This window comes from Euleptes europaea, chromosome 6 (assembly GCF_029931775.1).
Source record: "Euleptes europaea isolate rEulEur1 chromosome 6, rEulEur1.hap1, whole genome shotgun sequence".
NCBI lineage: Eukaryota > Metazoa > Chordata > Lepidosauria > Squamata > Sphaerodactylidae > Euleptes > Euleptes europaea.
The window spans coordinates 87,115,319-87,187,407 of NC_079317.1; positions in this window are offsets into that span (position 1 = coordinate 87,115,319).

A 72,089-nucleotide genomic window follows, 5' to 3' on the forward strand; every position below is an offset into this window, starting at 1 on the left:
CCCCAGTGGAGGCCCAAAGTGATCTACATTGTTCTGCTCTCCTAGATTTTATCCTCACAACCACCATTTGAGGTAGGCTATGCTGAGCATGTGTGACTGTCCCAAGATTGAGTTCCCATGGCCTTGTGGTAATTCAGACCTGGGCCTTCCAGATCCTAGTCTAACCACTAACACTACACTGGTGTTGGCCACCATGGGAACCAGCTTCAGGCCTGAAGGGCAAGATGCAACTGCATAAATAGGATAAATATTGGTGAGAATGAACTGTTGGCAGCATTTGTGATGGTAGAACTGCATTCATCTGCAGTTTATTCTCTAAGCACCACTCATACACCTGTTTTTAATCTTAAAAGTTCAAAACAGCCTAGGTCAAATATAGCTCCAGGAAAGCCTTTGTCCATGTGAGATTCTCCAAGTCACCAGGAAAAGCTGTTATCTGAATTTTCCCTTTATGTGAAAATAGGTTTGGTTAGAAAGAGGAGTAGGGCCTTCTCAGTGATAATGTTTTGGTCTCTATTCAGAGGCCTTAATCAGGCCAGCTCTATGGTCTTTTTAAGAGAAGGGTTTTTAAAAAAAAAAACTTCAGAAAGTATTTGGCCTCATTATTAATGTGAATGGCCTGGCCAGAAGCTGAAAATTAAAATTATTTTATTGTGGTTTTTAAGATGAATAAGATAAGACAGCCTAAGAACCACAGTAAAATAATTTTTGGTTTGATTGTTATTTCACTTTTCTGTCTTGAGGGCTCTGAGGAGCTTTTCAATGGAATTAAAAATGCAAAACCATTATGTAATATACCTGAGTGTGTAGAGCGCCATCAAGTCGCAACCGACTTATGGCGACCCCTTTTGGGTTTTTCATGGCAAGAGTCTAACAGAGGTGGTTTGCCAGTGCCTTCCTCTGCACAGCAACCCTCGTATTCCTTGGTGGTCTCCCATCCAAATATTAACCAGGGCTGACCCTGCTTAGCTTCTGAGATCTGACGAGATCAGGCTAGCCTGGGCCATCCAGGTCAGGGCATGTAATGTACCTACTTGGTTATAAATACATAGTAAAACAATGACAGTAAAATAGCCTTGTTTTCTGCTCTGTTTCTTAGTGGGATGAAAGTGGGTAAAGTTCTGAAGGGATCAAAGAGCTTTTTCCCCATGTACAGATGATGAAAATGTCATGATGGAATCAAATATGTGAGATTTACCAAATGACACCTTAGACGTTTTTTATTACACAAACCATTGTAGCTTGTCTGCAGCAAACCAATCCCACTATGAGCTCTGGTTGCAATTGAGTTTGTCATCCAAATACAGGCTAAGCATTCATAAGCCCAGCCATGATCTCGCCATATGGCAAATTCATCATATGTCTGTTTTACCACAAAAAGAGTACAATCTGGGACAAAATATACATCAGCCAGCCACACATATAGTGGCTGAATTACTGAATTACTCTCAGCCTCATACATAAGTAGGATTGCTGGGTCCCTCTTTGCCACTGGCAGGAGGTTTTTGGGGAGGAGCCTGAAGAGGGAAGGGTTTGGGGAGGGAAGCGACTTCAATGACATACAGTCCAATTGCCAAAGTGGCCATTTTCTCCAGGTGAACTGATCTCTATCGGCTGGAGATCAGTTGTAATAGCAAGAGATCTCCAGCTAGTACCTGGAGGGTGGCAACCCCATAAATAAGGTGGAGACAAGGAAAGCCCACTGGGGAAGTTTGTCGCATTATAGATACTTACCAGTGACTGTCTTTGTTTTTAATGGTTATTACTTTCTAAAATACTCGTTTTTCAACCAGACTAGATTCCATCTTGCATTTAATTCACATAATTCCTTAAATCTTTAAAGATCATATTAAATTCATCTAAGGTTAAAAAAATAGAACTTGAAATGAAAAGTGTTTGTTTTATCTACTGATTGTGGGTTGAGGCTCCTAGGCTACGGTTGTGGCATCGTTGGGTCTCATGGAGTTTGATTTCTCAGCCCCTTGACTTTAGTACTATTCCTAATGTAGGATATTGCATTAATTACAGTACTAATAGGGCTTAATTGTATAGTTATTATTCCATTACACTTGCAGCCTGTAGCAGCCTAGGGATTTGAGAAACATGCATGCCAAGGTCACTACTTAATTAGGGCTTTTTGCAATTAAGAATGAGTAAATAAAAAGCCCAAACCTAAAAAAAAACCCAAAATGTTTTAGTTTTCACTACATGACAGAATATAGTTATGACTAGTGTTGCTTTCCAGTACTAGGTTATATGTCTCCTGCAACTTCTTAAGTGAACCTGATATTCTCTTTAACATATCTGTAGAAAACAAATAGTCATTAAGCTTCCCCCCCCCCTCCCACCACCACCACTGGCATGCCTAGTCTGGTCTAGAATTGCAGATACATTAACTGCATGACCATCTAATCACAATACAGACAGAAACACTTCATTGACTTCATTTATCAGCTCCTGTGTTCAATCACTGCAAACTCTATAGGTTAACTGACCCTTTTCAATAACACAGTGGTCATTTGTTACATTTTTTCTTCTGACCTTGTTCCAAGGAGCTCAGTGTGGCATTCTTAGCTTGACAACAAAAATAAGGTAGGCTTGACTAAGGATGCTGTGAATATTGTGGCAAGCATGTTAAACAATCAAACTTGCTATGTTCAGTTGTGAGATGATCATCCAGTCTGATAGACTGGTAACGAACCACTTGAATGCATGACAAACAGGTTTGCATGGGGGGCGGGGCAGTTCCCTCAAAACTGTGTGCATGTGAAGTTCTGGAAATCCCAGCAGACTGGCAACCATACTTCAATGAACACTGAAGGGTAGGATTTTTTTTAAAAAACAGAGCATTTATTTATGATAGTTTATCTAGACAGGCTGCAGGCACACAGTTAGCCACCATTTTCCAAGCATTTTAACCCTCCATGCCAAGGGAAGGCTTTGTGTAGGTTTTTAATAGGTAATTGTTATTGTGCTACCTAGCATTCTAATGATGTGTTGCCCTGATCACTCAAGTCTCAGCTTGGTTTTTTTTAAGTAATTTTCTACCCTCTTCCATTGCAGAGTTATGAGGGGAAATGTGCTGACTACACCTTTCCCACATACACATATACATATGCACATATACATATATATGAGTGTGTGTGTGTGTGTGTGTGTGTGTGTGTGTGTGTGTATACTCCAAAAACCAGTGGATGGAATGGCAGAGAAAATGGTGATCATGGCTGCAGGAAAAGCCAGTTGCACTGTACAGCACTGTTAGCAAGGAATACAGTGAAGCAACCTATCAAACAGCCATGAACCAATCAATGAACTGTTGAATATAAAAAAAAATCAGCTTCTTCTTAGTGATCAGTGAAGAGTATGTGAGCCAAACCAGATAGAATGACTAATGGAACTGGTGATGCAGGTGCAGTCAGAGGATAACAAAACCCACACCACAGAATATTATCAAAAATTTAAAAGCAGTTTATTATAAAAGAAAATCGAATTGGCATGGCATTTACCAATAAAACCAGAAAACCTCTAACAGCCCATTCCTGAGCTGATGGCATAGGGGAAAGGCGGGGAAGAGGCACAGTGGCTCCTCTTCCTAAGGTGTTTTGCTTATGCCGTTGAAGGGGGAAAAGCCATTTCATGGCTTTTTTCCCTTCAAGTGGGGCTTTTTGCCCCATAGGGAACAGCGAGGCTGTGCCTGCTCAAAAGAAGGCGTACCGGGCCTAACCGGCGGCTCCTCCCCATCCCACCCCTGTCCTGCCCCCCTGCACCTGTGCAGCCTCTCTAGCCTGTGGCCGGCACCATGGAGAGGCCGCACCAGCAGAGGGGTGAGGCGCTGCCCCATGCCGCTTGTCCGCTGGCGGACCTGTCCTGTCCACTGGCATAAGTACATGTAATCACATGATTACACGTACTTACGCCGACGGCGACGTCACACCACCTCCTGAGGGGATTCGCACCCCCTCAGGAATGGGCTGTAAAATAATAACAACAGAGAATATTTTCTGAAATAACGATTTAAATATTTTAAATGCAACAAGGGCCACAAAATGGAGACTCTGTAGAAGGTAGAAAAGCCAGAAAAAAAAAAACTAAACCCAAAAAGCCGAATAGATATTTGGCTTTTTCGGGAATCGCCTATTTGGCTTCGGGAAGATTCCCAGGTTTTGGTATTCGGTCTACCCACAATCCGAATATTGCCAAAATGGCTACTTTCTGGTTTATTTTCAGTTTGGGTATATTGATATGCACAACCCTAGAGACCACCAAGTAAACCTTTGCAGAGGAAGGCAATGGAAAACCATCTCTACTTAATCACTTCCTTGTAAACCCTATGGGGTCGCCATAAGTTGGGTCCAACTTGATGGCACTTTACATACACACACAAAGATGACCCAAGATTCTTTGACCTTTTTAAAAGGGCTGTAATTACTTTCTTTGTGCTTACTGCCAGATTTTACTGTATTCAGGGGATCAGAAGATTTTTCACCATTATTCCTAAGGATTGAGTTATCTCAAACCAGATGCTTTCCAGCCTCTCTTGGCTTTCCCCCAAAAGTCCATTTAAAAACTTCACTGAAACATCTTAAGCTCCAGCAGTCTGTTTCAAGTAGAGTCCACCTTTTTTTTCTACCAGTTCAGCTTTTTCCAAAATGTTTTCTAGAGTCAAACAAATCTAAACTTTTCTGACATTATTCTTTGACACATGCACTGAGACTGGCATAGCTGAATTTGCACATGGAATACATAGCATTACTGAACATTCCATCTTAGAGGATTTTGATATACTACCATACAACTAGAAGTGTGCACTTAAAAATGTTAATTTCGGATCCAGATAATGGGGAGGGCACTGGTTCTACTATGTGGAATTTTCTGGAATGTCCTTATCAATTGATGATTCCAGTTCTTTCTTTCTTTTTCAAATTGTGGACCCTTTTTTCACTCCCCACCCCTCTCCCAAGACAGCATGAGCAGGGAGGGAGGGAGAGCAAGAGGAAGCTGGTTCCAGTAAACAGCTGTTAGTTGGCATCTTTCTTCCAGAGTTTCAGAGGCTAGGTTTACTCCCACAAAAAATAAGCTTCGAGTCCAGTAGCACCTTAAGGACCAACAAGATTTCTAGGGTGTAAGCTTTCAAGAGTCAAAGCTCCATTGTGACTCTTGTACCCTGGAAATCTCATTGGTCTTTAAGGTGCTACTGGCCTCAAATCTTGCCCTTCTACTGCCTACCTGAAACTTTCTCCCATAAAAAATAGCCCTTCAAAATTGAAAGGTACCAGAGACACCAATTAACAGCTGAGCAGACTAACAACTGATACTCCGGTATTCCTAGTCTGTGGAGGCCAGGTCTACCAGCTGTTATTTTCTTGGGTCGGCAGTTGTTTGGATTTTCCCTGCTTACATGATAAGTGTTTTCCCTGACACTGTCCCTGCAAAGGCCATTTTCTCCTCCCACTGTTGGAGGGGGGTGTTTCTAAAAAAAATTGATAATTGTCTATGGGAGAGCCAGCGTGGTGCAGTGGTTAAGAGAAGTGGACTCTAATCTGAAGAACCAGGTTTGATTTCCCACTCCTCCACATGAATGGTGGACTCTAATCTGGTGAACCCAGTTTGTTTCCCCACTCATATACATGAAGCCTGCTAGGTGACCTTGGGCTAGTCACAATTCTCTCAGAACTCCCTCTGCTCCATTTACCTCAAAAGGTGTCTGTTTTGGGGAGGGGAAGGCAAGGCAATTGGAAGCCACTTTGAGACTCCTTAAAGGTAGAGAAAAGTGGGGTATAAAAACCAACTCTTCTTCATAGTAAAAATGTTAATAACAAACAAACAATTAAAAATGGACGATTGAATACGGTTATATCAATTTAACATTATAATGATATGGTTAACAGTTTCTCTAAATTCCAAAACAGTATCCTTCCAGTCTGGAAGTATAAGGGGAAAGCCTTATATCTCCACAATGGACAGGGCTAGAGACTTACTAGGAGCTAGGATTTCCTCATTCATTTCCAACATCTAGCCACGGCATGACACCAGATCACACTTAAAGTTTAGCACACACCAAAGCCTTGATACTACAAATTATTTGAAAGCAAATTCTGATTGTGGTATTGTTCCAGATCTAAAGAATGGATGCAGGAAACAATACTAGTGCAGGAACTGGGATTGCTGCCATTAGGCTGTGATGAGATTTAAGATTCCGCACAATAACATTAATTATTTCCTTTTGCTAGCATTTATGGCCTTTATGCAAACATCTATACTAGCACACAGTGGTGTGCAGCATTGGGCTATTAATCCACTTAAATCCTCATATTAATCTTACCTAATTTGTAGATAACTACAGTAACTTCTAATTGTGCTTCAGTAGTAAAATATATTTATGTTAAATACCATGATTTCTTTTAAAACAAAGATACAAGTACTCAGTATATATTTTCTTACTGGATTTTATGTTACAATTCCTAGCACATAAGCATAATTATGGAAACCTTGTTCTCTCCATAAAACACTACCTGTTAGTGGTTAGTAACATGACCAGTCAGATAACAGTTTAGTTAACAGAATCTCATTTGTTTTTTAAACAGCAAGAGCCAAGTATAGAAGATGAAGCTTCCAGTTGAGGAAAACTGAGTAGCTACTGTCATTTTAGAGAATGTACCAAAATTAGAGAAAAAGGAAATTGGGAAGGCCATTTTCTCCATGAAAGGCTATCTAATTATTTCCTAAATGAGGAAAAGCACTTGCCTTACCTGGTTGATCATTCTACACATTCAAGATTAAAAAAATACTTCCTGACATCTGTTTTCAATTTTCATTTACATTCAATGTATGCTTCTTTGTCCTAACATTAGGGTTAGTCTGGAAATATCAGCGTGATTCTGGAAATGTTTAAGTGGAGGGGCAGAAATCATAGTAAAACTTCCATGCAGCCAAACCAGAAGCAAAATGATTTGTCAAATTTTCCACAGGGCACAGAAAATTTTATATGGGTTCAAATCTGCATATTAATAGTGAAGTCAGTCAAATCCGAGGATGCTTAAATCCGGTGACTGGAGCAGTATACAGGCAAAACAGATCTTTCTACAAACTTGAAAAGGGCCCCAGAAATGTGAAATCTAAAAAAAAAAAAAAAAAAAACCTTGGGTTTTTTTTTTAAAAAAAAAAACCCAAAATGATAAAAGGCGGGCCTGTAGCTTTAAGAATGGACTCCCTCAGTGGCTATTGCGAGGCAACCACAGTATTCCAGGCTGGGTTTCTGTGAGTAAAAAGACAGGGTCTTTTCCAGTCTATTTTCACCTTTGAGGGAGGACTCATTGGGGCCAGGCCTGGCTAGGATTGCCAGTTCCAAGTTGGGAAATTCTTGGAGATTTTGTGGTGAAGTCTGAGGAGGGCAGGGTTTGGGGAGGGGAAAGGCCTCAGTCTAATATAATGCCATAGAGCCCACTCTCCAATTTCTCCAGGGGGACAGATATGTGTTGTCTGGAGTTCAGTTGTAATTCTGGGAGATCTTCAGCTCCCACCTGGAAGTTGGCAACCCTAGGCCTGGAAGCAACCTCTGGGTGACTTGATACCACCTGGTTTGTATGACTCAACTAGGTCTGGCTGCTTGCTGCTGTTTAACAGCAGCCAGCTTATGAAAGCCAGTGTGGTGTAGTGGCTAGAGCTTCACAGTAGGGTCTGGAAGATCTCCATCTTTCTGTAGAGGCTCACTGGGTGATTTTAGACCAGTCACATACTTTCAGCCTAATCTACCTCACTAGGTTGTCATGCTGATAAAAAGGAGGAGAAGAGAATAATGTAAACTGTTCTGGTCCTATGGAGAAAGGTGGGGTACAAATGAAGTAAATAAACAATAAATACAGCTAAAGGTGAGAGGCAGATGAAAGGTAGGTAGATGAATGGCTGAGAAGGAGAGAATGAGGCAGGGAAAGGGGAGAGGATATGGGGGTTGACAAGAGGAGGGAAAGAGGAAATAGTGTGGGGAGGGGGATACAGGGGGAAATGAGGTGCCACCCAACAAGTCCTTGAGGGTTCTCACCATGCAAGTGGGTCTGGCCCAGTGGCTGGCACTATACAACTGGGCCACAGGGTTCATAGGTAGAGGGTGCTGAGGGGAGGGAGGGAAAGCTTAAGACAGAAAGGAATATAAATGTGGGTTGGCTGTTGAGTGGGAAAGAAATAGGGTTACCAACTCCAGGTTAGGAAAAATCTGGAGGTTTTGGGGGTGGAGCCTGGGGAGGGTGTGGTTTGAGAAGGGGAGGAATCTCAGAAATGTATAGTGTCATAAACTCCACACTCCAAAGCAGCCATTTCCTCCAATTGAAATAGGGTTGCCAACATCCGAGTGGGGGTGGGAGATCACTCAGAATTGCAAGTGATCTTCAAACTACAGAGAGCAGTTCCCCTGCAGAAAATTGCAGCTTTGAAGGCTGGACTATATTATATTATACCCTGCTGAGGTCACTTGTATTCCCAAACTTTTCCTCTCAAGGCTCCGCACCAAAAGCTCCAGGAATTGCCCAACCTGGTGCTGGCAACCGTAAGGGGAACGTATCTCTGTATTTGGGAGATCTGCCATGTTACCAGGAAATCTCCAGGCCTGGTGGGTCCCCACTTGTAGTTTTTGTTTATTTAAATGACTGATCAACATCATTGCTTATTACCAATAGTTAACTATCCCAAGGGTGGGCAATGCTAGGCAGCCAACTGTGGATGCCTTTTATGGGCAGGACCACCCTGGCTTCAAACTCGGCCTGTGCTTCCGCCGCGTTTGCTTATCTTCACCTGCACATGCACTATGTGCCAAGAGGTGCCAAGCCTCGGCCCCCTCCCCTTACATGTCATGAGGCCCCTTCCAGGTTTGGGGCACTGCTGCTCAGCACCAAGGGAGTTCCTTCCCAGCACACTCAGCCATATGGCATGTGATGGCCTGTTCTGGACACATCCTCCATGATGCCAGATGCCTCGTGGTGTCTTCCAATTCTCCCTACCTAACCCTATTGCTGCCGAACAAGGGAATTAGCGTGGATTAACACCCCTTGCACCACCTGCTGACCATAACATCCTGCAGACCCTAATTCAGATCTGCTAGATGGTGTCACACCCTTCTGGAGAGAAGTAGACCCCTTCCTCCCTATACAGGTGAGACATACTGTAGTAAATATTGGGGTGGACTGTAAGCCTCCTCAAAAATCACCCTCCTTAATGTGCTTGGCCCGTTCTCTGACAATGGGCTTAAACACCCCTTTCCAGACCCACCTGTGGAGAAGTTCAATCCACATTAGGACCACCTGTAGGCATATATCTCTGATCTTTTCAGATCCCTAAAGCCTTAATTATGAGGGCCATATCCTTAGTGTGAATGCATTTAATCCCATCCAAATGCCACACCAGGACTTTGGTATGGTTGCCCGCTCTCAAAACCTGGTGAAGAGAAGGCAGGAGCTGGTTCCATTGAATCTCATGCTTGCTGCACAACTGGATGCTAACAAAGGGGTAAAAGCACAACTAGTTCCCACCATTGCTGGCCCAAACTTTTCAACTGAAAGGTGACTGAATGGCAGACATTTCATCTTTGGCCATTCAATAACCTAATTTTCCTTAATTTTCTTCAGGATTTTAAAGGGCTGTCAAAGTGAGCGCAATACCATTTGTGTGGGGACAGTATTTTCACCCAAGTACTGAACAGAGACTTTAGGATGGAGAAGGCAACCGATGCCTACTGCACTCATGGATGTTGGTGAGGGACTGAAGGTCCAGGTGGTTTCTGCCATCTCTGAAATTGTCTCTCTACTTCACTCAAAAAATAATGGACAAAACCATGGACCAGGTTTAGAGGTATGTAAGAAACATGAAATGTAATTAAATCACCTAATATAACTTTAAAGCTAGACTGTCAACTACCAACTCTCTGAATTGCCTAGCTAAACAAGCTTAAACTTATAGTGCCAAACTTGTAGCTGCTATCAGTGCCAGGGATGGGTACTGTACTCATGTGCTGCCAGTCCGGTATCCACCAGGCTCCAACATGTCACTGCCCAAAACTGGTAATGAGTCAACAGTTATCCATTGCTGTACTGAAGAAGCAAAGGAAAAAACCTATGCTGCAATGAAGAATACTAAATCAAAAAACAGCACGAAGGCTCAATATTGCAATATATTATATACTTTTATCTAAACGTAGCATTCAAATAAACATCTAATTTGTCTGAATAGTTCGTACACTATCCGTTGTTCTACATAATTATATACAAACAAAAAGGTCCCAAAAGACCATACAACACAATAAGGCTATCAAAGTCCATCCAAACCGGATATTCACAAGTGCATAAAAATTCACTGGCAGAAAAGCAACTATTAAAAACCAACAAGCTGAAGAAGCCAACAATGAAACGTGTATACCATCTAGAGAACACATACTTGTTGCTATTGCCTTCTGGCATTTCTGCCAGTGCATTTTTATGCACTTGTGAATATCCGGTTTGGATGGACTTTGATAGCCTTATTGTGTTGTACAGTCTTTTGGGGACCTATTTTTTGTTTGTATATAATTGTGTAGAACAATGGATGGTGTATGAACTATTCAGACAAATTAGATGTTTATTTGAATGATACGTTTAGATAAAAGTATATAATATATTGCAATATTGAGCCTTCGTGCTATTTTTTTTTATTTAGTACTAAAGAAGCAGCCTGGGCCAAAGCCATGTGTTCCCAATAACATGCGCAAGGCCTGCACAGGGCACAGCTGGGGATTCCTAATGGTCATGTGATCTCCTTGGCCCATTAATGGTTGTGGAACAGCAAATCACTAACACTATCTCCAAGGTGGAAGTGCCCAGTCTGCCACTGAAGAACTCGCTGTGAGACATCCCAGCATGGTTGAGCTAAAGCTCCCTCCCAACTGCTAACACTACTTCCACCAGGGAAAGTGCCACATCTGCACACCACCAGCTCACTAGGAGACATTCCAGTATGATTAAGCTCATTCAAGAATTCCATTAAAGGTAAATGGAGAACAACAAATTAATCTGGACCACAATTGCCACCATATTCTTAGGGCCAGAGCCCGTGCCCCACAAGCATCACCATGCAGCTCCCGAGGCAAACACCAGTGTGGAGAATGTACAAACAGGGACAAGTAGGGGTGAGCACCAAGACTGCAACTGCACCCAGGATCGCACAAGGCAATTTCTGGCCCTTAATGGGAGGTAGTAGCTGTGTCCCAGTTTGCTTCAACAGCCACCTTTACAAACAAAATGTCCCCCTTGGTCCACTGCTTGTCATAAAATGATGGCCATGAGCTATGCTAATGCCTGCTTCCATCACCCTAAACCCAGACCATTATGTACAATCCACTAATGAGAGAGGGATTGCTACCACAGAATAAAAACCCACCTTACTGTATGTAGATGATGTGAATCTTTTTTCTGGATACCCAGGGGACAGCCATGAAGGAGCTAGAAAATATTTTGAAGTGTAAGGATGTGTCACTGGCCACCAAGACTAGATTAATTATGCCATCGTATTCCCTATTACTATGTATGGGTGTGAAAGCTGGACAGTGAAGAAAGCTGATAGGAAGAAAATAGATTCCTTTGAAATGTGGTGTTGGAGGAGAGTGTTGCGAATTCCGTGGACGGCCAAAAAAACAAATCAGTGGGTTATAGATCAAATCAAGCCTGAACTGACCCTAGAAGCTAAAATGACTAAACTGAGGCTATCGTATTTTGGTCACGTCATGAGACGACAAGAGTCACTGGAAAAGACAGTCATGCTAGAAAAAGTTGAGGGCAGCAGGAAAAGAGGAAGACCCAACAAGAGATGGACTGACTCAATAAAGGAAGCGACAGCCTTCAATTTGCAAGATCTGAGCAAGGCTGTCAAAGATAGGACATTCTGGAGGACTTTCATTCATAGGGTCACCATGAGTCGGAAGCGACTTGACGGCACTTAACACACACACACACAGTGGGCATGCTTAGGCTGCTGACTGTGTTTCAGAATTATTGTATTGGTGAGGGTTTCATACGGCATTATTATTATTCAGCCATTGATGATGTTTTTGAAGTGCTGATGAGACATATTGTGATATTTGATACACACTTTTGGATTTTTATGTTTGTCACACAAATATATGTACATATTATATATATGAGTGCTTATTGTTTACACTTAGCTAGGGTTGCCAGGTTCCTCTTCACTACTGGCGGGAGGTTTTTGGGGAGGAGCCTGAGGAGGGCAGGGTTTGGGGAGGGGAGGGACTTCAATGCCATAGAGTCCAATTGCAAAAGCGGCCATTTTCTCCAGGTGAACTGATTTCCATCGGCAGGAGAACAGTTGTAATAGCAGGAAATCTCCAGCTAGTACCTGGAGGTTGGCAACCCTACACTTAGCAGAGGTCTAAACTTTGTAGTTTCTTGCTTGCTTGCTTTGGTAAGAATGTTAGAAACTGTATTGTAACTTTAAATGCAGGGTGGTAGAAGGGATGACGTATTCTTTTTTATTTATAGTCTCATTTATATATGCTAGTGTTGTCTGTAAAATGGTGATTCTGTCTTATTTAATCCGTTCAAGAGTAACTAGAGGGATTTTAAATAAAGTGTTGCCTTATATCCTCTTTTTGCTGGGATATAAGGTTTTCACCAAGATCTGGAATAAATAAACTTCTGACTTCTTTCCATTCAAAAGGCTGGTACCTGTACTGAATGGTCATTGGAGAGACTGGTCATTCTTCACACAGTCTTGTGGTTTGGTGGTTAATGCATTGCTTTCAAATAGTCAGAAATACTATTTTGGTTACAATGTGCCTGTTTTAAGTAATGCCCCCCCTTTCAGGGTGGGAGTAGCTGTGTAACCAAAGGACTTACAAGGATATGAAAAAGAATTTTACTAGGAAATCCATTTAGTTTAGTGACAGGCCACATTGCTTCTGGATTCTATCAGGTTCCTACAAGTACAAATAAAACCAGCTACAGGAAGCATCCCTGCATTGAATATTATGTAGGCCTGATGTTTCATAAATGCACATTTCCCTTCCAGTTGCATTGCAATATGGCTTTACAGTCTACAGTTGCAGCATACTCACAGCAATTCTTACTTAAGCATCTGAGCTCAGGAAAAAAAGTGTTCTTTCAAATTCTATGATGCTTTAATACTACGATGGCTAGGGTTGCCAATTGCCAGGTAGTAGCAAGAGATCTCCTGGTAATTCAACTGATCTCCAGCCAATAGAGATCAGTTCACCTGGAGAAAAATGGCCGCTTTGGCAATTGTACTCTATGTCCTTGAAGTCCCACCCCTCCCCAAACCCCGCCCTCCTTAGGCTCTGCCCCAAAAATCTTCCATTGGTGGCAAAGAGGGACCTGGCAACCCTAACGATGGCTGAAGGATACAGCATTTCTTTAAAACAATTGTTTATTTGCAAGTCTTGATTTGGGATTGTTTACAAGACAGGATTTCCTTTATGGACATGCTTTTCATGCAGGAAATTCCTGTGTGGTTCACATGCCACAACAATGTGGCAGAGGATCCCTATGTATATTCCATAAGCCTGTACTGCAAAATAGTTGTGTGTCCCCTGATTTCATGTGATAGCTTTAGGGTTGGGTACCTGAGGTTGGGTAAAAGGAAAATATATATGTATATATGTATATAAATATTGTAAATATGATTTTTTGGAAGCGCTATGTAAAGGTTAAAAATATTTTAAAAACATTAAAAGAGCACAATGGCATATCCTTAGGTTGACATCTGTAACCACAACCAAACGTGTTTCAGCCTATTGGGCCTTCATCAGAGGTTAATTAAAACCCATTTAGCTTGCACACATTTACAGAAATACATACATACATACATACATATACAAACAGTTATACAAACCAGGCATGTGTATAGGTTGTAAAATCTAATACCAATTAATCAAACATCTGGTCAGATTGGTTCTAGTTGTAATACTGGTTAGTATATGTCTCTCATATACTATGTGCGCAGGTATAGGTTGATACCTGCACACATAGTATATGAGAGACATATACTAACCAGTATTACAATTAGAACCAATCTGACCAGAACCAATCTGACTAGAATACAACTTACTGTATTTTTTGTGAGTGCTGAAAATATATGAGAAACATTTCTTCTTTTCTCCTTTACAGATCTGAATCTGACAATTACCATTCCAATAATTTATTTGAGACAAGACATATATATTCATTATCAGAACACTTGGACTTAATTTGAGTTTTAGTCATCCTAGTTAAATACCATTGAGGAGGGAAGGTAGCATGGCATAGCCTGATCTTGTCAGATCATGGAAGCTAAGCAGGGTACTTTGAAGGGAGACCTCCAAGAAAGACTCATTAGAGGAAGGCAATAGCAAACCACCTCTGCTTCTCAGTTGCCTCAAAAACCCTTTGCTGGGGTTGCCATAAGTCAGCTGCAACTTGATGGCACTTTACACAAACACAATTAGGAAGAATTTTCTAACAGAGCGGTTCCTCAGTGGAACAGGATTCCTCGGGAGGTGGTAAGCTCTCCTTCCCTGGAGGTTTTTAAGAAGAGGCTAGATGGCCATCTGTCAGCAATGCTGATTCTATAACCTTATGCAGTTCATGAGAGGGAGGGCATCTTGGCCATCTTCCGGGCATGGAATAGGGGTCACTGGGTGTGTGTGAGGGAGGTAGTTTGGAATTTCCTGCATTGTGCAGGGGGGGTTGGACTAGATGACCCTGGTGGTCCCTTCCAACTCTATGATTCTATGAAATACCATTGAAAGCACAGCGAGATATACGCCAGTCATGGCTAACTTGTTCCACTGGATAGTCACTTCTAATTGTAGCTCAAACAGGGCATTAAAATTGTTTAAACAGCAAACCCAATGACTTCCTTTGTATTATCTGTGAAGTCAATAAACCCCTTAGGCTTTATTGGCAGCTAGAATGAAATCTGGCCATGTATGACTGCATTCATGAATAAGGACAATGCATAAAAGAATATCACAACTAACAAGGAAAGGTTGGTTTGGCTCAAGTCCTGTTTGCCATCATAAACAAGGGGTTGACTTTTTGATGATAGGTTTGACGGTCAGCCTATTTGTGGCTATTTGGCAGGTTGTTTCACTATATTCTTTACTAACAGTGTAGTTCAGTGCCATTGGCTTTTCTGGTAATTGTGGCTGCCATTTTCCTGCTGTGCCACCAGAAATCTTTTTGAGAAATTAAAAAAATTAATTGCTGTTGTGAACAGTCATACTAGCATTCTAATAATCTGAGGCCATGATCTTTGAATTCCCAGCTTTCATTAAAATTAGTAAACCTTTAGCCCTTTTCCTTGCAGAGTTACTAAAGGAAATGTGTGGTGTGCATTTTCTTTTATAACTGCATGGAATAGGGTTGGAGACCTACTTTAAAAAATAAAAGCTGGGGATTCAGAGATAGTGGCAATAGATTAGGGGATCAATGTGAGTGTTTTATACAGACAGATGAAACAAGCCTAGGATTTTCCACCCACACTCTGTTACAGCTTAATAGTGATCAAGCAAAGCAATTAATTAGGCAAAGGCTTTTTGACATTGAACGTCAAAATGAGCTTGTGAGCTCTCCGGCGTTTTTGGCCCCAGTCAACAATAGGTATGTGTTAGCACCAGCAGAATATCTTTCATATCTGGAAACGAACAAAGAAGGGCTTTTTTGCTTGCTAGAAGCTCTGCCCTACCCTCGGCGATCCTGGAAGGCAGATTTAAGAAATTACCAAAATCAGAATGGGGATGTCCCTGCAATTCGGGTGTTGAATCTATTGTGCATGTCTTTTTCAGGTGCTCTTTCTATCAGGAAGTCTGATACAAGCGAATCTCCCCTCTCCTTAATCTAATAAAGGACAGCTCCGAGGAAGGGAGACTGAGGAGTCTCCTATGGGAAGGTTCAGACCAGAGGGTGAAACAAGTAACTAAATTCTGTGCCGCAGTATATAAGAGCCGTCAGACCAAGCTGGGGCTTGGTAATTTAACTTAAAATGGAAAATGTTTTTATTAATTTGAGGTCTGATTAAATTGTTTAAACTATCTATGAATCGTATCGTATACCCTATAGTTTTATGGCACGTTCACACAGCCCAAATAATTCACTTTCAATCCACTTTCAATGCACTTTGAAGGTGGATTTTACAGTGTGAACTGGCAAGATCCACTTGCAAATGATTGTTAAGGTGAAAGTGGATTGAAAGTGGATTGAAAGTGCATTTGGGCTGTGTGAAAGTGCCCTAGATACTGTATAATGTATATTCTTCAATTTTATTCTGTAACTGATATGAATATTTTTAATGGCATTTGCCATATTAATAAATCTGAATCTGAATCTAAACAATGAAAGGTTCAGCGCTGCTAAAGTTGCCAGGTCCCCCTTGGCAACCGGTGGGAGATTTTGGGGGCGGAGCCTGAGGAGGACTGGGTTTGGGGAAGGGAGGGACTTCAATGCCATAGAGTCCAATGGCCAAAGCGGCCATTTTCTCCAGCCAAATTGATCTCTATCAGCTGGATATCGGTTGTAATAGCAGGAGATCTTCTGCTATTACCTGGAGGTTTGTGATCATAAAGCATTTCTACTGTGATTATTATTTGTTTGCCTATTGGGACTTGTTTGTACCAGTGTTTTGCTTTGATTTCCAATTACCTGGAGGTTGGCAACCCTAAAGCATTGGGACAAAGTGTGATGAAGGGGAAGGGGTGGCCCTTAAAGCTTGATATATTTTATGTAAGGTCCCAAACCTACTGCTGATTTGTATCCTGGAGAAACAAATCAAGTTAAGCTGGAATAGTGATTTAAATGACTTTCGTCCAATTTAGTTCAATGGCACTAGATAAATCCACATTCAGTTTTACTAGGATGTACATCAGGTTGTTAAAAATAAAACAGTGACAATCCTAATGTGTAAGTAACTATAAAAGCTAAATTTGAATGGCCATTGACCTCCTTATATAAAACCTCTGCCAACAACTTACCCAGACAACAAACCTTAGGAAACAAATGTTTCAGCACAGAAACCACTTATTCACTTGTATGAGTGAAATGAGTGCAAACAGATTGCTTAGATGGCTTTAAGGGTCACCTCTTCCTCCTTGTGTGGATACGCACTATAATTATATTTTACCTGTCAGTTCATAACTTTGTCTTATTACCAAAACGGGCATTATAGATTGCTTCTTAAAAGTCCTGAAAAGTAAGCACAGAGCAGTAGATCACACAGCAAATTCAAAACATACTATCTTCAAAAGTCATCATCGGTAAAAAAAAATAGGGTTATGGAAAACCCAGATACATTTAGCACAAAAGGAGGAGGTTGGTGAGTCTGGAAACTGCCAGGCGTTTCAATTTAACAATTTGGCTCATGGTTTAGCATGTTTTTACCCACAATGAAAAAAGATAAACTTATTTGGCAAATCCAGACACTTTGCAAGCCAGCGTCCTGTAATTGTTTCCTCATTTACCCTGGCGGTTCAAACAAAGATTTCACAACCTAGGACAAAACATTAAGGCTTTTCAAAGGACTGAAGAAAAGGGGGGGAGAGGGAGAGAATGGTCTTAATTGCTGTGCAGTTTCTGAAATTGGTGCTAGATGTGTTTTTAAAGCCTCGGTTGTGCTACTGCTAGCTCCTTCTCCAGCCTTGATTCGATGAAACAAACATACCCAAAAAAGACAAGGGGAAAAAAAAGACAACTCTCTCTGTGCCTGCGGTGAGAGCATGGATTCAGAAAGGGTTTGGCTTAAATTACAGTGCAAGCGGCAGACGCTCTGTGGAACACAGTCGACCCTATTAGCGGAGAAGCAGCCCGAGTGGGTGGCAGGCAGCATGTTAGTCCAGAGCCTCTTTGAGATCTGTTGATTAAAACAGTGCCAACCCAGATTAATGCACCGCTGGGAACATCCTTATTGAGTCCCAGTAAGAAATAAAAGTGATCAGAAGGGATTTAAAGCTGGCATTCTCATTAAAATAAAGGACAGAGGCCGACTTCTACAAATAGTCATTCTCTGCTAGTTACTCGGGGTGGGGGGGGGAGAGGGATCTGATGGTAAAAAGGAATTAATGAACTTTGTGAAGGGGAGTAAAGCAAAACACAATGCGCATATGTCCATTTTCCGTTTCCCCTTTGAGCTGTGATGTTGTTGAACTCCTGAATGAAAACTGAAAGGAAAGAGGAGGTAACGGCTACTGATCTGGCCAGGAAACAGTGCCTTATTCAAAGTCAATATCTGTTCTTAATATCAGGACCCAGAATTAACTCTCTCCATGGGTAGAAAGGAGAAAAAAAGTATTTGTGTCAATGTCAGTTCAGGAAAGCAATTATGTTCTATTCCAAGAAGGTAACTGAGTAGACTATATAAAATATTTTTAGCATGGAAATCGTTTAGGAACTTTCTAAATGTCTTAACAGTACACTTGGCTATGGTTGGTTTTAGGAAGCAATATTTTACCCAAGACAGTAGATTTCTTATTTTAACTGCTTGAAATCCCACAAACATGCTACTAGGTGCCCTTCAGGCCTCTCTAAATGTAAATTTCAGTAGGACTTACCCCAAGTACATGTGCATAAAGCTGAAGCCTTAGTGTGACACTGTGGATGCAAATATTATAGCATTGTATACTGCCAGTCTTAAGATAAAGACTACACAAACAAGATTGTCTGTGGCAACCTGGTTCACAGTGTTGGCAGTTTTCATTTGAGCTTAGGATATCCCATGTAGACCTAGTGGCTTTGATCCTGCCTAAAATGTCCATGGATTGAAAGAAGCACGACTTCTCATCTCTTTCGTCTGCTGCAGCCAATAGTGCCCCCCCCCCGAAATGCTAGTCCTGGGGGATGGGAAAATCCTGGGAATAGTTTTGGGGAAACAAGAGGTCCACAACAATATGATCAGAATATGAATGTTACTTACAGCCCATTCCAGAGGTTGGGGGCTGAAAGTGGAGGTGGCATGACCCTGCCGCCAGTGCAAGTGCCCTCTTATCATGGAATAAGAGGCACTTACGCTGGTGGCGGGGGCAGTTCCATCGGCACCTGGGTGCTGCAGAGCTGCACGGTGCTCCTCTGATGCCGCAGCCTCTCCACGACCTAAATCCCAGAAGAGAAATGTGGTGCCGGCGTGAGGGGGGGTATTCCCAGGGCATTCCCAGGGGCAGAGCTGACTGTAGTCAGCTTCCTAAGCCCCTCCAGCCCGGGAGCACCCTCTCCAGCAACAGTGTTGCTGCACCAGGTTTTTCTTGGTGCAGCAGTGATGTTTTCAATGGGACTATTTTCCCCATTTTTTATTTTTTGGTTTTAAAGGGGGGTTTACACCTTGCAGCAGCCGGGAAACTTCTTTGGAGGCACCACGGCGGCCCCTCAGCCACGCCGTCCCTGGCTGCTGCAAGGTTCAGAAATGAGCTGTTACTGAGTGGAAAAATGGATTTGTTCTGATTAGACATAAAATTTGAGTATAGTTGATAATGCTAAACACTTTACTGAACATGACCTCTTCATTACAAGCAATAATTTCTATAACCAAGATTTCTTCCTTAGCTACCAATATGCAATGAATCTTATGTTCTGAAAACAAAACAAAATGCCCTGAAATGTTTCTGCTACAGATAAAAGGCTTTAAGGCTATTTAGCAATGAAGTTTTATCCGTGCCAATTCGGGGTTGTCCAGCAGAATCAATGGCAGATAAATCCTCACAACAGCAGAAAAATAGAGATGTCTTGTTTTCTTAATATGTTTTCCACATGTTCAAGAACAGCAAGATCTATACATTGTGAAGGTTTATGACTTCAGCCCTTAAATTGTATTCTTCCCAAAGTGATGGAAATCAGGTGTGCTCTGGGGTGGTTCAGTCAAAAACTCAGCTTCAAAGAGATATGTAGTATCTACTGTAGTACTTATTTTGCAGATGTTCAGTTGGATTGGAATTTTGAGAAATATATACGGAACTTTGCAGTTGCCTACTACAACAGCATAGCTATAAAGTTGCATAAATACGCTTTACAAAGAACTCCAGATGTTTATGGGACACTAGTCCATCATTTTAGAATGCAGGTAGTCACGTATCAAAAACCTGCTGGAAAAGTGATTAAAATGGTTTAGTTATTCCTGACAATAAATATATAGAAAGGATACAGTGGTGCTATAATGGAAGAAGTCTTGTACTGAATGTCACAATACACAAGTCCAAATTTGTTGTTGTTGTTGTTGTTATGGCACCATCAATAATCACTCTGCTTTACAGAATGTATTTTATGGTTTTACCAAGACTTGAGAAGGTTTTCTGGAGAAGTAACCTATAAATTTTGTAAAATAATAAATACAGGGCCCTACCTGTATCTATGTTTTGACAGCACTAAAGACAAACAGTGAGCAGATAAAGGGAGGAAAAACGGAAGGTATGAGCAGCAAAGGATTAATAAGATGAAATGTTTCAGATACACATACTTACTCTTCATTTTTTTCAATCCATATACTAAGATATCCTCGGAGAGAAGAAATGTATCCCAGAAATGCATGCTATAGGGCTGTCCAGTTAAGGAGCGAGAAACCAGACTTGCTGTTCTCTACTCTTTTCTTAATTCCACTATAGAATCCTACTTGTTTGGAGTAAACAAACCTCAATGCTCTAAAGTGCCTGCATTTGGATGTCACAGTGAATTGGAGTTTTATCAAGCTGGACAATATACAGTCTAGCTCTTGCGCACTACAGAAAGAGGATGACAAGACTACCAAAGGATATGCACAAGGAGAGCAACAAACGGCATGCCCAGTGAGAGTTTAACTTCAATTTATCATAATGTCTGAATTATTTATCATAATGTCTGAATAATTGTCTCAAACAATACCACGCATAACAAGCCATGCCCAAACCGAAATAACATTTCTACTACACTTTTATTACATATTGACTTGGGATGTAAACAAGAAGTAACTAGTTGATTCATTGGTCAGTTCAGACACATCCTTTATGAAAGGAAATTCAGTGGTCTCCACCACATGGTCAACAACCATTGTGTTTCTCCTAATTATGGCAACATGTAATCAGTTCTTTCCCCAGTTTTATTTTCTAAACGACATTTAACTTGTTTATATAAGTTGCTTTGATTTTTTGGTAAATTCCCATTTTTTGGTAAACTATTTCACATGTAGAACCTTGGGGACCTTACTGAACATGAACACACACAGCGTGCTGCCAGTTTTCAACCTAATTAAAACTTATTAGTTCTTGTAGGTTATCTGGGCTGTGTGACCGTGTTCTTGGTATTTTCTTTCCTGATGTTTCGCCAGCAGCTGTGGCAGGCATCTTCAGAGGAGTAACACTGAAGGACAGTGTCTCTCAGTGTCAAGTGTGTAGGAAGAGTAATATATAGTCAGAAGGGGATTAGGTTTTAGTATTAGTACCTTTAATACTTTGCAGGACAATGACTCAGCTCAAACCTAACCCCCTTCTGACTATATATTACTCTTCCTACACACTTGACACTGAGAGACATTGTCCTTCAGTGTTACTCCTCTGAAGATGCCTGCCACTGCTGCTGGCGAAACGTCAGGAAAGAAAATACCAAGACCACGATCACACAACCCGGATAACCTACAAGAACCGATGAACTGTGACCGTGAAAGCCTTCGACAATATTTAAAAACTTATTAGTTAAAAGTTCATAAGACTTATGAAGAGCATTAAACTGCTAGTGTTAACCAACACATTCTTAAAGGTATTTTAAAATATCTCCCTTGCAGCATTTATCATCAGACTTGTGATTCATGTTGAAGGAGGGTCACACACTCTTTTCCTGCTGCCTTCAACTTTTCCTAGCATGATTGGCTTTTCCAGTGACTCTTGTCTCAAATGTGACCAAAGTATCATAGTCTCAGTTTGGTGATTTTAGCTTCTAGGAAGAGTTCAGGCTTGATTTGAATTATAATCCACGTATTTGTCTTTTTGGCAGTCTGCAGTATTCATATAACACTCCTCCCACACCAAACTAAAGAATCTTTTCTAGCTCCTTCATGGCTGCCCTTCCCAGTCTCAATCTTCTTCTGATTCCTTCAGTCTTTGTTTTGGTTGATGATTGAGCCAAGGAATAGAAAATCTTGAATAGTTTCTATTTCTTCATTGTCAACCTTAAAGTTTAATTCCCCAGTAGTCATTACTTTTGTCTTCTTAATGTTCAGCTTTAATCCTCTTTAGGCACTTTCTGCATTAACCTTCATCAGTAATTGTTTCAGGTCTTCACTATTTTCTGCCAGTAAAGTAATATCATCTTCATATCTCAAATTGTTAACGTTCCTTCCACCAGTTTTCAATGTCTTCAACTAAACCTAATCAATCTTTCCCTATGATATGTTCTGCATATAGATTGAAGAGATAGGGAGATAAAATACATCCTTGTCTGACACCTTTGCTAAATGGAAACCATTCTGTTCCTCCTTATTTTGTCCTAATAGTAACTTATTGTCCAGAGTACACATTGCAAATCAAAGTAATCAGATGTTCTGACACACTCATTTATTTTAAAACCAATAGTTTTTAATGATCTACACAGTCAAAAGTGTTTCTGTAATTTATGAAACACAAACTGATTTCCCTCTGAAATTCTCTCATACGTTCCCGTAACCAATATAATTTTGCAATATGATCTCTCGTGCCTCTTCCTTTTCTGAATCCAGCTTGAACATCAGGCATTTATCTTTTCATATGGTAGCAGTCTTTGTTGTAAGATTTTGAGCATCCCTTTACTCGTGTGATAAATTAATGTGATGGTCTGATAGTTGCTGCAATCTTTGATGTCTCCTTTTTGGGGAATTGGAAAGTAAATTGACCGTTTCCAGTCTGTGGGCCATTGTTTTGTTTTCCAAATTTGTTTGCATATTCTTGTTCAGATTTTGATGGAGTCCATTTCTGTGGCTTGGAATAGTTCTATTGATATCCCATCTGCTCCTGGTAATTTGTTTTTCGCAATTGCTTTGAGTGCATCTTTCACTTTCTGAAACTGTAGGTTCTTCTTGAAAAGTTTCTTCTTGGAAGGAATCTGTCATCCTTTCATCTCTTCATCTCTTGTGTATAGTTCTTCAGTGTATTGTTCCCATCTTTTCTTTATTTTGTCCTGTACAGTTAATACATTTCCATGTTGCTCTTTCAGCATGCCTAACCATGCTTAAAATTTCCCTTTGATTTCTTGGATCTTGAGGAACAGACCTCTTGCTCTTCCTTTTTTGTTTTTGTTTTCTATTTCTTTACCCTAGTTGTTATAATAGTTGTCTTTGTCTCTATGGGCAAGTTGCTGGAACACTGCATTTAGACTTATGATTCTATTTTTGTCACCTTTTACTTTTGCTTCCCATCTTTTTTTTTTTTAGCAATTTTAAGAGTTTCATCAGTCATCCATTGAGGCTTTTCATTTTTTTTGGCTACAGGAATAGTCTTTGTTCATTCTTCTTTGATAATGTCTCTGTTTTCAGCCCACAGTTCTTCCAGTTCACTTTGACTTGAACTTAGTAATGTAAATCTGTTCTTTATATGGTCTTCAAACTCTTAGGAATGTTGTTTGTATTTTGGCATTATGAATGTTTTGGTGTTTTTCTTCAGCTTGATTCTGATTTTCAGTATTAACAATTAATAGAATAGAATAGAGCTTCTCCATCTGCTGCTTCCGATTATGTTATCTATTTGATTTCTGTATTGGCCATTTGGTGATGTCCATTTATAGAGTCATCTGTTTGGTTGCCTGAAACATGTGTTCACAATGAACAAATTGTTATTTTCATAGAATTCTATGAGTTGCTCTCCTGTTTCATTTCATGTTCCTAGACCAAATCTTCCCACAATAACATGTGGCCTGAAAGCCGAGCCAGTGCAGCCACCACAGAGCCGCAGCACCGACCAGCAGCCCCGCCACCCAGCTGGGCAGCTGAGAAGATGGCCCCACCTCCATCAATTGCCCGCTGGCCACATGACCTCAGGAGGACAAGCTGGACCATGTAGCTTGCTGCCTCACTGCCAATCACCTGAAGCCCTCAGGGGGAGACAACAGAGCTACAGAGTGGCAGGAGATGGGCAGCTGTGCGAGAGACTGCCCAAGAGCAGGCCAGCACCCTAGGGCCTTTATGGCCTTGGAAGGGGTGGGGACAAAGGGGAAGGGGGAGGAGCTTAGGGAATAAAAGAGAGGCCAAGGCAGAGGCCGAGGAGAAGCTCCAGGGCAGTCTGAAGGAAGGCTCCCTGGATGCTAGCAAAGAGGGCAAGAGAGACAGACAAGCAGATCAGCCCTCACTCTTTGTGCTGAGGCCAAGGAAGCCAGCCTCGAGAAAGGTTTTTTGGCGACCAAGTTACTCGCCAGAAGGGGGCACTCTGGAAGAACATGACAACACTTGTGTAAAAGCTTTCAATTTCTTCCTTAACAGCATCTGTAGTTGGGGCATAAACTTATGGCCAGCTTTTAAAAAAAGGGGGGGGGGAAGCTTGCTTCAGATTTTTAAACCCTGCAACTACTTAAGCCCCTTGTGACAGTGCTCTGTATGCACATACACTCATGAGTCACTCAAGATGTTCCAGGTGTTGCCAGGAGGAACAATGGCTGCATCCACTGAACAGAAAGAACCACAATGGTGCTGATAATGTATAAAATGAGCCTAGAAGTTTAAAGGGGGTGAATGCATATGAATCTGTTTTTGCCCACGTGTCCTTTTATATTTCATTGGTATCCTACTATTTAAGTGTCCTTACATCCTGAGAGAAGTCTGATTGATGCGTTCATCTGAATAAGCTATAAGAAACATGCAAGAAGTTATGGGTGTCTTTGGGCTCATATTGCTGACATTTACAAATGGAAATCCTTATACTTAAAAAAGACACTGCATAGCATAGCCAAGAAAACTAATAGTGCACTTTGTGCCAAAGTGAGGGTATGATGTGATCAGGCTTCCTAACAAGACTTGTAGGATTTCCCCATGAATATACTGCAGTGCCAAGACATACAAAATCCATGGTAACACCAGAACAGAATTAGAACGCCTCCCCATAAATTGGCAAAAAATGCAATGTTTTGGAGGCTACGGTAGCTCAACTGTCTTACATGTAACAATTGGGAATATTGGCCCCCTTGGATTTCAGAAACTGGATGCTCGCCGTTGGCTGAAATAACATAGAAAAGAAATTGGTTGCCTATTTTATATGTAGAGTCTGCTTCCTGATAGATATGGGCCATGTGGAAAAAGAGATCCTGGTCCCATGCCCAAGATTTTCTCCATACTTTTATGGTCGAATTTTCCATTCAGAGTTTGTTGATTTCACATCTCAGACAAGTTATCCACCTGGGAAGAGCTGCTAGAAAGACTAAGGATGCATATTCAGACATTTGATAATCAAAGGATGAAACTAAAATGCATCCTGCAATTCATCAGCATAAGATTATTTCTCCCCCTTCCCAGTGCAAATATCCCCAAACTGCATGGTTGTCAGTCTCCATGAGTCAGAAAGGACTGCTGGAAGAAGGAGAACACAGTGATAATTGTAATCCACCGTTGGATCCAAGCTGTCTTATTATTATAACTAGTTCAACCTGAGAAATTAACAGCATCCAGTAATATTCGGGGGGGGGGGGAATAGGCCTAGCAGTTATTTATGTGCCAAACTGTCTGGATTATAGTTCAAGAATATATGTTCTGAGATGGTCAGCATACAACTCTAATTCCAAAATATAATTAATTTGCAGTGCTATCCTCAGCAGAGTTACAGCCTTCTAAGCCGATAATTATTTAACTGGAATTGATAACTGGGGTTGGCCTCCCCCCATTGGCCTGTACTTGGGGGGAGGCCAACTATCCATGGCTCCACCATCCCAAAGGAGGGGGGAAAGAAGAAGACTCCTGCCACTGCTTGCACCTGCCTCAGTTGGGGCAGCTGGCTCTTGTTGGCTGCAGTTGCACAGGGTGAGAACCACCCTTTGCTTGGCCATGGCAGGGGGTGAAGGGGGTGGCAGTGATTCTGGCTCCCATTCCTAGACTTTTGCCCAGGATCACTAAGATTGACCCTGCTGCTAGCTACAAGTTCCCTCCTATGTAACAGTTTTCTGATCAATACGTCTAACTTCAGTGCCATTTTTTCTGCCACGCCCATCTACTTCTCTTTCAGCTTTCTTTCATAGAATCGTAGCATTGGAAGGGGCCATACAAGCCATCTAACCCAGTCCCTTATTCAATGCAGGATCCTTCAAGACTATGCTTCTTTGGCTGGATGCTGATTTTCTTTCAGTTCAGTAGTCAGTAAATTCTGTGTGTAATAATTAGACAGAAGAAGCTATGTTACAATATGCCCTGACCTGGATGGCCCAGGCTAGCTGGGGCTCATCAGATCTCAGAAGCTAAGCAGGGTTGGCCCTGGTTAATATTTAGATGGGAAACCACCAAGGAATACCAGGGTCACTATGCAGAGAAAGGCAATGGCAAACCACGTCTGTTACTCTTGAAAACCTTACTGGGATGCCAGAAGTCAGCTGTGACTTGACGGCACTTTACACACACAGGGAAAGTTTCTTTTTCAAAAGCACTCACTCTAAAACACGCATAAACACACACACACTTCTTTTTCACACTTTCGCATTCCAGATAGAAGCTGTGTTTATTTATGTTTGGTCTATTTTCATAGATTATATAGTTAAGTTTTGTTACCTTAAGTTACATGCATTGACAAAATGACAGTATTTTGTATTTGTTTACTTTATTTAAGAAGAAGAAGAGTTGATTTATATACCCCACCTTTCTCTACTGTAAGGAGTCTCAAAATGACTTACAATCACTTCCCCCTACACACACAAAACAGGCACCTTGTGAGGTAGGTGGGGCTGAGAGAGTTGTGAGAGAACAGTGACTAGCCCAAGGTCGCCCAGCAGGCTTCATGTGGAGGAGTGGGAAATCAAACCTGGTTCTCCAGATTAGAGTCCACCACTCTTTAACATCTACACTACACTGGGGTTTTTTCTCTCTGAGAAAGTTTGATGGACTACTTTCATAGTGCAATGCCACCTTTATCAAAAATCTATGTCTACATATTAATTGTGCAATCTTAAACACAGTTAAACCATTCTAAATTGAATATTCAATGAACTCAGAAGGATGTAACTGCACTGTAAGATTTTTTTTTACCATTCTTTGTGTTCCAAGTGTCCACACTCCATTATACCCCTGTGTACCGAGCGTGGGCCCAGTTTAACAAGGCACCTTTTAGAGTATCCTCTCCCTAAAGGCAGCCCACCTAGCATTGACAAGGGTCCATGCTTTCTTGGTGTGGTTGCCCCCCTCATTGCAGAACGTGCCCCCAAGGGGGGTGTTGTCCTTGGAAATATTTAGGAAGCATTGTAAAGCTATTTTATTCACCAGAGTTTTTAATGCAGTATAATTTGTAGGCATTTTTATTAGCATGGAGGGAACTATAGGTTGTATTGTTATTTTTGTTATATTGTTTATTGCTATTTTATTTTTAATTTAGAATCAGAGGCTGTCTTGAGCCATGGGGAAAGCAGGATATAAATGTTTTAGTCAATAAATAAAAGTATCACAGATTATTCATATTAACTGGATTAAAAACTGATGTGATTGGGACTGGATATTTATTATCATGCAAAAATTCATCTTTATTCCTTTCTGCCTGCTACAACCTTTTAAATTAAGTCCTAGCTTCATTCATACCTACTGATAACAATACCTCCACAGTCCCTACAACATACCAATATTCCCATTTATGGTTGGTTACAAATCCAAGTTTAAACTGGGATTTATCCGAGCTATAATAATATTATTGTAGAGTGAGTATAGTAATAGAACTCTTTCTTTGCGTGCGTGTGTGTGTGTGTGTGTGTGAACAAGAGGGAAACCACAAGGACTTGTTTGAGTCATTTCACTGCCCTCCGTATCCCCTTTCCCTCACTATTTTTCTTTCTCCTGGCAGCCCCTATATCCTCTCCCCTTTTCCTGCTTCCTTCCTACTCACCAACCAACCTTTCTTTTATCTGCCCCAACAGTCTTCAGCTTTATTTATGATTTATTTACTTCATTTATACCACACTTTTCCAACCAATGGGAAATCCAGATCAGTTTACATCATTCTCCTCTCCTCCATTTTATCCTCCCAACAATCCTGTAAGACGGTGACTGGCCCGAGGGTGCTCTGCAAGCTTTCTTGGCAGAGTGGAGATTTGAATCTGGGACTCTCAGGTCCTAGTCTGACACTCAAACTAAACCTTGAAAAGACGGAGGTAATGTTGGTTGGGAAGACGGAGATCTTGAGGGACATTGTTTTTGTTTTTCAGCATGAGGGGAAAGGCTTTAGGTGGCGGCGCTACTGTGCCTCTTCCCTGCCGTTCCCCCACACCGAATGCGCTGTCAGTTAAGGAGCCTTGGGGTTATACTGGACCAAATGTTATTGCTGGAGAAGCTAATGCAGCTGCAAAAAAGGTTTTCTCCCAACTCAGCCTAGCCTGATAGATGGCCCTTAACTTCATACAGCTGATCTGTCCACCTGGATCCACACCACAGTGACATCCAGACTAGACTACTGTAATGCAGTGTTCATTGGTCTCCCCTCAAAATCATTTTGGAAACTCTAGTTGGTACAGAACACCACAGACTGGCTAGTATTAGGAGCTAGATGGAGCGTGCATATTACTCCCATTCTACAGTCGCTTCACTGGCTGCCCATCAGTTACCAGACCCAATTTAAGGTACCAGCCCTTAAGGTACCAGCCCAATTTAAGGTACATGCAAAGCCCTTTATGGCCTTGGGTCCTCTTAAATGAGAGACCACCTCTCCCCCTATGCACCACCGCAACAGCTTTACCCATCTGAGCAAGGTCTTCTGCATGTGCCAACCAACAGCAAATGGGCACAATCGACAACTGCCTGTATATGTGCCTTCTCCACTGTGGCTCCCACCTTATGGAATGGTTTGCCTGGGGAAGTCAGGAGGTCTACTACTCTCCTGGCTTTCCACAAACTATGCAAAACTGAATTATTCAAGAGGGCTTTTCTATACCAGCAATAGAGTAAATGATTCATAAAGTGACTTAGATAAATGATTAAGGACTGTGGTCTATACTACTGTGTTTAGCTTGCTGAAACTATGTGTGTTAAGTGCTATCAAGTCGCCTCCGTCTCATGGCAACCCTATGTATCAATGTCCTCTAAAACATCCTATCTTTAATAGCCTTGCTCAGGTCTTGCAAACTGAGGCCTGTGGCTTTCTTTACATAGTCAATCCATCTTTTGTTGGGTTTTCCTCTTTTCCTGCTGCCTTCAACGTTTCCTAGCTTGCTGAAACTAGGGACCTACTATGGAATTTTTGTAGCATTCAATGTGTCACGTTAAGACTTTGCTTTGTTTCAGTTCTCTATTTAGATTTCTGATTGGTTCTACATCCCTAACAGCGCATTCCTGACATGCGCCGGCAGCAGGGACCAAAGGCCTTTGGAGGCAGGTGAAGGCCCGCGCCGGCACAAGGGCCCGCAGTGCCAGGCCTGGATGTCGACGGAGCCTGCTGCTGGCCTCCGGATGCCAGCAAAGGCCGCCGTGGCATCCCAGGAGGTGTTCCCGGGGCGTCATGGCTCAGGAATGCCCCCTTTTTTCCTGGTCCCCTTTTTCTCCTATGCGGGTTGCATGGTTTTTTGGTACCGGGCGGAGGTTTCGGACGGGCCAAAACCTCCTTAGGAGGCAGCGCCACTGCGTTGCTTCCTAAACCCGGTGCAGGCATTCAGGTGAGGAATGCACGGTAACCCTATTGCATTGTTTATTAAATGCCCCACCCTGGTGATTATATTGACTATCTGTGTAATCTGCCTTGAGTCCAAGTGAGAAAGGTGGACTATAAATGATGTGAATAAATAAATAAATAATAGTAATGTGCTAATATAATATTTGAATTAAAATCTTAGCAGCCATGTTTATCTTCATTTGTTTTCAATATGACAGGGCAAAATACTAAGACCTACTGCCATTGCATGCCCTGGTAGCAATAATCTTTCTTTTTAAAAAAAACCTAAGCCTGCAAAGGACAAGAGGTTAGTAGCCAAATGTCCAAAAGCAAGTTTTTTTTTCCAGATCACTGGTTCGGGCAACATGATTTTCAATTCTGATGAAGATTCTTCTTTTGGTGACTTTCTGTGCCATCAAATTCTATGCTCGCATTTGATTGCCACGTTGGAAAAGGGTTAAGAAGCAAAAGCTTTGAAGATGTGTTCCGTTGGTCACAAAATAATTAAATGCCAGATACATGAGTGAGAACTCTGCGCTGAAACCTGAATTAGTGTGTGATTCCACTACATAAAATTGTAATGACAAACTTAACCTTTCACATATAACCTTCCAAACTATCATTTTGTGAAACACTAACAGACCTACACATTGTGCATTTTGTATAAACTTTGGCAAGTTGTACATTTTTTCCATTTTTGTTTCACAAAATAAATATTTGTGTGAAACACTGAGGCAAAACCAGGCTGTCTTCAGACATCTTCATCCACACACCTTTACTTTTCTGTCTTACCAACAGTGCACTGTATGCTAGGTCTATTCTTTGACAAAAATTGTTCTCTTTTTTTCTGTTACCAATTTAATGAGATGCATTGTAGCCAAAGGCATTCAATCAGTTCAAAAGAACATACTTTACCTCTTAAGAATGTGTTCACACTTTTTCTAATAAATTACAAGAAAAATCTTGCATAATTAGAACATAAACTTTAATGAAGTTGGACCTGTAAGCAATACAGGTTTTTTTTAAAAAAGGTATTATTGTACCAGACTCACGAGGTTATACATTAACGTTCCTCTTAAACATCATTTTTTAAAGATTGCAGTTGCAGATTTTGTTTCTTACACATAAAGATTTCAGAAACACAATTTCCAGAAAGAGTCACAAATCAACAAAGACCTACATAGAGGAATATTTTCTAGAAATGACAGGCAACCCCCTCCAAGTGATTTCTGACATCTCTTTGAAGAGGGCTGTTCTTGTTTTCAGTTCAAATTCTTGTTTTATTTATACTGCTCTATGCACTTCCTTATTTTTAATTATGTTAAGGAAAAGAAGAATGATCTTTGTTTCCAGAAACAGTAAAGTACATGCCAAAGCTGCTTTTGTTTTTAATTTACAGAAGCTCTCCTATCTAATCTATTAATCCAACAAATAATCTGTCTACCACTTTTCTTTTTCGAGTCTCATGAAAAGTGCACACTATTGCTTTTTTTTAAAGTGAAGGGCATACAGGATTTCCCCCCTATTGTAATAATGCATTCAAATTTCTCATTATATGAGAAATTTATATGGCCTAAAGCTTTGTCCTCTTTCTGTGAGTGTCAATGGAAGTGCAATTTAGATTAACCAAGTAAAAGTCAGGTTGACATCCATGCCACTTAAAGAGGATGGGCATCTAGAAGTTATGGTTTTTACTTTTAGTGAAAGTAAAAACACAGTGAATCTGAATCCAGTGCTACTCAGTATAGGACAGGATTTGGGAACTGACTACCCAGGAGACAATTCTAGCTCCTCAAGAAGGGCCAACTGGGTCCCCCTGCCTACACAGTTCAGTGACTTCTACTTCAAGGGGCAGTGATTTTATTAAAGAGGTAAGCAAGAGGCTCTTACTGCAGGGAGCAAAGGGTACACATGCTTGTCCTTTACATCTGCATCACCATATCCTGGTATGGGTTCTAGGTAGGGTTGTCAACCTCCAGGTACTAGCTGAAGATCTGCTATTACAACTGATCTCCAGCCGATAGAGATCAGTTCCCCTGGAGAAAATGGCTGCTTTGGCCATTGGACTCTATGGCATTGAAGTCCCTCCCCTCCCCAAACCCCACCCTCCTCAGGCTCCGCCCCCCAAATCTCCTACCAGTGGCAAAGAAGGACCTGGCAACCCTAGTTCTGGGTATCCTGGGTATGCATGGACACAATATTGGAGGTGATCGTTCTGGAGGAAAGTATGAGGGGGGCAGAGAGAGGGGAGGCATCTCTGGATCCCTTTGGGGATAAAAGCTGGATTTTAATATTTAAATTAAAATTAAAAAAAAGGAAGACAGATTTTAAAACTATACATCAATACATGCCACAATATACATCTGATTGCCACAGGGGCGGTGGCTGCCCTCCTTGCCCCTCCCCAGCTACTTTTTCCAGGGAGACGATGCCAGGGGTAAGGAAGGAGGGAAAGCTGAAGGTGATAGGCAAATAATAGTAGGGTGGGTAGTGGTTGGGAAAGAGGAGACAGGAAAGGGTTAGAGGCTGTGGATGCTTTCAATGGAGAGAAAAAGGAAAGGGTGGGGGGTGAAGAAATGAGATGCCCCCTACAAGTCCTTGTGGGTTCCCTGCTTGTACATTTCTGTAGATTTCTATTTCTGTAAAGTGAAACAGGTTCTAAATTCAGAGACCCTATATAAACCACAATTAATTAGACATGTGTATCATCTCATTTTCTTTTTAAAAGGTGAGTGTGAATAAACTTTCTAGGTGCATAAAACTGACCCCTCAATGTATTGCCATTGAAGATATTAATAGTTTCCTCCCCTGCTTTCTCCCTCCATTATGGCCTGTCAGAAGGTAAGTATAATGACATCATTGACACCCAACAAATTGCCCTACAGCAAATCAACAGATTCGCTGTCACAAACCATCAGGAATATTATGTTTGCCAGTTTTCTGTAACTTCAAGGCTCTACTTAAGCCCAAAGATAGTACGGAAAATGTTGCACAATACACCAAGAAGTGGCCGCTACTTTCATTCCCCCAAATACCTACTGGTTAACATACATACTGCTCAAGGCACATCTCCTCCAAAGTGGGAAGCACTCCAATGTTATTTACATGAGATTATAAGAATGCAAGAAAATCTTGTCAAGCAAGGTGACAAGATTCACAGCAGAAATAATTTTGTAAACAGTCTGAGACATTGTGCCAACATACCCAGGAGTAGTATTTCATCTAGTGTACATACAGCCACAGAGAAAGTGACAGTGTAAACAGAGATACTCCCATATGTAGCTAGAGTGTTTGCAAATGGCTATATCTGTGTCCATACGATTTATTTTAGGTTTGGGAAGGGTTTGTCTCTTTTTTACATATATAAATGATCTCTCTGTTTTACGATAACTGTTCACTTCAGCAAGTTATTTGATGGTTCCGTTACATCTTCACAGATGCTATCACCATGCTTTCAATGTTATCTTAACTTTAAAAGGTGTGGGACCACTTGTTGCTAATGCACTATATGCTTTAGCCAGCATGTTGGGTCCAAGGTAGAGGTGCCTGTGCTTCAGGACTTAAGCAATGGCTTAAAAATCGAAGTCAGGAGTCAGCCAGACTTATCCTTCCAGGTAGCTGATTTGCCACAAAGTCAATGTCATTTAGCACTAATGCCAGCCCTCACATGGGAACTGTGAGGAGAAAATAAAGAATAACTGTATGTATAAGCCCTTCAGTTCACTGGAGGACGTGTGGGGTCCAATAAAAATGTGAGAAAGTAAGGAAGATTGCTCCACAAATGTCTGTGCTTTCGAACAGCTTTTCTCCAAAGCATCTCCTACTGCCTGAAACAAAAATTTGGGCTGAGAGGTCCACAGAATTACAGATGCAAACATATAAAAGAGGCCTGTGCAGCACAGTATCTACCTCACAATCCAACAGTGACCAAACATCCCTGCCAAATACAGCCTCTTCCAGTCATGTTTTGTGTCTTGTCAGGTACATGAAAGTTCCTCCACCCACCCACCCACCTTGTTTTAGTAGGACCAAGCAGACAACACAACCAAGAGATTTCTGAACCCTTAGTGAGCAGCTAGAAAAGACTGATTGGACTAAATATTGTCGAAGGCTTTCACGGTCAGAGTTCATCGGTTCTTGTAGGTTATCCGGGCTGTGTGACCGTGGTCTTGGCATTTTCTTTCCTGACGTTTCGCCAGCAGCGGTGGCAGGCATCTTCAGAGGAGTAACACTGAAGGACAGTGTCTCTCAGTGTCAAGTGTGTAGGAAGAGTAATATATAGTCAGAAAGGGGTTGGGTTTGAGCCGAATCATTGTCCTGCAAAAAGTAACAAAGGTAATGTGCTAACCATTGTCCTGTAAGTATCCAGATAATGTGCTAATGAGGGTGTGGTATGTTAATATCCATTGTATCCTGAAGTGATCTGTTAATGTGTGAATCCAAAGCTAATGGCTATTGTGGACTGTAGTCTTTGTTAGTGTGGACTGATTGGACTGATTGGTCATATATGGTGTTGGCTTAATATAAAGGAATCTGCCTCTAGTGATGTTATGCAAATCTCCCACACACAGAAAATAGTCTGAGTCTATTTTTTTTCTCTGATGAACACGCCAATCCAGTGATACATAGCAACAACTAAAGATGTGGAATGCTAGCATCATTTTAAGGACTTGCTAAACCAGCGGATAAATTCTTTCTTGCGTGGCAGTGAGGTTCATGACAGAACAGAGGTTAAAAGTGTTTCTTGTAATGTTACCTAAGCAGCTCTTTATCTTCTTAATCTGTCCCCATGAGGTAGAGCCTCCTGCTGAGGAATGTGCAGTTATATTGTTAATACGGTAAACCCCACTGAGAGATACAAAAAGCCCCGGTTATCGATGATAATGAAACAATGACAGGCATTTCTAAAACAGACAGGAAAACATTATTGTTTGGTTATTATAAGTACAGATCTGAAGCTGCCTTATACTGAATCAGGTCATTGATCCTTCAAGGTCAGTATTGTGTAGTCAGACTGGCAGCAGCTCTCTACGGTCTCAAGTAGAGGTCTTTCACATCACCTACTGCCCAGTCCTTTTTTAAACTGGATATGCCGGGGTTTGAACCTGGGACCTTCTGCATGCAAAATAGAGGCGCTTCCACTTAGTCAAATCCCCTCTCCTTTGAAAGATGACGAACTATCAGTTTACATATGGGAGGCTGTGGAGGTTGGTCATTTGGATATATTTCCGTCTGGGATGTTAGGAGAAACAGGCAGACCTACAAGGTCTTGCGGGGGGCAACTAATTCCCCCCTCCCTGACTATTTTCTCTTAATCTGCCCCTTTCTCTTCAGGTTTCCCTTTCCCCCACCCCAGCAGCCCCTACCTAGGAAAAATGTCCCAGTTCTGTGGTGCTGGCCACTGGGCCAGACTAACCTCACTTTCCCCTTTATCCCCCTCCCTACACTATTTCCTGTTTCCCTCCTGCTGACAATCCTCACTTCTTTCCCTGTCTCATTCTATTTTTCTCAGCTATTCATCAACCTATCCTTTATCTGCCTCCCATCTTCAGCTATATTTATTATTTCTTTAATTTATACTCACTCTTTCTCCACAGTTAGAACCAGAACAGATTACATTATTCTCTTTTCTTCCTTTTTATCAGGACAACAACTCAGTTAGGTAGACAACCCTCAGTCTCAGGCCGGTCTTAGGCTTCCTCAAAGGCCAAAATAGGCCTGGAAAGGGCTACGGTTGCCACCTCCAGGTTGGGAAATACCTAGAGATTTTTGGGGCAGTGCCTGAGGAAGACAGATTGTGGGGAGGGACTTCGATGCCATTGAGTCCAATTGCAAAAGCAGTCATTTTCTCCAAGTGAATTGATCTCCATCGGCTGGAGATCAGTTGTAATAGCTGGAAATCTCCAGCTAGTACCTGGAGGCTCTTTAACAAACAGAAAACCTATGCTGCTATAGTAGAAACTGCAAACAACAACCAGCATGGGGCTCAATAAATTCTAATACTTATGCAACTATGTTTAACTATTTACATACTTTTATTATAATTTTCTTTAGACACCTCAGCAGGTTGATAACTACTCAATCCTTGGGCGCTTATAACATGCTTATTACACATTCAAACAGAAAACAATTGCTTGTAACAAATTCAAAAGGAATCAAATAATTGTCAGCGCAATAAGTTCATTCAGAAAAGTGGGGTGAGCCTGAGTACAAAGTTCAAAAAGCATCAACTCGCCAATCGGTAACAAGAAATCCCGGACTGGAAATGGCAAAGACAAGAAATCCCGGACTGGAGGTGGCAAGTACGCGGAGCCGGTCTTTCACACGTTTCTGTTCTTTTTCAGCTTGCCCATCAAGCAGTATCTTGAAGAGTAGTGATTAATCTCACTTGCGCTGCTTAAATCAACCAGTACAAGGCAAAGGTGCGTAGTTGCCACCTCCAGTCCAGGAGTTCTCTTGTCACCTCCAATCTGGGATTTCTTGTTTTAGCCAATTCCAGTCTGGGATTTCTTGTTACTGGTTGGGGAGTTGATGCCTTTTGAACTTTGTACTCAGGCACATCCCGACTTTCTGTATGAATTTATTGTTCTGACTATTGTTTGATTCCTTTTGAATTTGTAATAAGCATGTTATAAGCACCCAAGGATTGAGTAACTATCAACCTGCTGAGGTGTCCAAAGAAAATTATAATAAAAGTATGTAAAGAGTTAGGCATAGTTGCATATGTATTAGAATTTATTGAGCCCCATGCTGGTTGTTGTTTGCAGTACCTGGAGGTTAGCAACCCTAGAAAGGGTCCTACTGCTCTCCCCCACACACTTTTACTGACAGAATCTACGGCTGCCTAGCAACAGACATTGAGGAGAAGTTTCTTTTGTATCCGCACAACAACCATGTGAGGTAAGTTAGGCTGAAAGTATGTGACTGGTCCAAAATCACCTAGTGAGCTTCCACAGCAAGATGGGGATTTGAAGCTGAGTCTCCCAGACCCTACTCTGAAGCTCTAACAGCTATACCACACTCACTTTCATAGGGTGGCTGCTGTTGAAGAGTAGCAAGCAGCCAGGCCTAATTGAGTTATGGAAGCTGGGTGGTATCAAGTCACCCAGAGGTTGTTTCCAGGCCTAGGGTTGCCAGTCTCCAGATGTGCTACCTGGAAATCTCCTAGAATTACAACTGAACTCTTGATGACAAAGATCTGTCCCCCTGGAGAAAACTGCTTTGGAGGGTGGACCCGATGGCATTATATTCAGCTGTGGCCTGTGGTTTTTTATATGCCGACTTTCTCTACCACTTAAGGGAGACTCAAACCAGCTTACAATCACCTTCCCTTCCCTTCCCCACAACAGTCACCCTGTGAGGTAGGTGAGGCTGAGAGAGTGTAACTTGCCCAAGGTCACCCAGCTGGCTTTGTGTGTAGGAGTGGGGAAACAAATCCAGTTCACCAGATTAGCCTCCGCCGCTCATGTGGAGGAGTGGGGAATCAAACCCGGTTCTCCAGATCAGAGTCCACCGCTCCAAACCACCGTTCTTAACCACTACACCCCGCTGGCTCTGTGATATGATAGGATACATTCAAAAGGGTTAAAAACTGCCAAAGAATAGTTCCTCTAGCAATTGTAGACAGTAAAGTCTGTGTATCAAGGAAGCATTATAAACCTGGGTGGGATGATCACATTCTACATGTTCTCATTATATTGTGAAACTGCATCATGAAGAAATGAGTTCTTTTGATATTCGCAATTCATAGACTGTACCTTTGTGAATATTGTCAATAGAAAAAATTATTTACACCTAGGTTAAACATAAACACATGCACAACCACAAAAGCCCGCGTTTGATATGCACATATAGCCTATCCATATGCATAGCCAGAACTATCTAAAAGAGCAAAGGAGATCTTTTCATTTGCCTTTTGTGCTGTTCACTCCAGGAATCCCAGCTTGATCTTGACAGATTTGCTAGTTTAAAATGAATATTTTCCTAGCATCAAGAAGGCACTTGGGAGTAAGATTTGCTCACTGCAGGGGTTTTTGTTGTGTTTGTCCCCTTTTTGTAGGGGACAAACACACACACACACACAAACATACACACACTGTATTATTTGGAGTTTCCCTATAAAAAACATTTTGATTGTGACTAATTTTTTTTATTGATTTAAGCATGAACAAAGAAAAGGCAAAACAAACAATATTGGTTGTCCTGCTGAACAAGAATGAAATTTAACTGAATATTATCCAAGGAAGGCATATATAAGATGTAGTATCAAGAACATTGTTTTGACCCTGAGATCATATTATTGACAGGGCAATTTTGGAGCCTTTGCATGCTGATGGTCCTGGTAACTGGGTCTCTGCCACCAATTTGATGTTAAAAATTATATACATAGATGGTATTGACTAAAATAATTATCATCCCATTGAGTCAAAGCACGTGCACATTTAGATTCTCTTTGCAACTTTAGAAATCACGTAGATTTTGTGAGGCTTTACTAATGTTTATACAGTACCTCCAAGTAAAATTTGTCAAAACATATTCATATAATATCTTGTCACCAATGAGTAACTGATGGGTATTGGCTAGGGGGAGTTCAGTGTTTTGGGATATTTCTGTACTGCCTATTGCTAAGAAAATAACTTCATTGAAATTGCAATCACTTCCACAACTTCAAATGCATTTTAAATGCCAAAACACATGAAAAGGCAAATAAATGGGAACCTCTAATTCTTGTTTCCATATGAATACTTTCCAGAATGGTGTGGATCAGAGCCTTTTGGCATGCCCTCTCTTTCTCCAGGTTTCAAAGGAAGAGAGGAGGAGATGATTTAGATTTTGCTGTTAACCAAGCTGTATATTCTGGTCACCATTTTAGAGCTATTATTTGTACAGCACCATTAGTGTTCAAGTTGCTCTGTTAAGTTTTTGCATGCCAAAAACACAGACAGCAGGACTCATGCCCATAGCAGGCCTTGAACTGATGGCCAGAGGCATATTAGGCAGGGTTATAGCCTTTGCAATGCACAGGCTGTCATAGTGTTCCCAGCTAAATCTTCTCTCCCTGATAGAGAGGCACTGTGCTGCACCTGCAGGAGAGAGAAGCCGTATGTTGGTGTCTTGCCCTAAAAGACAGGCATTAGAGGCAGATGGAAACACAGAAAAGCCAGATTACATCCCAGCTCCCCATGATAGCCAAGCCACTCACTGGGGAGAGTTCCCAGCGTTCATTTTTAAAAAAATGAAAATCTCTAGTTCTTTTTGTTGTGGAGATATAGAGGAAAAGGCAGTTGGCAATTTTCCTCTTATACCTCTACACAACGAAAAGAGCTAAATGTTTACTCTTTTTTGCGAAAAATGAATGCTGGGAATTCAGAGAACAAATAGGCCATGATAATAGATCATTATAACCTTACCACACTAGAGCACATCAGTAATTATAATTTTATGTAAAGCTTCCCAAAAGTCCTCTAGTGATACAGTGGAAAAACAAACAGGGGAAATGACATCTGAAGAAAGTGTGCACAGAAATCCCATGTGGCTGCTCCATTATTAGTGCAAAGTTCTCTGCAGTCAGGGTAGCAATGGCTGGAAAACAGAGAATGCTTTCCTGGTGGATGCAGCCCCAGATCTACCCAAAGGAAGGGCCTGCAAGGGGGCTGCATATATCAGCCAAAATAAGCTTCCTTGCACCCAGAGCAGATTAGATAATATTCTTTGATTCCCTGACTACCTCAACTGGCCTGTTCACTGACTGGAGTAACTGGGACATCTGCTTCCTCCACCACCTTTGCTTTACCTCACTATATTGCACAGAAGACATCAGATCAACCATAAAAAGTTCTCAATTTAAATTTTGGGGAACCCCCCAGAGTATGGAAAGAAGGAGAGTGGGAGGAGCATTGAGAATAGCAAGAGATGAATGTATCTATTACTTTTCTATCCTATTGGTCTTTCAAGAACCTCACCCTGGTGTATGTGGGTCCTTCCATTTTATCTGTAAAACAACTCAATAAGGTAGGTTAGGTTACACATCAGGGTTATGTCAGGTTCTTCACTGAACGCAAGATCAGTCAGGCTCTTGACATAAATTCAGGCCAAGTTCTGGCCACAAGTCAAGTCCTTGGTTCCCAGGGTTTGGAAGCTCCTGTGTATACTACGTTTGTGCCGGTTCTCACAGCTGTGGCGTGTTTTGTCTTCATTCATGGGAACTGCTTATCTCGCTGTTGCCTAGCAATGTTTATTTTATTCTCTTGTCCTAGTGTTTTTAAGCAAGTAACCTTAAGCCAGTCTCCATTGCTAACCTTTCCTGCCTGCGTGCAGTCAGTTCTTTTATTTGCCTTTTAGTTCCTAATAAAGTATTACTGCTTCAGATCTACCTGTCTGGATGAGTTTGCTTGAGGGATACTAGGGGCAGATGCCTGAGACTGACAGGTTAAGGGCTAAGTGGTGACTTGAACCTAAGTTTCCCCAGTCCGACTCCAACTAGTATATCACACTGGCTTTCATAGCATGTGTGCGTGTGTAAAGTGTCGTGCCGTCAAGTCGCAGCCGACTTATGGCGACCCCTTTTGGGGGTTTTCATGGCAAGAGACTAACAGAGGTGGGTTGCCAGTGCCTTCCTCTGCACAACAACCTTGGTATTCCTTGGTGGTCTCCCATCCAAATACTAACCAGGGCTGACCGTGCTTAGCTTCTGAGATCTGACGAGATCAGGCTAGCCTGGGCCAATCAGGTCATAGTATAGATGGGGCTAAAATCAACTACAAAGAGAAGGCACCTTCCCTAGATACTCTTGTTGCCTTATAGGGGAGCAAAAGAGGCCTTCTTTAAGAGAGAAACCCACAACGGATCTGTGAACCCCTATTAATAAGAGAGTCCTGAACTTTAATACATTAATGAATGGACATGCACACGTGCTATAATCAGGAATTTCAGTATTGCCTTTGATGCTTCATTGGGCACAAAGCTCTTACAAAATGTTTGAAGTGTCTGGCTGTGTAATAATGATTTGTAATTCTCTTGAACCAAAGCAAAATTTGCTCGTAAAAAAATCATTTTTTGAAATAAAAAATAAATTGTGACTGGAGGGTCTGGGTTTGTTTAAAAAAAAAAGAGATCACCCACAAGCAGCAAATTATTTTAAAAGCACCGGCTCTAGTGTTTTGAGATAGGCAGTGCACAACTTGGAATTTCAAAGTACTGTTAATTAAGATCAGTTTATTAAAACGTCAATCTCTCAAACCAAAAATTTCTCCTCCGCAATTACTAACTGCAAGTTACATTCCGTGGAGAGCAATGTGTTTAACTTCAGTGCCATTTCTTCTCCAATATCCATCAAAATAGGATTCTTTCGGTGGCTGCTTGAGGGGAAGGGGGTGACACTTGCATGATCGGTAAGTTCTGGTTTCAGTTTCCTAGGCAGTGGGTGTTGAGTAGACCAGTGAAGTGACATAGATTTGGGAGTAGACCTTGGGGAGGGGAGGGACCTCAGTGGTGTGTGTGTGTGTGTGTGTGTGTGTGTGTGTGTGTGTTAAGTGTCGTCAAGTCGCTTCCGACTCATGGTAACCCTGTGAATCAATGTCCTCCAAAATGTCCTATCTTTGACAGCCTTGCTCAGATGATCTTGCAAATTGAGGGCTGTAGCTTCCTTTGTTGAGTCAATCCATCTCTTGTTGGGTCTTCCTCTTTTCCTGCTGCCCTCCACTTTTCCTAGCATGACTGTCTTTTCTAGTGACTCTTGTCTTCTCATAATGTGGGGTATCACTCTCAGTGGGGTATCACCCGCCAAAAGAGGCATTTTCTCCAGGAGAAGGATTCTCTGTCATATGCAGATTAGCTGTAACTCTGGGAGATGCCTAAACCCCACCTGGAGTTGGGAATCTAAGTGAGTAACAATGACAGGCATGTCAGTCAATGAGAATAATCTGCAGTTATTCATCCCAAAGAGAACTGTCCCCATTGGTATTTCTGTACACAGTGTTTCCACTTTCCACCTATCATTTCACTATTTCAGCTTTGAGAGGGTTTTTCTAATTCCCTTTAAGCACTTGTCCCGTTACCTGCTTTACAGATTGGGGGTGGAAGGGCAGAGGGAGAAGCTAACCAAACTAAATCTAACCAAACTAAACCAGCCCGGATAACCTACAAGAACCGATAAATCTTCCCTCCCTGATAGACACACACGTCAGTGCACCTGCCGGAAAGAGAAGCAATATTTTGGTTTTCTTGCACTAAAAGACATGCATTTGAGACTGATGGAGGCACAGAAAAGCCAGATTACATTCCATCTCTCCATGATAGCCCTGCCACTCACTGAAGAGAGGTGTTCCTTGTACTGTTTCTTTCAAGCAGGCCTGCTTAGGGTTGCTAACTTCCAGGTACTAGCTGGAGATCTCCTGCCATTACCACTGATCTCCAGCCGATAGAGATCAGTTCACCTGGAGAAGATGGCAGCTTTGGCAATTGGACTCTATGGCATTGAAGCTCCTCCCCTCCCCAAACTCCACCTTCCTCAGGCTCCACCCCAAATACCTCCTGCAAGTAGTGCAGGAGGGACCTGGCAACCCTAGGCCTGCTGTAGATGGGAGAAGGGAAGGTTGAGGCCGATCGAGAAGGAAAGGTCAACACAGGTAAAGATGTGAGAGAGCAGAGAAGAAGGTAGAGCTCCATAAGAGATCAGTGATGAGTAGCACATTTCTGAATGTCTTTAATTTCATATAGAGACATTAGAGTAGGAAGTCACATCACTTCCCTTTACTTAATGACCCTCTCTGCTGCTTTTAGTCCTGGTAGTGGTGTGTCCTCTTCACATATAAAGAAAGCTGGGAATGGGAGCGCCATAAGAGAGCACACCAGTCAGCTACGCCCCATCGCCCACTTTGCTTTTCAGCATTTTTCCTCTCAGGTTCATTGACTTCCAGTAACAGAGTACAGTGAGATAAGATTTGGGCGTTCATTGTTTAGTTCTTCTCTCTTACATGCTCCATATAAAAAAGAAGAAAGCCTTTTTACTATCTACTACTTGAGTATTGCAGGAAAGGAGGGGGAAATTAACAGAATCCAATCAGATGGTCTAATAAGACGAGACACTAGAAAACCCATGATCAGTTCCCTAGTAATTTTTTCTTTAAATTCAAAGGTAAATAAAATTGGCTTTGATGAGGGCAACATAGAAGCATACTACAGTTCCCCCTCCCGCCAGAAAAGCAAATAGCAGCCACAGAGGAGTAGATTTCGCTCACAAAAATGGAATGGGGAGAGGGAAAGACTCTCCTCCCAAACTATGCCCCCAGTCCAAATCAAGGGTTATACAACAGTTATTTGCACATAAAAGGCACTAGGGAGAGCCAGTCACTTATCTCTTTGCATCTCATCTAGTTTGGTCCTCACGCCTCAGTGTTGTCACATCTCACTATCATAGCTCTGCAACAGAAAAATTTAACTAAATGTATAATGTGGGTGTTTTCTCCTATCGATGTGTAATTTAAGAAGAAGCGTGCCTTTGATGAGAAGTACAAACCAGATTATGTATTTATTTATCTAAAACATTTTTATGCCGCCGTTCCACCCAAATGGGGACCCCAAGGCAACAAACGTTAAAACCTTTGAACATTTAAACAGCATTTATAGTAGGGCTGTCGATTCTGTTCTATCCGAACTGAAAAACAGCCTAATTTAGCCCGATTTGGCAGTTTCTAGTTCAGATAGAACCAAAGTAAAAAAAAAGGCGGGAAAACGACGAGCCGAACCAGCGAGTTCAGGCGGACGCCGGATAAATTCGTACAAATTCGGTGACCCCAAATCAGCATTCTCCCGTGGCCAATAGGTGGCCAAGCTGGGTCTTCTTCTGGCCAATCAGTTGCGGATGAGTGCGTGAGCCCGGCCACTGCGCGGCCCGGGGAGAAAAAGAGAGTGTCTGTGAGTGAGAGAGGGGGAACCCGTGGGGGGGGGGGTGCTTGTGCGTGTGTGTGTGCGTGTGGGGAGAGAGTGTGTCTGTGTGTGTGAAAGCGAGATCCCCGTGCAGGGGGTTGCGTGTGCATTGTTCCAGGTTGCTGTGAGGCCCTGGGGGTGGGGAGAGGCCATTTATGCATGGGAGGTTTTGCTTTGGATTTGCTGCTCTCTAGAAGCACATTTTCCCCATCCAAATTCTCAAAACTCAACAATAAGCTCCCATGCAGAGTTTTGAGAATCTGGATGGGGAAAATGTGCATCTAAAGAGCGGCAAATCCAAGGCAAAACCTCCCGTGCATAAATTGCCAGAGAGTCTGTGTGTGTGAGTCTGTGTTCCTTCCATTGCTGCTGCTCCTGTGCTGATCGTGAGAGATCCTGAACTGAGCTGGCCTGTTGCTGCTTGCTGTAATCAGATTGGATTACTTCTCCTGACCCCTGCTTCTCCTAGGAAGAGAAGACATCCACAGTGTGACCCATTTGGGGGCTTTTCTCTATAACTTTTTTCCTGTGTGTGTGTATGGGGGGGAGATTCTGTGTGTGTGGGGGGGGGAAGCCAAAGGAAAGGCTGTTCTGCTGGGGGGTTGATTGCCTCTGCACTAGTGTGTTTTTTGCTGTTTTCACTGGTTGCCAACTTCGCCTGGAGGTCAGTGTGGGTCGGTGAGTCTCTCTCTCTGGCTGCCCTGTTATTCTCCTTCGTTTGGAATTTGTGTCTTCTTGTCGCGGGGGGGAGGGTGGGGTTTGGGGAGGGGAGGGACTTTAAGGACATAGAGTTCAACTGCCAACGCAGCCATTTTTCTCCAGGTGAACTGATCTCTATCGGCTGGAGATCAGTTGAATTAGCAGGAGATCTCCTGCTACTATCTGGCAGTTGGCAACCCTAATGGATAGGTTCCTATGGGAGAAGGCAGTCCTTATCAAGTTCCAAATAATGTAGAAGATAGGTATGCCCAGAATGTGTCCTTATATGTATATATATTTTTGCAGACCCTTATTTAAGTTTCATAGATTTTGTTGAAATCAAGTTTAAAATAGCGACATAGACTACACACAAAAAAAATCAATAGTAATCAACTACTAATTTGTTAACTGATCAGGAACCATTCTCCTTTTGAGATAATGTTATCCAGATCGAAGAATAGAGCTATATGGAGGGCTAAAGCGAAATGTGACTGTTTGAATATCTTAATTGTGTTTTGTTATAAAAATGCAAAACAGAGTTTAGATTCTCTCATGCCATTTCCAGAGTGTCATTTTGGAACAATGTCATAGTTAATTATGCTAAAAATAGAAAATCTAGAGGGAGTTCTTGCTGTTGTTCGGCTAATTGATTTTTTTTTAAACAACAACAACAACCTTGGGTCTGTACTGTAAGGGCTGAGAGCATTAAGGCGCTACACTTGAATGCACCGAGCTTCTGATCTCCATGATACTCATTGTATGCTCAGCTTGAGATCAAGACAGTTGTCAAGTCCCAAGTTTTATTTCTTCAAAGAGGCCAAGACATGCTAAAGCTTCAGATTCTAAATATGAAATTTCACTTTGCAAAGTCACTGATGCACAGTTATCAGTTTCTGCTTCAGATCCCAGATGCCATCCATGAGGTATGTTTCTGCCATTACTCAGTTTTACCCTTCAGTGAAATCACCACTGTGTTCATTTAGGGATTGGATTTAAAAATATTACCCTGCATTTCTGGCCAGACCAAATTGTTTAAAGCCTGATGAACAAAATACCAAAGCACACTAATAAGCACAGTCTCACACAGGGTACATAATTCTATTAAAGCAGTCACCAAAGACAGCATGATATAGTGGTTAGAGTTTAGACTAAGATCTGGGAGGCCCAGATTCAAATCTTCACTCTGCCATGGAAGCTTCCTGGTTGATCATGGGTCAGTCACACACTCCGCCTAGTCTACTACACAGGGTTGTTGTTATGAAAATAAAATAGAGGAGGGAAAAGTGTTGCAAACCACTTTGGGTCCTCAAATGGGAAGGGTGTGGGGTATAAATGAAATAAATAAAATAACTGTATTGTCCTCATCAACCTTAATTTTGTGACACTAGAATGCATCCCATAATTCACTACAGACCCGTGCTCAGTTCCACAACCATAAAGATATAGTATCACGGGATATTAGACATACAAAAATCCAAATCATCAAATATTTAAGGTAAAGGTAGTCCCCTGTGCAAGCACCGGGTCATTCCTGACCCATGAGGTGACATCACATCCAGATGTTTCCTAGGCAGACTTTGTTTACGGGGTGGTTTGCCAGTGCCTTCCCCAGTCTTCTTCCCTTTAGCCCCAGCAAGCTGGGTACTTGTTTTACAGACCTCGGAAGGATGGAAGGCTGAGTCAACCTTGAGCCTGCTACCTGAAACCGACTTCCGTCGGGATCGAACTCAGGTTGTGAGCAGAGCTTGGACTACAGTACTGCAGCTTATCACTCTGTGCCACGGGGCTCCTCATCAAACATTAAAGAACATATTTTAAGGAGAAATACATGCCATGCATACCTGAAAGAGAAACAAGGTCATACTTTATTCCCAGGGGTGGACTGTGTCACTGAAAGAAACCTGAGCAAGCTGAACAGAGTGACCCCCACAGAGCACAAAGGAAGTAACAGGCAAGACCGTGCCAGTAGTCATCATTGCCAATGCCACCAGCTGGCCCCAAACTGAGCAGCCTCTGTGGCACTGCTAGTGTTGCTTGCCCTGTTTGGCTTCATCCTGACTGTCCATGACCCTCTAAGGGTGGACAACACTCTGAGAACTCTCCCAGTAAGTTAGTCAGACCATCCCAGCTTGTTCCCATCCTAGGCAATCTCATGTAATATTTGTTACTAATTATATAGGTTACTGAAGCATACTACTATTGATGCTTTCTGTTGCATGTGCTACTAACTAGCAGTTAAAGACCCAATGGTGTAACCAGTCGAACCCCTCCTCCCGCTAAGGGGTGCCATGAAGGCATGGGGGCCAAAAACTGGCTTAAGAACAAGACACTGCTCAACAAAATGGATGCCTCTCAGAGAGTTTTGGGATCCATCTTGTGATCCAAGCTTCAGCAGGAAGGCCGTTGGCAGCTGTGTTTTTTCCTAAGGTGTGCCTGGCTGGACAATGAAGCTAGCTAATCTGCATTGCCTCACCCTAAGGTAATTCAATCGGTGAACTGGGTTGGTTTCCCCACTCCTACACATGAAGCCAGCTGGTTGACCTTGGGCTAGTCACAGCTCTCTTAGAGCTCTCTCAGCCCCAACTACCTCATAGGGTGGCACACCAAAGTGTGAATGGAGCTGTAAGACGAATGGCACTTATTAATACATATTAAATATTTCTGTTCTGCCTCTTCTGCATTACTGAAGGAGTCTTACTAAAAGTGTTGCCAACATCCAAGTGGGCAAAAGAATGAACAGCACGGTGGCCAAGCAACATTAAATACTACTAAGTACTATATTATGAAAACAAAAGGACCCAAGCATAAGCAAAAATACAGCTACAAAATAACATACAGCATGCAACAGTAGCCAAGGATGTATGGGAGCGCGTGAACGCTAAACAAGTGTGCTGCTATTGTCGAAGCAATTATAAGTTCAATAATGATCGCGGTGCTAGTGGTTCTAATGCAAACAATGACTACTCATGATCAATTCTAGCACATAAACAAATGCGAAAGGGGAGTCCGGTTGCTAATCCCTTTCGGAATTCTTCATCGGTCACATGTAACTGTGTGCAGAGTTGAAATTGACCAATATGACTTTCAACGTTCTTCCTTTCCTTCAAAACGATCTTTCAGCAAATATTTTGGCACTCAATGCCTAGAACATACTAACAGGAGACTCTACCTAGCAGTCTTCCTCCAGTAACCTGCTTGAGTCCTAGTGGGGCCTGGAGATCTCCCAGAATTATAAAGGATCTCTCATGCAGAGATCAGTTCCCTTCAGAAAAAGACTCCTTTGGAGGGTGGACTCTAAGGCATTATAATTCTTAATGTCCCCTCCCCAAACTCTGACCTCCTGAGGTTCCATCTCCTGAGGAATATATTGAACCCACATTTGGCAATCCTCTTACTAAAACAAAACAAAACAACTGCTAAACTTTAAGGTACCATACACATTTTACAACAAATATTAACTTCTGTGAAAGTCTCTAAATAGCCAACAGGCTAGTCTGCATAAAGTTCTATCCAAGGGAAAGGGGCCAAGATAATGTCTTCTTCAAATTCTGTGACAGTTGAAAGGATTCCCCTTCCTCAATTGTTTGGAGCTCAGGCTACGTGGGAGAGAAAATTCATTTCATCTGGTGTGGACAAAAAGTTTCCAAATCGAGGGTCTCTGTCTCTATAGAATGATTGTTGGAGAAGATCTAAAGACCGGTTGGAAAGCTTTTAGCAGCTTATAACTGACCTAGAGTTGCCTGAATCCCACTAAAACTGTTGGCTGTAACACTGGTGCTAACTCAGGCCAATACTTGGAATAGAAACTATATTGTTTCCTTTGTGCTTCATTCCATCAGGGAAGCGGCTGGCGATTGTTGAAACTATTTTTAACAGCCCATTTTGAATTTATATCCTCCGTACTCATCATAGATTTATTGGCTATTTTATTTGGACTTGTCTTTTCCTACTGATTTATGGACCTGCCATAAAAACTCAAGAACATGAGTACATGTTGACAACTGCTAATTTTATTAGAATTAATGGTAAGACAATAACTTCTTAATTATTCCAAACTGTTTAAGGTGTATGAGGCAAATTTAAAGCATTTCAGATGGGAGTTTGTGTCACATTTTATCCCCATTTGGAAAGTAATCCACACATTCCTCTCTGCCTCATAGCATCTGAGTTACACAGTAATTGATAAAACCAGATTAGCAGCACAAATTCAGCTTCTTCCTGCAAATACCATCATCTGAGCAGTTTTCAATAAGGGAAGTCACAGAAGCTTGCAAAAAAAAATAAGATTTGCATTGCTTACAAAGTTTTAATAAAGCACATTGGCAAACATCCTTTAACAACTAACTCTTGAGGTTGTCACAGAAAAGGTCCTGCTCTTCTGTCACCATTCTGCTATCTTTGAGCAATGTAATCCTGAGCAGCATTTATCCCAGCTGATCTTAACTTGGAAAGAGGCCTTCATGGAGGGGGGACTCTTTGAGATGTGCTACCAACAGGCTGCAAAGAATTTTGAAGCTGCAAAGAATATTGAATGTTAAAACCAACACCTTGAATTTGGTCTGGCAGCAAATGTTGCTGCAACAACACCAGTTCAATATGTTCCTGGCAAGAGGCAGTATACAGCATTCGGAACTAGTTTCCACAACATCATCACACAAAGGTATAGTTGCCAGCTCTGGGTAGAGAAATATCTGGAGGGTTTGGGGGTGGAGCCTGGGGAGGGGGGAGTTCAGGTAAGGGAGGGACTTGAGTATGGTATAATGCCACAGAGGCCACCTTCTAAAGCAGCCATTTTCTCCAGGGGAGCTGATCTCTGTCAGCTGGAGAGCAATTGTAATTCCAGGAGATACCAAAGCACCAATTGGAGGTTGGCAACAGAGAGCATTTCAATCATTGATCCTACAGTTTCATAGAATCATAGAGTTGGAAGGGACCACCAGGGTCATTTAGTCCAACCCCCTCCACAATGCAGGATATTCCTAATTACCTCCCCCCACACACCCCCAGTGACCCCTACTCCATGCCCAGAAGATGACCAAGATGCCCTCCCTCTCATGAACTGCCTAAGGTCATAGAATCAGCATTGCTGACAGATGGCCATCTAGCTTCTGCTTAAAAACCTCCAGGGAAGGAGCACTTACCACCTCCCGAGGAAACCTGTTCCTCTGAGGAACCACTCTGTTAGAAAATTCTTCCTAATGTCTAGATGGAAACTCTTTTGATTTAATTTTAACCCATTGGTTCTTGTCCTACCTTCTGGGGCAACAGAAAACAACTCGGCACCATCCTTTACAACAGCATGAATTACAGTGGTTGGAGCTTCACTGTTCAGAAGACTCCCTTGGCGACAGCCAGGTACAGGAAATAGCCTCTCGTGGCTGCCTGGACCATGATTCCATCTGCCCTTATGACCCTGATCCGAACCCTGTGTCTAATTCTTTAACTGTATATTAGTATACACACACATATGTGTACCAATATAGGGCTTCTCTGCACAATGGATGGCAACTAGTATAATCCAAAATAGACTAGCCAAGGGACAGGACAGGCAGATTGATGGGAGGAGTCTTGCTTTCTCTCCCTCTTCTTACACCATGCCTAACACACACTGGTCAATTCACAACTGACAGACTTCTGCTTGGAAACAACCCCTGCAGGGCCCAGTGATGAAGTCACTCAAAAGTTACTCTGGAGCGGGGAAAATATGGAATACAATGTCCATCTTTGGTCCCCATCTGGTGAAATTACAAAACACATAGCTTTATGAAAATATTTTTTTTCTGCCAGAGAAGGCAGTCATATCAATAAACAGATGTGCCGGCATGCTTGAGAATGCAAACATGATCACTCACTTGCTACCCACACTGAAATACTGGGTACTTCCACACATCCTGAATAATGCACTTTCAATCCACTTTCAATGCACTTTAATGGTGGTTTGTAAGTGGATTTTGCCATTTCACACAATATAATCCATCAGCAAAGTGCATTGAAAGTGGATTGAAAGCGCATTATGCAGCATGTGTGAAAGCACCTACCGTCTGCATTATTTTTTTAGTATACAGAGTATAGATTTGTGGGTTATATAATTAATGCATATCTGTCACATTGCTAATTCCATTGTTATGTGTATTTGATCCACATTGCCATGGTCACCAGCAGAAAGAAACTGGTGTAGCTTCATGTAATCCAGTATTACTAGTCTGCCAACAATACTTGACAGAAAGAGCATTTAAAGAATTTTCAAACTAAATTCCCATGAACTGGATTATAGCCATTATTTATCTTTTATATATACTAGAGTTTAGTTATTACCATTTATATATTACAGGGTTTAAATGCACAAGCTGCTTTTGTACCAGGCACTAGCACACCAACTCCTTTTTTATACATTATGCTGGAATACATTTTTTAAAAAATGTCAGTTTAATGCTTTGTTCTATTTGTGTGTTGGTATGTGGTTGGTGGTTTCCATCCTGGAAAGTGATCCATATGAATCAGGTTTGCTTTGTTACTATGGAAGCTATGAAGGACTTGGCAATTTATTACTAAGTCAAGAAAATGGAGACAAAATTAAAGCTCTCTTGTGTGAAGGTTTTGCCTTTCCATTATGCATTCAAAAATTCTAGCCAAGTCCTCCTAAAAAGAGGATTTATTCCAGTGTAGGAGCTTGATGTGTCCAGAGGAAATGTATTGTGTTAAATGGAAATGTGGGTGACAATGGTCAGCACAATGCTACTTTGTATTTAAAGCTTTAGGGACAGACTCTGGATTCATACAGACTGTTTACCTTTTTCAGGTTTTGACATTTCCATAGTAGTGTGACAAAAATATATGTGAAGACTGTAATGAGGGGTTTTAGAGAAGGGTTTGTTTTCTTCTATTTTGACTAGCTGGCTATTTGAATAAGGTATTAACCAAGGTGACATTTCACTTTAATTTAAATATGAACATTTCTGAGTGCAACTAAGGAAAAACATCTGCCTACTGGAAACATTGTATTGTCGCAGGGTGGAGTGCCAAAGGAACTGAGAAAGGATTGTCTTGTTATTCTGCTTGGCTGCCAAGAGTGAGGTCTCCTCATCTCAGATATCTTGGTTTTTTCAATTTTTTTCACAACTTTGTCCCTTCAAATGAAGTACAGCTTTTAACCTCTCCGCCTCTTTTTCACTACAGATATTTCTGAAATGATGCCCTCTGACCTTCAGCATGGAATTCTAAGGGATGTAAATCATTGTGAAATCTCATGCTGGACTGATATATAGCAGTCCGCATTCCTAGATTTCGAAGGTAAATCTGAAGGGTTTTTTTTTACAATAAAAACAAACATTCATTACCATTGCTCTGGTACAAAGCCCATGCAATCAGTTATCTGAATAAGATGTCTGCCCGTGCAATGGTGAAGAAATTGAAACCTGCGAACATGTCTTCTTATACTGCCCTCTCCATCATGAGTCAAGAGCTAAGACTATCCAAGAAATTTTAAGAAATAATATAGGACTACCTGATAAAATTTGCATTCAATGACTACTGGAGGAAAGCAACCCACAAACTTCGAGATGTGTGGTGTGGCCAAATTTTGTGCTGCTATATATAAGGCCCGAAAGGATGCAGTTAATAATAGATAAAATTTGATTGATAAAAATTTTGGAAGCTAGCATATTTGCCTCTTTAGATATGGGATTTTATTGATATATTTTACTTTGTGGATTCTCTGACTGATTGATACTGTGTTTATTGTAAATTTATGTTACTCCTGATTAGATCTGTTCTTTTTTTGGTCAAATGACCGTAAAAATAAATGATTGATATCTGAATAAGTGCCCTGACCTGAATGGCCCAGGCTAGCCTGAGCTCGTCAGATCTCAGAAGCTAAGCAGGGTCAGCCCTGGTTAGTATTTGGATGGGAGACCACCAAGGAATACCAGGGTTGCTGTGCAGAGGAAGGCACTGGCAAACCACCTCTGTTAGTCTCTTCCCATGAAAACCCCAAAAGGGGTCGCCATAAGTCGGCTGCGACTTGAAAGCACTTTACACACACACACACATCTGAATAAGACCACTCAAATTTAACAAGCTATCCTCGTTGGCTGCCATGAGGGGTTCTGACTTTTTTGAGGTAAGCCAGCATGGTGTAATAGTTAGGGTGTCAGACTAGGATCTGGGAAACCCAGGTTCGAATCCCCACTCTGCCATGGAAATATGCTGGGTGACCTTGGGCCAGTCACACACTCTTTGCCTTGACCCTGACAAGTATTTGGATAGGAGGCAGGCATTGGCAAACAATGTCTGAACATCTCTTGTCTTGAAAACTCCACCAGGGGTCACCATAAATCAGATGTGACTTGCTCACATCCTTCTTTTAAAAAGGGAACATCCGTTATTGGCTAGCCTAATATGCAAGCTAGCCTTCTGGCCAATGAGAAAAGCTGAACAAAAGACTATTTAAGCTGTTGTCATCTATTCAGGTTAGACTTTAGCTGGCAAAGCTTTTCTATCATCCCCCCTTTTCACATGGCAGGTGAGGGATTAATTGGTCACTTGTGGCATAAGCAGGCATTTTTGGTATTTCTTAAATTGACTAGAAAAATAATCTGTTTTTGTTTGCTTCATAATGCTAGTGCAGTGGAAGTAATTAAATAGGCCTGTCCAGGGGAAACTTGTTAGATCCAAAGTAGAGGTTGAAGGAATTAGTGCAGATTTTATGATTGAAGGAGATTAAATTGGCAAGCACTTCGGTATCTACAGTTGGGAGCAGTAACCAAACCAGGCACTGTGCTCTGGTCCGTCTCAGGCATAGGGTGATAAATCTATCAGTGCTCAACATCATTGCTGACCAGCATCAGAAGATGGTGCTGATGGTCAGCCTCTCTCAGCATATTTTTGATGTGCCACTCCAAGCTTACAGCTAGAACTGTTTAGGGAACCCTCGCTAAAGGGAGATGAATGAGTAAATTAGTTGCAGTTTAGATGTTTAAGAAACCCTATTTTAAACCCTATTTGCTTTCTGGTATATTTCTTTGGGGGCATGGGAGCAAAGTATTTCTTCAAGAAGTGGGACAGTAGACATTCAAATAAGTCATGCTTTCTGAGAGGCATTTCTAGGGCATACAATTAGATCAAATTGGTGCGCTAGTTACAAGGTTTTTGGACATCCCTATATGGATGTCTTTTGGATATTCCTTAGATATTCCCAAATATTTCCAAAAATATTTGGGACCGATATATTGATACTCCAAGTATCTTATATGTGTTTGTGTTTAGTGCTGTCAAGTCACTTCCGACTCATGGAGACTCTATGAATCAATGTCCTCCAAAATGTCCTAACTTTGACAGCGTTGCTCAGATCCTGCAAATTGAGGGCTGTGGCTTCCTTTAATGAATCAATCCATCTCTTGTTGGGTCTTCCTCTTTTCCTGCTGCCCTCAACTTTTCCTAGCATGATTGTCTTCTCCAGTGACTCTTGTCTTCTCATAATGTGACCAAAATACGATAGCCTCAGTTTAGTCATTTTAGCTTCTAGGGTCAGTTCAGGCTTGATTTGATCTATAACCCACTGATTTGTGGGTTTTTTTTTTTTTTTTGGCTGTCCATGGTATCCGTAACATTCTCCTCCAACACCACATTTCAAAGGAATCTATTTTCTTCCTATCAGCTTTCTTCACTGTCCAGCTTTCACACCCATACATAGTAATAGGGGATATGATGGCATGAATTAACTTGATCTTGGTGGCCAATGACACATCCTTACACTTAACAATAATTTCTAACTCATTCATGGCTGCCCTTCCCAATCTCATATACCATTTTGTATAGCCGAATATACCTGAAAAATACCATAAAGATATTTTCAGATATATATTCAAATCAGAAATATCTAAAAACACTTCCCTAGTGAACATCCTATCATCAAGGGAAGCCTCAGCCTCTGTTCCCTGCCCTCAGGTCTTCCCCACCTGCCAGCCATTACAAATGAAGCCTATGGCTTGCTGAGAAGATGGATGGGGGAAAAGGCTAACTGTTACATAGAATCAGAAATTGCTCTCACAGCCTGACACATTCCAACGGGTCAGCACAAACTAGAGCCACTGTACACAGAAATACAAATCAGGATGCTACTCTTTGGTGAGAAAATTTGCTAAATGTTCTAAATCAGACACCATTCTTTTCAGGACAAACCTGCTGAGTCATTTACAAATGTACTCTGCAGGAAAATTAAACCAGATAGCAAGGCACTGGAATGACTGTTAGATAAAAAAAATTCTAAACATATTTAAATGATGGAAATAATTTTGTTTGTATCTGAACATTTGTTATATTTATGAATAGACGTAGTTTGTGTTAGATCTGGATTACTAACTGACATTCATATTTCATAGAATCATAGAGTTGGAAGGGGCCATACAGGCCATCTAGTCCAAGCTCCTGCTCAATGCAGGATCAACCGAAAGCATCTCACAAGTGTTCATCCAACCACAGCTTGAAGACTGCCAGTGAGGGGGAGCTCACCCCCTCCTAGGCAGTTGATTCCACTGCTGAACAACACTTACTGTAAAAAAAACCACAACCTTTTCTGCCCATAATTTAAACCCATTATTGCAAGTCCTATCCTCTGCTGCCAATAGGAACAACTCATTGCCCTCCTCTAAGTTACAGCCTTTCAAATACTTAAAGAAAGTAATCATGTCACTTCTCAACTTCCTCTTCTCCATACTGAACATTCCAAAGTCCCTCAGTCTTTCCTCATAGGGCTTGGTCTCCAGGCCCCTGATCATCCTCATCGCTTTCCCCTGCACTCGTTCCATGCTGTCCACATCCTTTTTGAAGTGAGGTCCCCAGAACAGCACTCCAGGTGCAGCCTGCCCAATGCAGTGTACAGCAAGACTATGAAATCTTGCAATTTGTATGTTATGTTCCTGTTGATATACCCCAAGACCACATTAGCCTTTTTTGCTGCTGCATCACACTGGCTATTCATATTTAGCATACAGTCCACCCCCAAGATCTTGTTCACATACACTGCAAACCAGAAGAATATCCCCCATCCAGGATGCATGTTTTTCATTTTTGTTACCAAGATGTAGAACTATGCACTTATCCTTGCCGAATTGTATCTTATTCACATCTGCCCACTTTTCCAGTGTGGTCAGATCTCACTGAATTCTATCTCTATCTTCTGGTGTGTTTGCTGCTCCTCCCATTTTGGTGTCATCTGAAAATTTAATGAGTAGTCTCTCCACCCCCTCATCCAAATCATTTTTAAAAGTATTATAAAAAGTATCGGGCCCAGAACCAAGCCCTGTGGCATCCCATTGGACACCTCCCTCCAATCAGATGAAATGCCATTGATAACAACTCTTTGAGTACAGTTATTCAACCAGTTATCTACCTAAGTATCCTAGATTCAGAAAGCTCATCACTCGATCAAAGAAGGAGACAAGGTTGGTCTGGCAGGACCTGTTGGTTTCCCCAAACCACTCAGTTATCCTTCAGATTGATCCCTTTAAAATCTGCTCCAGTATCTTCTCTGGGTCAGGGGCCAGACTGGCTGGCCTGTAATTTCCTGGGCCACCGCTCATCCCTTTTTGGAAAATTGGGTAACATTCACCCTCTTTTCGTCTTGTGGCACATCTCCCGTCCTCCAAGAGGTCCTGAAGGTGATGGACAAAGCCTCTGCAAGCTTCCTCTTGTAAACCACATCTCAGATCATTGAGCCACCAAATTATTCTTGATACTTTATTTTATTTTGTCAGTCACAGACAGGGTTGCCAACCTCCAGGTACTAATACAAAACCAAAAATCACCCGGTGCTGTAATGAAAAATTCAAAAGAAGGAACAGCACACTCGAAATTCTTCAGCAAATACAAAGTTTATGGAGAAAGAACTAGACTGAAACACCTAACTAACTAAATAACTTATCTAAAGACATGCAATATAAACAAACAAACAAAGTGGTACTGAACAATAAATATGTGCAAATATATACAATAGGCCATAATAGCCAAAGATAGTCCCACAAAATATCAATGAAGTTCTTAACTGTACAAAATCAAGGAGTTTAAAGTGAACTTAGAAACGGGCTTGAATAACCTTCCGAGCACGTTGATTTTCTTCCGTTTCACTGATAGTATTAGAGTCAGTCAGAGTCCCTTAAAAAGGGTAACTTCTCATGTCCGGTGGGAACCACAAGACAAATTTGTTCAGGACCGCGAAATAGGGACGCAATTCCCAGGTATTATTTTGCGTTTCACCGACTAAGTTAGTTAGTTAGTTAGGTGTTTCAGTATAGTTCTTTCTCCATAAACTTTGCATTTGCTGAAGAATTTCAAGTGTGCTGTTCCTTGTTTTGAACCTCCAAGTACTAGCTGGAAATCTCCTGCTGTTACAACTGATCTCCAGTCAATAGAGATCAGTTCCCCTGGAAAAAATGGCCACCTTGGCCATTGGACTGTATGGCATTGAAGTCCCTCCCCTCCCCAAACCCCACCCTCCTCAGGCTCTGCCCCAAAAACCTCCCGCCAATGGCGAGGAGGGACCTGGCAACCCTAGTCACAGATATTTTCCATAAGTCTGGGTAAATCTTTTCACATGGTTAGTGCATTTCTTACCCTTCAAATTACTGAGGCAGTGGCTCTTGTGTCTGCCTGGATGCAGCCAGGTTTTGGCATTTTGAAAGCACTTTGGGATTACAGGTAAGAATCTATTAGGCTGATGTAAGTGCAAAGTATTATTACATTATTACCTATTTAGCACCTGATTAAACACCACTTAACCCACTGGCACTGGGCCAATGTAGGACTGTTAAGAGGGTGTTTTCTTTTTCTTTTTTTGCTAATGCCTCATTGTTTAAATGAAGCGGGCATCTGTGCAGCAGTCAGTGTCTTCCACTATCATTAGGGTAAATTGGTTCCCTGGGCAACGTCCCAGGAACGCAGGTGTCCTGATTACAGACATCCTGATCATGTGGAGTAGACAGCAGTCATTCACACATGGAACCCAAGCTTATAGTTAAACAATCACCACCAAGCATTTGTTACCAATAAAGCCTAGAAAGGAGACAATTCAAAGCCATCACCAAAATAGCCAGATATCAACGTTGAAAACAATGTATTCTAACCAGTGACACTTTCCTCCTCTAGTCCGGTTTCCACAAAGATACTGATTGCCAATCAAACATAACATATATATGAAAACATACAGAGATCTATCTATACTAGAAAAAGGGACAAATCAGCCAGAAACTCGAATCACCTGAAAATTTAGAACATTTTGTGCTAAGAGTACATTTTGTAGCAACTCTAATATTGTAGAAACACCTTTTAACCATAAAACAATTTGAAATTATCACCCCTGATGAATAGGTCTTTAAAACACGAAGGATGTCCAGTCCATCATCGTGCAGCAGAGCTTCTTCGAGTCCAAGCTCAACGCCGCCTTCGGGGACCACAAGTTCTCGGTGCTGGCGGACCCCATCCCCATCAATGTGAACGAGCCGCCGAGAGGAGAGAGCAGCCAGCTCCCCAGCCAACGACCCGGGCGAAGTCGCTTCTTCTAAGGCCAAGGGAAGTGATGGGGGCGAGGGGACGACAGCATAACAGACCCTGCCTCCCATCTCCTGGGCCAGCATTCCATGGAGAAGAGGTGACGGAGGGAAGCCGCCCTCACCTGTCTCTGCCCCTCTGCCCCTTCTGGTCCTTCCTTAAGCAGCCCTCTGTCCACCCCTTCTGCACCTCTCTGCCTTTTTTGGGGAGAGTTGTTGTAGAATTTGACTGCTTAGGTAAATGATTATCAATGGTTTGTCTCTCTTCACACTTCCCCCCTCCTTTTTTTGCTTGATGAGTTTTATGCCCTTGTTCTGACAGTTTGGGTTTTTTGTATTGAAATTAAAACTAGGACTTTCTCCCTTAAAAAAAAAAAAACATGTTGGCATATGGAACATAGTTATTTACATCAGAGGTTCATTTCTTCTTGACATTTTTCACAGAGAAAAACAGTAACAGAGACAGCCAAGCATGTGGACACCTCTTGGTTCATGCCCACAGAACCATCACCATGCAATATATCCAATAAGCAACATAGCCACATCTATGGATACGTACATCTGAAGATTGGAGCCATGGACAGACACGACAGATCTTTCTACAAATCTGAAAAATGCTCCAGGTTGGCAGAAAAATCTGAAATCTAAAAAAGAAAAAAAATGGGGGTTAACCCCTCCCCGAAATAATAGAAGCAGTGCCTGTACATTTAAGAAATAAATGTCCTGGGTGGCTATTGCTAGGTAACCTCAACATCACTGCCAATCTTTAAGCATTGGTTTTTGTCAATAAAAGGCAGAGGGAGGAGGCAGTGTCTTTTCCATGGCTGTTTTGACCTCTGAAAGAGAACTCATTGGGGCCAGGTCTGATTGCAAACACCAGACAACTAGTTGCGACGTGGCTTGCATGAATCAACCGGGCCCATCCGTCTGCTACAGTTCAGTAGAAGCCACCCCAAAACCCTATGATAGCCATTGTAGTGAAGTGGTTAGAGTTTCAGATTAGAATCAGAGAGCACTCAGGTTTGAATCCTCATTCTTCCATTGAAGCTCACTGGGTGACTTCAGTCCCACACTGTCAGACTAACATACCTCACCAGGTTGTTGTGAAGATAGAGTGCAGGAGATCAGAATGAACCTTTAGTGAAAACTAGTGGTTCTATAGGAGAGGAGGCAGCATGGTATAGCCTGATCTCGTAAGCTAACCACCGTCAGTACTTGGAAGGGAGACCACCAAAGAAGACAAAAAGAAGGCAAAAGTTGGAACTGTAAAATAGAACACATTGGCTGACTGAAGGATAGTAAAGTTCTGGGTGTGTTTCATTAAATCTTCCCAGTGAAAATTAATTGGTCTTTTGAGATTTGAGATGACCTGAATAGTAGAAAGGGTCACTTTTCGTTACCCTTTCTGTTCATACTCTTGGTTCACTAAGAGGTTGGAGATGATTCAATGAGTTGGTAGATTATTTGCGTATAAGTGGGGAATAACTGGGATAGAGTATACTCAAACAGAAGTTAGCATACATTTCCTTGCCTCTTCTGAGGGGCATCATACTTTCTGCCATTTGCAGGGACTGATGATACATTCCCTTCTGTGCCTGTAGGAGGTTCTGAGGTGTAAGCCCACACAACTAGGCTAGGCCCCGAGGTTCTCAGTTCAAGCCTCGGGGTCTTTATCAATATCCTGTTTCAAGGCGCTTCACAGGTTGTGCTCCTCAGAAGATCTGGACCTTAAACATTTTACAAGGCATTTCTTTAGTCACAGAGTGCGATTCAGAGACTTTCATTTATAAAACTCTAATCTTTAAGAGCATCTGCTATCAAAGCTAATGGTATCGAATGGTCCCATGTTTTGAATGAACTGCAAGATCATTTCTGATGGCAAATTCAAGTTCCTGTTGCACATCTCAGTTACTAGTACAGCCAAACAGTTGGACGAGTGAATTACAAAAATCAAAGGACTCAATAAATAATGAAATTTACCCCATTTCCTTAAAAAATATACAGAACATGACAAGCTTTTATTCAGTCCTATGAAAGGATAGAAAGAAGTTATCAGAACCAACAGGAATCACCCCATTTGTAGATTCTTTATGGAATTAGGGGACAGCTGGCAAAATTTGCCTTGGGGTTAAGAGCTCAATATCCATTTCAGCTTCCTCTTTTCATCAGCAGGGACCCTAAACACAAATCACATAATGTAACACATTTGCTTTCTTCTGACCCGTTCTAGGATTTAGATTAGCCACCAGTAACCTGAGCTTAGCTGTTTAAACAATATAGATGTCATACATTATAATATTAGCTTTACTCATTGTCTCAATGCAAACTTTTAAACAGAACATTTTTGACCCTGAAACACAACTCACCTCAAAGAGCCCCCTTCTCTAATTAAAACTGTATGTGACCCACAAGGCATCAAGGCAAGGAGCATCATCAAGCTTATTGATGCCACCTTCACCTGCTAATGAAAACCAGAAGCCAGTTTAGGAAGTGAAAGAAGATGAGAAACAGCAAAGGGGGGCTAAGTATAACTTTATTTAAAAAAAAAGATTAGGACAGTGGTCCAATGAACAAAACAGATACACTTTAAACATCTATATATAATTTTGGAATACATAATTTTGCCTTGTGAGGAAAAATCCTGACACTTTCTGAAGAAAGTAGTCAGTAAAAGCTGTTAATACCTACACGGCTCACTCTGGTAGATAATGAGATGTATCTACCTTCATTTGTTCAGTGTTGTTTGATTTTCATTCTCACATTCATTTCTTGTCTACTTCAATGATGTGGCAGGGAGAAATAAAAGTGCCGCGCGACCCACTAAGAGATAAAAAATAAGGCCAAGAGCAATGGTACAAAATAAAGCCCCCCCCCAAAAAAAAAATCCAGCAGGATAAAATGGATTATGAATACAAAAGAGTTTATCCATGGAGGTTTAAAAGATCACCGTCTTCATAGTGCCCAACAATTACCTCCCTGCCTGCCTGGTTCCAACCTGGCCACACTGATTCATGCAGCAGTCCCCTCCAGACTTGATTACTGTAACTCGCTCTACATAGGGCTGTCCTTGAGACTGCTCCAGAAGCTTCAAGTTAGTACTGAATGCAGCTGTGTGGGTCCTAACTGAGTCCCTTGGAGAGCTTCAATTTAACCTGGCTACAGATTGATTTTGGGATTAGGTTCAAATACTGGCTTTAACCTTTAAAGCCCTGAATGGTCTGGGCCCCTCATGCCTGTGAGACCACCTCTCTCACTATGTCCCCCCATGGGCGCTGCACTCTAGCTCTCAAAATCTACTGGAGGTCCCTGGCCCAAGAGCAGTCTGTTTGTCCTCAACCAGGTCCAGGGCCATTTTGGCGATGGCCCCAGCCTGGTGGGACTCTCCGTCTGAGGAGATGGTTGTAGTCCCCACCACCATGAGCCAGATCTGCAGGTTGTAGTCAGTGCTTGTAAACTAGCTGGCCCAGGTTGAAAGCTTTATGCTGCTCTGCTGACATCCTTAGTTGTGTTCCCCTGCTGACATCCTTGGAGGCTGATTGTATATATGGCAACATTTGTGGGGAAGGGTGGTCACTGTCTGAAAGATTTCTAAGTTAGCTCTTTGGACTGTGGCGCTAGAAACCATATGCTAATCTATTATTATCACTAGAATAAGAAGCACAAGAAGTTCTCTCTCTTGGGGCAGGAACAATGCAGCACAGAAAACTCATGCCCCTATGTAAAATACTTTCTCTTTTGCCATACAGTGTGCAGAGTCTAAGGACCAGGATAGAAAACTGTGGGCACAGAGTACAGCTGAGAAAACAAATGTATACCAATCATCTGCTACCATGCAAAAAAACCTCTGTGCTCTCCTAATCTTAACTTTGTGCCTTGTGCTGTTAAATGCAGCCAAACCACCATGAAATCACTTAGAGAAATATTATCTGATGAGAAATCGGACACTTTTGCTCATTTTGTGTAGTTTACAGGTATGCAAAAGGCGTTCTTCACAGCCTGACTTTGTCTGGTGGTGAAAAAAACTCCACGAAGCATAGAAGACAAAAGAGGCCAAATGCAGAAAATCCACAAGTCAGGCAAAAGGCTGTACTGTGAAATCCCTTTTTGAAAAACACTATTTTACATTCCTTTCCCCTAGTAATTCTGCACTGGAGAGCTACAGCCTCGCTCTTACACAATGGACTTCAGTAACAAGACAGTCACTCAGTCATGGCTTTGTCCAGAAAGAAAATAAAGCAGACACAAAGGAATGCCACTTGGCACCACAGTATCCATCACTTCCACAGCTAAACACCAATGGCTTTTGTATTTGTGCTTATCGGCAGGAAATCCTGATGCCTTTGCCAATGAGCGCATCACTAAGATGAGGGAATGAATTGCTATTTGTTCTGTTCCCATAACACCATGTTCAAACGATACAATGTGAACTTAGAATTCAGAAACCAAACTCCTTTGTCATATTAACTTTGTAAAGGTGCATGGGAGGACCGGCTACAGTAACAAAATGTTTTCCTGCCTTCATTTTCAGCATTTCTATTATGCTGTTTTTTCCAGCAGAGGAACTCATTATCATTCTTATCATCATCACAGTCATTATGGAGCTTCATCAATTTGTATGGAGCTTTATGCACCAAATGCCATTCAAACAAAGAAAGCAGGTACCAGAGGAGCAACACTTCTCATTTTGACAAAGATAACAGAGAAAAGGGAAGAGGATGAAGCAAAGGTAAGAATATGGGACTTTCAGTTAAGCTGACTTGCACAATACTCTAGGAAATGTAGTTATCCTACTAATGATACGGCACTTCCACAATATTTATTAGCAATAAAGTAATATAGTTATTAGCTGTATTTTAGTGACTTGAGCGCAGGTGTCTTTGTGCTGAAACAAAGCAGTCCAGTTTAATATGTACTAGAATTCTTCACAAACTTTTAACGAACAAAATTCATGTGCAGCAGGTTTGCAAAACCATGAAAACAAAACCCAAGCAAGAGAAAAAATGAGCTAAATTTTATTTATTTAGAGTTTGTTCCATTTTTTTCCATTTTGTTATTAATTCCAAAGGGGACTCTTATGAACGTATATGAAACTGCCTTATGCTGAATCAGTAGAAGGTCAGTATTGCCTACTCAGACTGGCAGTGGCTTTCCCAGGTGTCAGGCAGAGTTCTTTCACATCACCTTCCCCTGATCTTTTTAGCTGGAGATGCTGTGGATTGAACCTGGGAGTTCCTACATGCCAAGCAGATGCTCTACCACTAAGCCACAGCCGCTCCCCCAAGGGCTGCTTCATTATTGGGTTGTATTGTATGATTTTCTTTTTTTACTGTTTCCTTTGTTATTGTTGCTTCATTTTCATAATTCTATTTTGTTATTCTATTGGTTTCAGTGAAAGACCCACATGCCTTCTCATGTTTGTACCTTCATGGTTTTCAATCCATTTTGGTCACAACTCAGGGGAGCTGTAGTATTCCTCAATGATACACACATTGCCAAGTTTCAGACAGGTAGAATAACACCCCCCACAGCCCTTTTGAGGCTATGAAAGCCACCATATCTAACATTAAAGTCTATGGGAGAACTGATAGCAAAGATTCCAAACAGTTACACACAAAGCAATTCTTTTTGGGATTAATGGGTTGGGCCAACCTGGCGCATATTTTCTTTGCCGCTAAAGCAGAGGCAGCTGGCTCCATAACTGTGAGGAGAAATAAAACTTTCTCCATAAGTTGTCCTAAATTGGCCAAAACTGTCTCTAATTTTTTTTTCCCTTGGAGCAAGATATAATGGGAAATCCAGTGTTTAATGGCACAGATCTTCCGGAACTGAATCTCCACAGATACATAGAAGCTGAGCAACTGGTCGTAGGGTACAGTGTCCTTCAAGCATAGCAGTTTGCATGGTTTGAAAATGAAGGCTGTAAGTAGTTTAAAGCATGTGATCTTAGACAAGTAATTTGCCCTAAAATGATCTGCTTTAATTAGTTTATATTAAATTGAAAATCTGGATTCTAATATTACTTGTCTATCAAAAACTGCATCATGCCAATATATTTGGTCCCTGCAGTTATAGTCAGCCTGGGCAGCCCCATGAATAACATCTGGCAACTACAGAGTTGAAGAATTTTACAATAGTTACTTGACCATATACAATCTGCTAGACTAATGGTGAAATATATGCTTGAGTGATGGCTTACTGGAGCTCTCTTCAGTTTATAACAATGGTTAAACAGGGCTTTATGTGCACATGTCCTCAAGGAAGGAAGACCCAGTTCCGCTCTTAACAAGGCAGCTGGGGTGTTTGGAGGAAGAGCTAGAACCTTTTTCATGAAGAGTTTTTGGATTTTCTCCAACTTAGCTAGTAAAGTGTCATTCCATCCCCAAACCTCAACACCATATAGGAGCTGGGCGATGATCTTGCTCTGAGGGGCTTTAGAATGTCAATGCAGGAAGAGGAGCTGGGACCACTAGCACTTGTGATGCATAATTCCTAGTATAGCCAGTTGGTAGTAGCAGTACTGAAAGAGAGAGAGAAAATCCCTCCAAGGGTTGGGCAGGCCGGGAAAGAGGCATGCCACTGGGTGGAGACTTGAGCTGCCACTGGTGCCTAGACACCTCAAAAGGCCAAACAGAGAAGTGATCGTAGGTCAACAGGTCCATTCTGCCACAGTGGCCAAGGCCATTTCCTTCCCAAACCCAGGTCTGAATCCAGATTGAAAGAGGTCTAGAGAGTCTGACTGCTCCAAGACTACCTGAAGCTGCATAGTCACCATCTGCTCAACTGGCTTGCCCAAGAATGGAATGTTTTCACGAGGCAATAATTATTTTGTCTATTCATGTCCAGGGTTTCCTTCTTCAGGAGAGGTCTCCACACCATTTCCTCCAAAGCAATCAGAGCTACTCTCTCCTGCCAAGAGGTGTATTTCCTCCCCAAGCCCCTTCAACCAGCCCAACTTGACTAAACGCTATCAGCCATGAAGGGGAAGACTCAAGCCTGAGTTTGGTGGGCTGCACATTATAGGCAGCTTGTCCACTTCACCAGCCCTCACCAACTAAATGTCTTCCAAATAATTAAGATTGAAATGCACTCCAGTAGTGTCCTGAGACTAAACTGAACAAGCTTTGGCATCTAAGTTGTGACAGATGCAAATGATTTTATCTGTAAAAATAAATTACAAAAGAGTCATAGTAACCCTATACATTTTTGGAATTGTCGTTATCAGAGGCTTGACAGAGAAACCCACTCATAACCTGCAAACGCTCTGCCAGATGGCATTGTAGAGACACAATGGAGGCATAAAAGAGAGCTCTCATTTTCATTATCACTGTCATAATATAAGCACAATAATGTGCTCTCACCTGTGTTGGGGAACATGTACATTATTTTCCTCCTCTTGTACCCTATGTGCAAAGTTTCCCCTGTGAATTATCTCTGCATTCTACAGGTCAAGCAGAACTGCCAACCTTGTTGAACTGATTTTTTTAAACAGATGTTTGCCTTTGTATTAGAAATGAAGATGGCAATACACAAAATCTTGCATTCTAAGCACAGAGGATACAAATTTTGGCCACATCACTGGATGGTATGTCTCACTAACTGTTGCAAAAGAAACAACATCATAGTGGAGTCTAGTGATTAGATTAAAGCACAAAACAGCTATAGTTCAGATATTTAGTCCATAAAAAATAAGATATTGATAATGTAAACACATCCTTGCATTACTCTATGTTACTTTCCATTTCCAGTTCTTAATGATAATTGCTGATGCCAACCATCTCTAATCACAGAGAGTTTTAAAAACTATGAAAATCTGATATATGAATACTGAATGGTTCACAATGAGCCCAATAACATCATACAAAGCTAAAGAAAGCTACACGTTATGCATCGTGGATATGTCGATCTATCTTTACTTCAATACCATTTTCATATTATACTTTACCAACACTCATTTTTAAAAGTAATTCAATAGGAACAAGGGTGTTTTTTTTAACTGAACATAAAAAGTAGTAGTCACCATTTGGATATCAGAGATCCTCTTAACTTGCTAGAAGCACTATTTTGTGAGGGTCGTACTAATAATTACAAGGTGCATCCTATTCTAGCTATTGTGTTTTGCAATATCATGCTACATGTTTTAGTACTTGAATTCATATAGTATATACTTTGCTGATCAATTTGCATACCATATCGATCCCAAGGGTTTTTTTAATATGTTTCACTTGCCTGATTAACTGACTTATTTAACCTATTGACCTTTACTCTTAATTAACAACCCTATGTAAATGTTGAGTAGTAATCAAGTGGCATGCAATTTTGTGTGTAATGTAAATCTTGTGAAATTCTACATATTATGCCTTTATGCCAGGAATGAGTCAAAATGTCATTACTTCAGGCCAAAATATGGAAATTTTTTAATCAAAGCATTTATCCGTGTAACTAAAATATAATTTTTTACATTGATCCCTCCAGATTGGTGATAACATTTGTTAAAGCCAAAACCAAAATAATAGCCTTTCTTGCCCACACAGTGTTATTTCAACACATCAAAAGTTTCAGCTGAACCCAAACACAAACTCTGCTACAATGTAGATGTTGGTGGAAGATAAGGACTAGGGTAGAGTTGTACATATCAATAAACCCGAACCAAAACTAAACCCAAAATTAGCCTTTTCTGTAATTTTCAGGCTTCGGGTTTACCAAATGCCAAAACCTGGGGGTCTACCCAAAGCCAAATAGGTGATTCCCGAAAAAGTCAAATAAATATTCGGCTTTTTGGGGTTCGACTATTTGCCTTTGCTCAGAGGCATGGCTCTGTGCTCCCCCCCCTTTTCTTTCTTTTTTTGACTGCTTTTGTTAGGGCCCCATAGTTGGGTCCTTTTGAGGTAGGGATTGTGTAATCAGAACCAACTTTGTCTGACCAACTTTCCAGGTATATCACCTAACAGAAGATTAGTCTGCATAGCAGAAGAGTCATTTAAAAGATGGGGCTCACCAAGTCCCAAGTTGGAGGGATATACCCTCCAACTAAAAAGTGCCAGCTTCAACTGCTGCCATTACCACCAGGCTTCCGAAGGAGACTTCCTCATCTGTGCAGATGAGCACTCTCCTTCAGATAGCCCCCGTGGTTGAGACTTTGGCTGGCTCTGATATCACCCACACACACACACAAATAAAACCTGCTCTCAAACTGAAGGTCACCCTGAGTAGAGGCTTCCCTGCACCATGACCATCTCATGAAATCAGATTTTTGATGACCATAATAAAGGAGTGCTCACAGGATGTCATTTGCCACCAAACGAAATGTTTTCTGTGCCTTATTTTTCTTGCATTTAAGCCATTTCCCTCAGTTTGGAAGCTAATTTGCATGGACATCATGCCATGCGCCCCAGATACGAATGGAGCCCCCAGAATTTTAGGTGCCAACCTGGCAATCTGAACCTAAAATTTTTTAGACAGCTTGGCTCACAAATGCCTGGAGGATGGGGGTGACCCCTTTGAGGGCCCATAAAATTGGACCCCTGTCCTGGAGTTCTCCAAACTTTGGTGACCATCCAAGGAGAGTCCCTTGCAGCCACGCTGCAATTTTGGGGACTCTACCTCCAAAAATGCCCCACCAGGAGCTTAAAAAAAATCCCCATAGACTATAATGGGCCTGAATTTTTTGGTAAACACGGAAATAAGCCAAATACTGAAATTTACTGGTAAGGGTATTCATCTTATTCTGGGTTTATTGAAAAAATCAGGCCCAATAAATCCAAACCCAAAATTTACCAGATTTTTTTTTTTTTTTTGCACAACCCTAGATTAGGATTACTTGGACTTCCTTCCAGTATGTTTTAATTTAAAAATACTTGACAAGCCCATGAAGTATGGATATTTAAGGCATGATTTCATCACCCACCACATCCTCCCCATATCTTCTCGTACATATATATTTCCTCATATGAGGAAATTTCTTGCCACCAACACACCTTGTCCGCATGAAGAAGAAAACCTAAGCTTGCAAGAAGGCTGTGTGCACCTAACATGTATAAGGAATTCATATTTCACTGCCATTCAGTGATACTGAAATTCTGACACCTGAAGTAGCCTACCTTATTACTCTTAGTTCCATCTTTGATGGTATTTTTGAAGATCCAAAAGAGTGCCCATGCAGCAGTTCAGTCTATCCTTAATGAGGTCCTTATGTGGAAGGAAAGATTGTATAAATCCAAGTTGAATACACCCTTGAAGGATATCTAATCCAAATGAAATTACCTCCAACATTTTGATCCAAATCAGTTAGACCAGGTTTCTCTTTCTCTCTCTCTCTCTCCCCCCTCCGTCCCTTCCCAGCCAAAGTTTGCAGATGCAGATCCATTTCCTCGCACTGTTTAAGTTTTCATTTCCTGGAGGCAGCAAGGTACAGAGAAGGGGGGCTAAGATGTGTGCACCACAGGGATACTGTCCTACCAGAATACTTAGTACATGTTCATGCCACACGGTGTTAGCCATTACAGGCATTTCTGTGAAGAGGGTTTCTCCAAATCACTTGTTACCCTGATCCACTTCAGCTGTTAGGCCTTGGCCAGATTGCAGGAGTAGGCAAACACTTTGCTCGCACACTCACAGGGATGAATTTTCTTGCTAAGATGCTATGAATTTTCTTGCTAAGATGGGTACCTTTAAACAAAGTCAACGGCTTTGCCTGAATCCTGTAAGGACAGTCTTCCTCTACCCCATTATTTTCTTCATTTGGACCCTATCTCCTTTGAAGTGCAAAGGCTATTTCAGCTTTACACTTTAACACAAAAATATTAACACACAGGCACACACACACATGACAAGGCAAGAGAAGGTAGAAAGATCTACCTTCTCCTTTCCAAGAGTAGTTGTGGGGACCATGAGGCTGGCTGTTTGTGTATAATGTGAATGTAAAGATGGATGTGTTCCTTTTTTTAAAAAATGGATAATACAGGTGAAGGAAAGTAATTCCCATGATTTATTCCACTGATCAAAGCATTTCACTCTCCATGCACACCTCCACACATAAGCTTGAGGAACCAGTGCGGTATAAAGATTACAGGGTCAAACCAGGACTGGGAAAACCCAGTTCAAATCCTAACTCAGCCATGAAGATCACTGAATCATCTTGGGCAAATTGCTGGCTCCCAGCCTAATTTACCTCACAGGGTTGTTGTAAGGATAAAATGGTGTGTGTGTGTTGGGGGGGGGGTAACCATGTACACTACCTTAAGCTCCTGGAGGTCACAAGCTAGAAGTTAAACATCAGTGTAAATATCACCCAATTACAACATTGCCCCTTAATGCCTGATGTTAAGATATTCAATAATCTGGGGAAACAATAATAAACAAAATGAGTGGAACCAAAAACTGAAAAAAATGTGCACACATATGACGAAGGAATTATTATAGTTTTGTTAGCAGTTTCATAGCAGTTATGCTAAGGGAGATACTCCATCAGCTAATGGGCAGGATTCCTTATCTAGTGATTTACAGGGATTCACATTTCAGAGGTGCAAAACAGGTTAATAATAAATTTTGTGCTGCAGCTCAGTGCTAGAGAGGAATGATACCTAATACTCCCAGCCACATTGCCTACAGTTCTTAAATGATCAGACCTGAGGGAGAACTATAGAAAACTAATCTCTATTACCTCTGCCCCCCAACACACATGTTCTCATATGGAAACTTTTACTTACAATAGTTTCAAATTCATATGAACTCCTTGTGCAAAGAAAGGATAAGGCAATATCATTGCCATTTCTTTTATTCTGCAAAGTGTCATTTAATTTTAATTATTTACACCACCTCATTATATTTACAAAAGATATACCAGAATGCACACAATGTAAAACATCAATAATAATAATAATGAGACCTTGATATCACAGTGGAAGTGTGAAGACAGTTTCATTCTCTGTTTGAGGGGATCTGGGTGTTTGCATGTATTCACACATACAAGTTGCTATGTTTCAGAGCATAACATCTTATTTCCAGTGGCTGATGATGAAGGGGAAAGGCTTGTGCCTCATCTCGTGTTATCAGAAGGTGGGCTGGTATATGAGTTACTGAATGAAGTGATAATTCCAAGTAGAGTTGCCAGCCCCGGGTTGGGAAATACCTGAAGATTTTGGGGGTGGAGTCTGAGGAGGGCAGGGTTTGGAGAGGGGAGGCACTTCAATGCCATAGAGTCCAATTGCCAAAGCAGCCATTTTTTTCAGGGGAATTTATTTCTATCGCCTGGAGATCAGTTGTAATAGCAGGAGATCTCTAGCCACCACCTGGAGGTTGTATAAAGAAATAATACCAAGCTCAGAAATTTTCTATAGAAACTTATATTCTAACAGTGGAAAAGTGAAAAAGTGCTATATAACTTAATGCTATAAACAACAACAAGACTACACAAAATAGCTGCACAAGACGCTACAAACATATACAAGGCAACAAAGTTGCAAGGAAAATATAGATTTCAAAACTGTTATAATCAATGTCTTTTTTTTTTCAGAGTCGAGCAAACGTGTGGAATCAGGAAGAAGGTCGTAACGTGGTCTGGATGTCCCAAGCGTTTTCACTGCCTACTAGGGCAGCTTCATCAGCCGTTCGTTCATTCAAGAGTCAATGCTCCTAAGAATGGAAGAATTCTTTTTCTTATTTCAAAAAAATCCCGTCTTTCTCTACGCCTGCATGGCTGTTTATCTGTCAAATGCTTTGAAGCTGTCAAATGCTTTTTCACTTTTCCACTGTTAGAATATAAGTTTCTATAGAAAATTTCTGAGCTTTGTATTATCTCTTTATACAGCTAGTCTATTTAGTACCAGCGCATATTTGGGTTTACCACCTGGAGGTTGGCAACCCTAATTCCTTGGACAAATCAATGGTTAGTTTTAGATTTAAAATCTATGGCCAGTGTTTGCAACAGATTGACTTATAGTAAAACCCAAATGAGCTTTGGAAATTATGGGGGAAATGTATATGAGGCCAACTTTAAGAAGTTCTGCTAGATGCAAAATGGGAAGAGGGCAGGATCTGTTGCAATGTATCATTTGGTCAAAGTCCTGCAATATAAGGGGCTCACATGTTGCAATCATAAATTGATTTCAAGAACAGAAACTCAAAGTAGCTCTGAGATATATTGCTGTAGATGAAGGCTGTCTTTGTTGCCTTCATTCCTGTATTCTCCAATCCCCTATCATAGTTCCACAGGCCCATCTACCATGACCATATTTCACTCTTTTCAACGATAGCCTTTCATCATATTGAGTAAAAAGAAATGCAACTAAAACACAAAAGTATATGAGAATCTCACCTATAAAATATTCCACTTATTCAACAATGAATGCACCTTGATTAGTAAAGTGCATTACATTTTAGCTACTTAACTTCGCAGGTTGATTAGTGAAGTGTGCCATTTAATCAGCACAGCATGCAATTCAAATGACAATATACACCACCTAATCCTTCTCTTATTACAGACTAGCAACCCACTGTATTAGCCTCACATGCACCTGCATGAAAAGCATATGGAATGCAAGAGGGCCATTAATTCATGCACATTTTAATTGGGAATTCGTCGCAGTATAAGTTGCAACTATTGCAGTCAAATCCTCATGTTGTTTCCAAAAGGGTATTAACTCAGGCCATAAAGTTTACAGTGCTGCTGTAATGTAGTAGAGAATGCAGCAGAGAAACATCAAGGCAGTTGGTCACTAACCAGGCTATCGATTAGATCTTATAGACCTTCTGCTAGTAGAAGCAGATATTTCCTTGGTATCCCCTTTCTCTACTATGATCTGACACTGTAATTAATTTTTTTCTTGGCACCCTGACCCAGCCTTGTGTGTGTGTGTTAAGTGCCGTCAAGTCGCTTCCGACTCATGGCGACCCTATGAATGAAAGTCCTCCAAAATGTCCTATCTTTGACAGCCTTGCTCAGATCTTGCAAATTGAAGGCTGTGGCTTCCTTTATTGAGTCAATCCATCTCTTGATGGGTCTTCCTCTTTTCCTGCTGCCCTCTACTTTTCCTAACATGACGGTCTTTTCCAGTGACTCTTGTCGTCTCATGACGTGACCAAAATTAGACGTAGCAAATAGGTAGAGCCTTGTGGTAAAGAGTGTTTGAAGTACCAACTTGGAAGGCTTTAAGAGAGGAGTGGACATGTTC